Here is a 71,402-nt window from a genome sequence, read left to right on the forward strand (position 1 = left end):
CGCTTACACTGTAGAATTCTACCTCAAGAAGCGTTTGCTGTTTGAATAATAGTAGAGAGATGGTACGTTACAGTCCCAGGAGCCACTATGAGAAATGCCATGATAAGAAATTCCTTTTTAAAGTCCAACTCTTAGAAAAATTTTTACTTCCTTTGAGGAAGACAGTATGTGTTTTTGCCTTCGAGGGTTGAGTAACAGCCCTAGCTGGTTTGGCTCAGTGAAGAGGGCGTTGGCCTGTGGACTCAGGGGTCCCGCGTTCAATTCTAGTCAGGGCACATGCCTAGGTTGCGGGCTCGATCCCCAGTGTGGGGCATGCAGGAGGCAGCCAGTAAATGGTTCTCTTTCATCGTTGATGTTTCTATATCTCTCTCTCCCTCTCCCTTCCTCTCTGAAATCAATTAAAAAAAAAATTTTTTTTTTAAAGAGTTGAGTAACAGATCACGTTCCCCCCTTTCACCTAAGCTGCCAGGAAGCCAGGACTCTCATTGACTCACAGAGAGCAGCTGTAATGGTCCGCATATTTGCATTTGTCTTTTCCCTTGGTCTAGGCTCCATACTCTGTATTCACCTTCACTGTGATTAATCTCTGGGAAGATAAAAAGTTTCTTTTAGGGCCCAACCGGCGTAGCTCAGTGGCTGAGCTTCGACCTAGGAACCAGGAGATCCTGGTTCGATTCCTGGTCAGGGCACACGCCTGGGTTGTGGGATTCCTGGTCAGGGCACACGCCTGGGTTGTGGGCTGGACCCCCAGTTGGGGGAGTGGAGGAGGCAGTCGATTAGTGATTCTCTCTCATCATGGATGTTTCTTTCTCTTCTTCTCCCTTCTCTGAAATCGATTTTTAAAAAATTTATATTTTAAAAGGTTTTATTTATTTTTTTTATTTAGGAAAGAGCAGGTCCAATGGAGGCTGGAGAGGCAAAAGCACAGCCTAATGGTGTCACAGGGACAACCTGGAGAGGACCTGCTGCCACAGCCCCTGCGCAGGGCCTAGGCCCCTGTGGTGCAGGCCTGGGCGGAGCTTCCTCTGACAAGAGCAGTCAGCGCACAGCCCCTCCGGGCCAGGGGAGCGGGAGTGTGGGGGGCGGATGCGGTGCCTGGCCTGCAGGCACTGGAGGAGAGTGCCCTCCCCCCCCCCCCCCCACTCCAACTTTGAGGAATTCCTCCAACCTGGGGAAAGGTTCAGGTGTCAGACAAGGCCCGCCCCCAATGTTTATTCCTTTATTTTTATCTGAGTACTTTTTATTTTTCTATTTAAAAAATAAATAAATAAAAGGGAGAGGGATAGAGAGTTAGAAACATTGATGAGAGAGAGACATGGATCAGCTGCCTCGACCGGAATCAAACCTGGGACCCTTCAGTCCGCAGACCAACGCTCTATCCACCGAGCCAAACCGGGTTTGGCATATCTGAGTACTTTTTAGGTAGAGATTCCTCAGAGTCTTTTGTGCAGTGAAGCGGGCGATAGATAAACATGTACAACAGCTCTGAATGGCTCCAGCCCACAAGGTGAAAAAACAAAACAAAACAAAACACCTTTCATTTCCTTATTTTTTCTAAATAAAAATCTGCTCGGGGCTCTGCTCTCTACACGCGTTGGAAGTGAGCTCCTGCGGCTCCCTCCTCAGCCTTTGGACCATAGCTTGTCAGGAGATGGGAGGGGGCAGGACTCATTCTCTGGGGAGCGCGCCCCCTGGTTGCCATGGAGATGCCCAGGGGCCAGGGCCCATCCACCCTGCCAGGAGCATCTCTTCTGGCAGCACCCACTCCCCCTGGGCCAACATCTTGCGCTGCATTTGCTCCCGGGCCACCCTGAGGAGCGGGCGGACGCAGTCTCCCTACCTTGGATGGGGAGACTCACCTCCTCCGGGAGGGAGGAGGTCGGGCTGTGCAGTGGGTTGTGCAGGGCGCAGACCCTGGAGGCGGAGCGCAGCGGGGCACCTGCTGGCGGGTTCAACCCTCTTACATCCAACGGAGGGACACGCACACAGCCTCCAAAACCCCTTCGGCTGCGGCTCAGCTGGGATGTGGGGGAGGCGCAGAGTGGGGGGCCCTGGGGCACCGCCCTCCCCAGCGGGCGGAGGACAGGGACCCTCTGCATTTTTTAACACAAAAGGAGGCCGGTTTGAGCAGACTCCTCGCAGCCTGGAAGTCCCCGGGGTGACTTGGGTCCGCGAGGCTGGGTTTCCAGTGTTGGACCTGCCCCACCCCAGGAAAAAGCAGGTCCATCAGGGCGCGTGGACACCGGCCCTCTCCTGGTGGCATTGATTAGAGGGGCTCACGATGCCGCCTGGACACCAGGGGGCGCCCTCAGCCCGGTTTCTGGATTCCTGCCGCTGCTCCCACCAACAAGAGCCTGACAGGTGGGACACGGAGAGGTAAAACCCAGCGTGTTAGAGCCAGGAAAACGGGGCACACCCTCCTTGCTTTCTTATTGCCCGATTGATTTCACGGTGAGTTGAGTATGAATAAGTCTGTTTTTTTTATTTTTTAAATATATTTTATTGATTTTTTTACAGAGAGGAAGAGAGAGGGATGGAGAGTTAGAAACATCGATGAGAGAGAAACATCGATCAGCTGCCTCCTACACACCTCCTACTGGGGATGTGCCCGCAACAAGGTACATGCCCTTGACCGGAATCGAACCTGGGACCCTTCAGTCCACAGGCCGATGCTCTATCCACTGAGCCAAACCGGTTTGGGCTGAATAAGTCTGTTTTAAACGGTTCCCAAGGAATAGCGGTTCCAGGCGCAGCGATAGTGATTCTAGGGAGGGAGAAGCACAGACCCCTCCTTGTGTGGGAGAAGGAGGAGGAGGAGGTCCCTTACAGCATTTCAGCGAGCAGCCGCTCCGGGCTCTGCCACTGCACCCACCTCCACACCCAGAGGCAGGTCCTCTCCCTTGCTCTGCGGACCCACCATTCCCACCAGCCCCCCTCACCCCCCGCCCCCAGTCGTGTTTCCAAAGCTCCCTTTGCAAGCAGCCCACCCTAGAGACAACAGTAGATTACTAGTAGGTTCAAGTGGTAGGGTTTTGTTTGTTTAAAAAGAAAAAATATAAGATTCCGTTCATCTGTGCTTCGTTGAGGCTCGATAGGGAAGGAACATTTAAAAATGTGCTTCAGTCCCAAGTGCTAGCTAGCTAGAGGAGGGACGTAGAAAAAGGGATGGCATGAGGTAGAGAAGAAGAAGAAGAAGGAAAGGCAGGAAGAAAGAAAGAGGGGGGGGGGAATGGAAAGAGAGGATAACAGACCAGGAGTGTGGACAAGGAGATCCAAAAACCCAACTGAGCCGGGACCGGTTTGGCTCAATGGATAGAGCATCGGCTTGGGGACTGAGGGGTCCTGGGTTCGATTCCAGTCAAGGGCATGTGCCTTGGTTGAGGGTATGTCCCCAGTGGGGGATGTGCAGGAGGCAGCTGATCGATGACTCTCTCTCATCGATGTTTCTAACTCTCTATCTCTCTCCCTTCCTCTCTGTACAAAATCAATAAAATATATTTAAAAAAACAAAAACAAAAAACTGAAACCACTTAGGCCCCCGGGGCAGGGATGACCCATCTGGAGAGGCTGTGGTCCCAACGTGTCAGGGAATCAGGGAAGTGGAAATAACAGAAGAAAACTGGAAAGATCTTATCTCAGGGGGAAAAAATGAGAAGGGGAATTGAGGACCACTCACACGGTCTAGTTTGAGGGGGGAGAGGTAGGGAGGGGGCGAGTTGCTTTTTAATCCCAAATGGGCCAACATGAATTTCCCACTTGACATCTGTGTAGATCAGTATACGTTTACCCTCAGTCATTACTCTTATTAGCAGAGTCTGTGTGAAGAGGTTAAAAAGCCAACGTTTCCTGGAACAATATCTAGCTCATAATAGACACTCAATAAATGTTTGTTGAATTAAAAAAAAAAAAAAAAAGAAAAAGAAAAGACAACGTTTTCAACAAAGCTGTCCAGAAAGCTCTGTCTGTAAGCTCATTCATTGACAAACGGGCATTTCTTAAATTGTTCTGTGAAACCGTGGCACATTTCATTGTGATCAAATACGCACCACGTAACGCTGGCCCTGATATGTGCATGGGCAGTGGCGTTAGGTGCCTTCACATTGCCGTGCAACCATCACCACCGAGCCCCAGAGCCTTTTCAGCGTCCCGAACTGAGACTTTGTGTCCATTGAACACTCCCGCCTCATTCCCTCCTCCCTAAGGCATCTGGCAGCCACTACTCCGCTTTCTGTCTCTACTTTGCTTTTGAGACTAATTCATTCTAACAGTAACCGGGGGATTTCATAATCTTAGCATCTGAGAAGCAAAGTCCTGGATGGAAGGCATTGTGAGGGAAAGTAGGGCTTACACTGACTTTCAAGCTCTTTTTTAAAAATAATTTTAAAAAAATATTTTTATTGACTTTTTACAGAGAGGAAGGGAGAGGAATAGAGAGTGAGAAACACTGATGAGAGAGAAACATCGATCAGCTGCCTCCTGCACACCTCCCACTGGGGATGTGCCCGCAACCAAGGTACCGTACATGCCCTTGACCGGAATCGAACCTGGGACTTTTCAGTCTGCAGGCTCTATACACTGAGCCAAACCGATTTCGGCGACTTTCAGACTGTTAAATCCCATACTTACCAATTTCTGTTAAATCCCATACTTACCAATTTCAAAATGAAATTTCAACCATTTCTCAGATTGAAAGTGTTCATTAAATTCATTCTAAGTGAATAAACAATAAATAATTTATCTTTATTTTTAGTGATTCCTAGGGACAAGCACAGGAAAGTCTTAATTTTTAATTACATGAAATAAAACAGTTACCGTACTCATTTCTACTAGAACATATTGTAGCTAGTCAGTGTAGTCTCAAGCCTTAAATATTACGATAAAGTATATGAAATCATTTCTGAAATGATTGAGAAAGCGCTCACCAGTAGTTTGTTGTTCTTTGTAATTTCTTTTACAAGAAAACCTGGCAGATTAGCAAACAGACAAGAGAACAATAAACAACAGATACTGCAATCGCTCAGCTAATACTATTTGGAGTTCCCGAAGCAAAAATAGATTATGACATATCGATAATAAATGTGATCTGCTCTGTCCATGTAAATAAGCCCTAAATTCCAGAGCCTCTGTTTTCCCAGAGCCCTCATAAGCACACTTTTAACCGAGATCTCATGCAAAGTAGCCATATGCTCATAATTATCCAAATCTTGTAGATCCCCTGTGTGAAATTTCACATCTTTATTGCTTCTATTTTAATGTTTACAAAGTTGGGAGTAATTTTAGAAACCAAATGTGATCCTCAACAGGAAAGACAGCTTCCTATGTGATTGTTGTAATTTTCTACGCGAGATTTGGCACGGATCAAGTAAGTCATCCTTAGAACTTAATCATCTTCGCTCGCCGAAACACCCTATATGCTCATTTGCGAAGGCACTTTGTCTGCTCAGTTTAAGTATCCCAAGACCCATTAGCAAGCTGCAATGTGTTTTTAATCTAGAATGTTTGGACAAGCATAAAACATGTCGAGTCATTACAGGAGAAAAGTGTGGCCACAAATTCACAGTGAAATACAGTGAAAGCTCACTGTGACAAACAAATGTAGCCTTCTGAAGTTACTTAACAAAAAGAAATTCCTAGGAGGGTATGAAAGTGTGCCCAAATGAGTGTTTAAAATGTAATTCTGGGGCAGAAGTGTAAAATTAACAGAGAATGGTCTGATATTTTAAAAATCCAAATGGTTGAGTCACCAATGATAATAATTTTTTTAAATATATATTTTTTTATTTTATTTTATTTTTTTTACAGAGAGAAAGGGAGAGAAATAGAGTTAGAAACATCCATCAGCTGCCTCCTGCACACCTCTCACCAGAACGTGCCCACAACCAAGTGTACATGCCCTTGACTGGAATTGAACCTGGGACCTTTCAGTCTGCAGGCCGACACTCTATCCACCGAGCCAAACCAGTTAGGGCACCAAAGATAATCATTATGCTTACTAATATAATAAGGATTTGCATATGGTGTTGTATATACCCTGCATAAAACATCTAGAGGGACGTATGTTCGCCTCCATCTGAGCTGACCAGCCTAAAGTTAGAAGATCCTGAGTTTGTATCGCCAGCGTGTGACAGAGCTGGATCTGAACCTTCAGCTCCAAGGCCCTCTCTTTGTTTATCTGGAGTTTGTAAGAAGGTACCAACAGTCGGGTTCATTCTGATGCAGTTTTTCCCTCCCTTGCAGGTTCTAAGCAGGCCTGGCCCTACGGATTGTGAGAGATCTGACCAGATTTCGCAGCATTTGGCCTGGCACGATGGCAAGCAATTAAATACCCCTGGTTTGCATGGGGAATGAAAATTATTTGCTGGTTAGGAACGAGAATCATTAATTTGGCGATAAAGTTGCATCCTATGCATTTCTTGTAGAGCTTTCTCTTTAAAAAAAAAAATCAAAGCATTTCTTGAATAATTTGCCAGGTCACTCACCCCTATTTCACGGTGTGGAACAATGGTTCAAAACCTCAGCGTGCATCTGAGCCCCGCACCTTCCCAGCTAGTTAAAGGGTGGATAACGGGGCCCCGCCCCAGGTCTTGGGTGTGGCCTAAGAATTTGCATTTTGGACACATTTCCAGGTGATGTTGATGCTGCTGGTCTGGGGGCCACCCTTTGAGAATCACTGGTGATGGCAAACTACAACATGGTTTAGTTGACTGCTAATGTGCCCCCATGTAACCAAACAAAGGAGAGCAGGGATTGGATGGAATTGATCCCGCCCCCCCCCCCCCTTCCCGGGTCTTCCTGCTTCTTTCAATAAACACAACTGGACCTAATCACCTTCCCACCTCAGTGCTCTCATGCTGGTGCAGACATGGGACTGCCCGAATCTCCAGTCACACCAGGTCCAGCTGATGGAGCGGGGAAGCTGAGGCCCAGAGAGGTTATGTCATTGGGCACAGCTCTCCGTTCCATTTCACCGAATCTGTCTGTGACCCTTTCTGTGAAGAAGAGCAGTGCCCAAGCCAACTAAGGCAACGGGAAGGTCAGCCTCAATGTAAGCTGGGGAAAGCGAGAGAAATCCCATGTTCACATGGTTTGGGTTCTCACTGGTAATCCCAGGAGCCTCCACAGGGGGGCAGGGTATACCAGACTGCACAATTTTCCCCGTTTCCTTCTAATTTTTTTGGTGGGGAAAAATCTAACCACGAAAAAGAATGCCTCAGTTAAGCTGCTAAAGCTGCCTCTCACTTCAACTTGAGAACCTCCCGCCTTTTTTTTTTTTTTTTTTTTTTTCCATGTTCTTCGTGGATAAATGTGCTGAAGAAATTATGGGAGAACCTTAGGGCCGAAAACTTCAATTCTCTAGCATTATTTCAAATTCTCCAAATGTGAGATCTCAAGGCAGACTCTGACTTGCAGTGTGCTCTTTGTATCTTTATTTTTACAACATACACGCACACACACACACACACACACACCCCAGGCCTTGACATGGCCTGTTAACATTCCTATTTGAAAGGGAAGAAGAGAAAAGCTTTCTACATTACTGTGGATCATTGTCACTGTTTGAAAATGAATTTTTTTTTTTTTTTTAATAGAGAAGAGTTGGGTTAGGAGTTAGAAAGACGTGTCTCCTCGTTCTGCTAGATTTCTGGCAGCTTGTGACCTTGAGCCCTTCCACTGAGCTTGCCTGGTCCTCTCTCTGCTCACCTGTGAAACCAGTGCCTCAGCCCTTCCAGCAAAGGGCAGCCAGCACGTCCCTGCACGGACCAGGGGCTGGTGGCAATGAGGGAGGGGAACCCTGAAGCCTGTGTGGTCACTGTCCTGGCGTCATTGACTCTCAGACAGAACCCCATCGAGTGCGCGGAGGGACCCTCAGCCAGAGCCAATAGGCTCATCCCTTTGTTTCCTGTTTACCGATAACTTGAAACAGATAACAGTTGCTGTGGGCAAAATGGAAAGGGAATACAGAAACCCACAGTGGCCGGCAGGAAGCGTTTTATTGGACGGAGAGACTGAAACCATGAATCATCGTTAACCAGACTCCGGACCGATAGAAATTAAAATGCTGATAATACAAACCACAGGTATTCGCTGCCCCGGAGGAAGAGGTGGAAGGAGAGCACAGAAAAAGGCCTGTGTGGGATGACACTCAGGCAGATGGACAGAGGGAGCCGAGCCTCAGAGCAGACCCAACAACACGCAGGAATCACCCCGGGGCTGCCAGGCAGGGAGAAGGGAGAGGCTGTGCTGGCAAGTGAGAAGTGAGGGGTGTGAGTGTGTGGGTTTGCAGAGGTGACATTGAGTCGGCCATGTCAGGGTGGCAAACGCCTTCAGGGAGCTGCAGGGGGCACAGACGAGAGACATGGAAAGAAGTGGACTTTGTTGTGGGATCAAAAAGAATCAGAGAAGCCATTTTTCCCCCCCATCCAGTTCCATTTCCTTTTAGGCTGTTAATTTAGTAAATAAACTGCTTTCAAGCACAAGGATCGGAAGGGAGAAAAGGCCACGATAGAGCACCAGGGGGACTCAAGTCTCAGAAGTTAAATCTCATGAAACCAAGACCAGGGTCTGGCGAGAAGGGGCATCCACAGGGATCCAGGGGAGAGCACAGGCCCAGGGGCTCAGGGCCAGGACCCTGGGGCTGCGTGACCTGGGCCTCAGTTTCTCCATGTATAAGATGGAGATAATGTGTACTTACCTCAGAAAGTCGTTTTTAAGATTAAATGAGCTCCGACCAGTTGGCTCAGTGGCTAGAGTAGGGGTGTCGAACTCAATCAGAGAAGGGGCCAAAATCTAAAATCCAGCCTAAATCGCGGGCCGAATGGTTTACTGAACAGTCATAAACTGACAATGTCATAAACTGACAGTGGAGTGCAGTGATGACAGCGCGGTGCGGGCCACATTGCAAGGCCTGATGGGCTGGATTTGGCCCGCGGGACTTGTGTTTGACACATGTGGGCTAGAGCATTGGCCTGCGGACTGAAAGGTCCCAGGTTTGATTCCGGTCAAAGGCATGTACCTTGGTTGTGGGCACATGGCCAGGAGGGGGTGTGCAGGAGGCGGCTGGCCAATGTTTCTCTCTCATTGATGTTTCTAACTCTCTATCTCTCTCCCTTCCTCTCTGTAAAAAACCAATAAAATATTTCTTAAAAAGATTAAATGAAATGCTATATGTACAGGGCTTAGGATCCGCACCATTCACAAGTTCTCTTTCCGCCCATTCCCTGGGGGAGGCCAGGGCTGGGGTGGCGGCATGCACAGCCCAGACCTGAAGGGATTGAGGCATGAAGGGCCCAGGGAAGCAGAACTCCACCCCCAAGCCCCTCAGCTAAGCGGTTCCTGTAGGGACCGGAAAAGAAACAAAATAGCAAAGGAGAGAACAGGGGGGAATGGGAGAGGAAGTGGGAACACACCACACACAGTCAGGTGGGAAGAAACTGTCTGAGATCACATAAAACCATAAAGGAAGGGAAAGGGCAAGAATGAGAGCAAGGCAGTGGGAGGGCGATGGATTCTTCTCTCCGGGAATGGGAAGGACTCGGGGTTTGGGGCCTGCGCCCTGGGTTCTGTCCTTGGCTAAGTGTCCCTGGCAAAGTCACTTAACCTCTCTTAGGATCGTTTTTTTAAAAAAAGCCTGTGACAGTGAACATAGTAAGGCCAACCGCAGGGAGCTGTTGGGACATGAAGGGAGAGCATGTTGGGGTTGGGGCCTGAGCACCCAAATCATAATAAGGGAACCGCCATCCTCAGGGGTCTGGGCCCCCACCTCCCACCCCCCACCCGCTGGCTGTGGGAGAGAAACAGTCAGAGACAGGCCGGCTGGGAGAGCAGCGGAGCAGTGGGCGGGAAGGCAGGCCCGGAGAATCTGGGGACAGATAAAGGAAACTCGTGATGGGGCGAGGCTGGGCTGAAGAGAAACAGATTGGGGAAGAGCTGCGAAGGGAGGGTCCGCAGACAGGGAGGGAGGTGGAGGCCGGCTGGGCAGGCGGGAGAGGGTGGGAAGGCTGAGAGCGATGGGAGGGCAGAGGGAGAAGGGAAGCAGGCTGGGGAGAGAGAGAGAGAGAGGGCTTGGAATGCAGAAAGCACTCGGGGAAGGAGGAAGTACTGGAGGCCGAGGGAGAGGACAGAGGCCGGGGGACATGGGGATGGACAGATCGCCAGGGGGAAGAGGACCGGGGTGGGGGGTGGGGGCAGACGGAGAAAGGAAGCGGGTCAGCCCGCGTCCATCCCAGGAGGAGGCTGAGGACTTCCCCAGGAGGGGCTGCGGCCCGGAGGAGAGCCCAGGAGCTCTCAGCATCCATCCGGGCTCTAACGGGTGACCTTTGCCTGACCTTGCGGGTCGGAAACAGACGCCCTGACTCTCAGGAGAGCTGCACCAAGCCGAGAGAACGGGGCTGGCTGCTCAGGGCCCGGCCCTGTGCCTGGCGCTCGGCGAGGCTCCTCTGGCCCGGGGCCGGGCCCTAAGGGGAGCGCACCGCCCGCCTGGCAAAGGCTCCCCGAAAAGTGGAGGCGGATGGCAGGGACCGGCCTTAGGACAGTGTTAGGGGGACCCCGGCCCTGCGGAGGCCCCTGGATTCCTGGCCGCCTTCCCTCTGCCCAGCCCGGCGCCCCCGACCCGCTGTGCGCGCTCCGGCCCGGCAACCCCGAGCGCGTCCCGCGGGGGCGCTGCGCCTCCCTCCGCACCGCGCACGGCGGACCCTCTCCCCCACACCTCCGGCCGCACCACCGGCCTCTCCGCCCGCCCTCCGCCCCCCTTCCCTCCCTCCGCGCCCTTCCCTCCCCTCCCCCCCAGCCTAGGGGCGGGAGGGGGCGTGGCAGGCCCGGGGTTTGTGTGGCTGCGACCCGGCTCCCCGCACTCGGAGTCCGTCCGCCCCGGGAGCCGGCCCGGCCGCTGTCCAGCCATCCGTGCGCCCCGCGCCCCGCGCCCCGCCGCCGCCCGGGAAGCCGCCGCCCCGCGCTCGCTCGCTCGCTCGCCATGGACACTCCGCGGGTCCTGCTGTCGGCCGTGTTCCTCATCGGCTTCCTGTGGGATCTGCCCGGTTTCCAGCAGGCGTCCATCTCCTCCGCCTCGTCCTCCGCCGACCTGGGCTCCGCCAGGGGGATGCGGAGCCGCAGGGAAGGGAAGCTGCCCCGGCCGCCGCGGGAGCCGGAGGAGCCGGAGCCGCAGCCGCAGCCGCGGGCGCAGGAGCCGCCGGCCGCCGGCCCGCGCGTGGTGCCGCACGAGTACATGCTGTCCCTCTACCGGACCTACTCCGTCGCCGAGAAGCTGGGCATCAACGCCAGCTTCTTCCAGTCCTCCAAGTCGGCCAACACCATCACCAGCTTCGTGGACCGGGGGCTCGGTGAGTGGCGTGGAGGGCGCCCGGCCTCTCTCTCTCTCCCCCCGGGGCGCACGGCCCCGGCGGCTCCCTCCCCGCTCCGGACGCCGCTCCTGTCTCCTGTGTTTTCTCCCAAGTCCGAGTCCCTTTCCCGATGCATTCCTGACAGTCCGCCGCCCCCCTGCCTCCCCCTGCCTCCCCCTGCCTCCTGCCTCCGGGCTTGTGGAGGGCGGCGAGGTGCCGCCGCTCCGGGGGCCGCGGGGGGCGCGGGCCGGGGCCGGAGCGGACAGGGGTTGCGGCGGGCACTGAAATCGGGAGTCGAGCCGCGGGGTCGCGGGTTTCGGGGGACGAGGCGCCGTCCAAGCCCTGAGCTGCGGCGGGGACCGCGGGCCCCGGGGCCGGAGGGAGCGGAGGACGCCGGAGTCCCCGTCCGCTCCGGGAGAGCCGCCGGGGGCCGCGGGCGGAGGAGCGGGCCGGCGGCCGCGTCTGGCAGGGACCCCCTTCCCCTCGCTCCTCTCCCCGCGGCTGCGGGGGTTCTGGGCTCGCCAGCAGGGCCGGAGTCTGTGCCTTCGGGTTTGGTTTTGTTGCGTCCGCGGGGCGCTTTCCCGCCGCTCCGAGTCCCTTCTGCCGAGGCAGCGATGGGCAGGGGAGCCCGGGCAGGGGCAGGGGCAGGGGCAGGGGCAGGGGATCCCGGGCAGGGGTAGGAGCAGGGGCAAAGGGGGCCGGGCAGGGGCAGGGGAGCCCGGGCAGGGGCAGGAGCAGGGGAGCCCGGGCAGGGGCAGGGGCAGGGGCAAGGCTGCTCGGTTTGGGGGTCGTTGGTACAGAACTTCACCCACATGGGTGGCTGGGGTGCTCACCCCCTTCCTCGGCCAGCCCGCGCGCCCCTGTCGCGGGTGCCGGTGCCGGACTGCAGCGCAGCGCGGGGATGCCTTCGAGAGAACCCCGGGCTCCCCCTGGTCCCAGGACCCGGAGAGGGACCGACAGGCGCCAGAACTGAGCTCCTGATGAGGAGAGAGCATAACGCAGAGGGAGACTGGAGAGGAAGGGAGGAGAGGAGAGGAAAGGAAGGGGAACAGGGAGGAAGGGGAGGGGGAGAAGAAGGAGATGAAGGAGATGCAGGCTGTTATCTGCTCCGTTATCCTGCCCAGATGTAGCTCCGCGCAGGGACGCTTCCCGGCTCCCACGGCTGGGGTGCAAGTGGGGTACCCGGGGACCTGGAAGCCGGGATCGGGCGGAGAGGGCTGCCGGGGGGTACCCGCGTGTCCTCGGGGCTTTTTCAGCGCCGGCTGACAGCCAACGGCCCTGGGCTTCCCGGGCTCCGGCCTCAGACCCCTCGCCGGCCGCCGAGTTCCTTTGGGGCCGGGGTGCAATCGGGGCGAGAGTGGCCGCTGCAGCCGGGCCGGAGGCCAGCGCGGCTCGGGGGCCGCTGGGGGTGCGGCTTCCTATGGCGATCGGAGCTGCACAGGCTCATGGGCACGCGCCCCTGGCTTCTTCCCCGGGCACCGGGCCGCCAGCCCACGGCCCCTCCGCTCCCACCTCTGCTCCCGGCTTCTGGCTCCCTCCCTCCCCCTCCCTCCCGATCTCTGGCTGAACCCCCGCCTTCCTTGCCGCCCTAGTGGAAGGAGCGACTGGGGCGCTGGGAGAGCAGCGCCCCGGAGGCCTCTCCAGGGGAGGAAATCCGGAGGCCCCGGCGGCGGGCGGGCGGGCATCTTTTCTCCCCCCGACTGGAGGCTTCGAGCATCGCCGCCCTCCCCCAGGCGGGTGAGTGTGGCGGGTGACCCAGGGACTCGGCAGGGGGGTCGGAGGTGTCTCTAGGGGCTCTGGGTCCGGGTCAGACGCGGGCTTACCCCACAGCCCCTCCCGGGACCCAGCGCTGGGAGCCGCTTCGCCCGGAGCTGGGGGAGCGCCCGGCCGCGCGCCCAGGCCGGGGCTGGGGAGGGGGCGCCCCGTCTCCCGGCCACGGTCTCCGGGCCACGGTCTCCGCGCCACGGTCTCCGGGCCACGGTCTCCCGGCCACGGCTCCGGGCCAGCTGGGATGCGGACGTCCGGCTCCAGCTCGGGGATGCCCCGGCGGGAGGAGGCGCGGCTGAGACGCCTGGCCCGCAGTCCCCGGTGCGCGGTCCTCTCCACGCCCCCGGGTCCCGGGGCCACGAGGGAAGGCGGGCAGTGGACCGGGGAGGCTCCGGGGCTGGTCGCTCGCCGCGTGGGGGGCCAAGGCGCGCTCGGAGCCGCGGGCTGGAGGGGGCGCTGGGAGGAGGAGGAGGGGCGCTCGGAGGAGGGAGGGGCGCTGGGAGGAGGGGGCGCTGGGAGGAGGGAGCACCAGAGGAGGGGGCACCGGAGGAGGGGCGCTCGGAGGAGGAGGGGCGCGCCGCGGGCCGCGGCCCCCGCCAGATACAGGACAAGCCTCCCTTTCCCTCTGGCTGATCCTGATGTGATGTGTCACCGGCGGTGACCTCGGGCTGGACCTCGCGGGGCTTGCCTAGCACCGGGCCCCTGATGGGAGCGCTTCAGCCAGCGATCTAATTGAGGGCTCATGTCACAACCCATCAGGCGGGGGCTAGTCTGCGCTGATGGAGGGGGCCGCCAGCCGCGCACCCCGGCCCCGGCCCGGACTTCCGCCGCCCCACGTGGGGACTCCCCGCCGCGCCGACCCCCCCCCCGCACCCCCGCCCCCACCCCGGGGACCGCGGGGGGCCGGGAGGGGGGAAGCTCAGCGGCCGCGCGGACCTGTCGCCGGGCCTCGAGAACGTTTGAATCGCCCTGGGCTGGGGCGGGCCGGGCCCAGAGGAGCTGGGGTCGCTGGGGCGGGGAGGAGAGGAGAGGGGGGCAAAGCGAATGGCAGGAATCCCGGAGGCCGCGCGCCAGGCCAGCCGGCTTACTCACGTCCAGGCAGGATTGGCAAAAAAGCTTCCCTCCCACCCCAAGCTTTGGAGTAAGAGCGGAGGAGCAGGGGTAAGCCCCTTCCAGGGTGAACGGAGAGGAGAGGGTTTAGGTCTATCCAGACAACAAGGCTTGTTCTACCTCCCCCATGCCGCCCTTCTTCCCCCCCTCAAACCCCCCCCCAGAAAAAATTAATAGTCCTCCCTCCTTTCGATTTGCTATGCAAACATCTAGGGGTAATAATAGCAACCAGGATGCGCTGAGCATGTGCTGTGTACCAGGGATTGGGCTCAGCCCCGTTACACGAGTTATTTTATTCGATTCTAACAACCATCTCCAGGAGCGGGGCACAATCACAGGTGAATAAGGAGGACGGAGAGAGGGGGGAAACTCATCTCTGGCTCCAGACCCTTCTGCTTGCCCCTCGGGCACTGTCGGGGAGAGGAAGGAGGGTTCGGAGCCATTGTGGGGGCAGCACGACAATGGACAAATTTCCCTCCGGGTCTCTGAAGACCCTGGCCGGACTCCGAGTGGAACCTGGAATTGAAGGGTCTGCTTCGTTTCCTCTTTATATCTGTATACCTTATGCAGGCATAGACGACTCCTGTGGGATCCCTGATGTTTTAAAATGCCTCCACACTGTCCCTTTGAATTATTTCGAATCTATAAAGCTGTTAACGTGTATGCCTGTGGTGTGTGGGTACAATCATAGGATCAGCATGGACCAGGCTGGAGAGAGAGGGACATGACAGTGAGTACAAGGTATAACTAACTTAGGAAAAGCCAGGACCCGGAACTCGGGGGCCTGGGGAAGTCGGACAACGAGAACTTCTATGGATTCAACGGGACTTGAGAGACCGAGGGGAGGGAGGGAGAGAAACAAAACCGGACTTTCCGTTTGTTTATGTCGCAAGACCGCCACAAGGTTCCAACAAGGGGGGTCAAAAACACTTCCCCAGGATGAGGACGCCAACAGGAGGCTAAGACGATTGCTGAGACTTAGATTCCCAGGTGCTGTAGAAGGAAGGATACTCTTTGGGAGCGCTTCTTGGTGGTTGTCACAATAGTGCGCTCAGAAAGGAGGCAGGAGGGAACAGATAAAAACAAAACAAAAACCAAAGCAAAAACGAGATCGGAACGTCCTTGGAGAACTGGACACCCTGGACGTGAATCTTCGGAGAGTTGGAAGCTGGTGGTTTGCCGGCTGCTGGGTGGACCTTCCGGGCGGTGGTTGCCTGGGGGCAGGGCCGGACCTGCCGGGTGGCGGGGCCTTGGGGAGGGCGTTCTCAGCGCCGCTGCTGTGTGTGTGTGTGTGTGTGTGTGTGTGTGTGTATGTGTGTGTGTGTGTCTGTGTGTCTGTGTGTGAGCGTGTTCGTGCAAAACCGCGAATGGCCGGCGAGTGTCCGGGCGGACCTGGGCCGCGGAGCGCTTTTGTGATCCGCGCGGCAGGCAGCGCCGCGGCCCGGACCCTGTTGTCGTTGGCAAACGGAAAATGAAATATAAGCGGGGAAGCATTTTAATGGGGACGGAGGGAATTCACAACTGTTAATTATTTGGTGACCTTGTATTCGATTTGTTTGAGCCCCTTATAAAAACACTAATGCAGACCAGACGGGCCGAGCGAGGAAGCCGGCAGAAGGTTCCAATCTGGGCTTGATTCCCCCGGAAAGAGGGAACAGCTTTGGGAGAGGGTTGCTCAGCGTCCCGGTGTGTGTGTATGCGTGTCTATGTCTCGGACCTTCCTCCAGCCAGGGGGCCTGGAGAGTCCTGGGGAAGATCCGGGAGTCGGGAAGGAAATCTTTAACCACAAGTGTGTTCTGGACTCCTGGCTGGCAGGATGAAACCACTAAGGCCACCACCGAACCCTTAGCCACTGGCTTGTGGTTGAACATCCGTTACTGTCAGGCGCATCCCTAGGGCCTCAGAGACCCTGGCCAGGCCCTCCTCAGCCAGGAGGCAGGGGCACCCAGGAGGCAGGGGCACCCAGGAGCCAGGGGCACCCAGAGGCTCTGCAGCCGGAAGGCGGGTGGGCCGGGCGTTTTGGGGCGTTTCCTGCACAGGAGAGGCTCCTCTGGGGACCAGGAGCGCTCCCTGGACTCGTGTCCTTTCTGCACATTTAAAAACAACATGACCTCAGCCACAGCCCAGCACAGGCCTGTGAATCCCTTTCCTAGAAAACCCCACGGAGGAAGGAACGCTGCTCTAGGCCCCCCCACTGGACAGGCGAGGCTGCGGGCGGTCAGGACCCGGGGGACCTGGGGTATTGCATGGACAGAGCCCTAGCGCACCCCGTTTTTTCTCCAGCTGGAGTTCTCGGTTCCGGTGGTGGCTCGCCTCTGGGGAAGTCTGGCTGGAGCGGCGGGGGTGGGGGTGGGGTGGGGGCGGGGGAGGAGAGGGAAAGGGACCGGACGGACAGACAGAGGAGGAAAAGGGGGTTCAGGTAGAAACAGGGCAGCATGAGTCCTGCTTCCCCCCAGGACTGCCGCGGGCATCCGACCCAGAGCCAGTGAGCAGTGACCTGGGCTCTGAGGAGAAGGAAGGGCATTCGTTCGATGACCCTTCAAGTGTCCAGGAACCCGACACTCCGTGGACCCGCAGGGGGGCTCGGAGCCGCGGGCCGCGGGGTGTGGGGAGCGTGGGGAGCGGGGAGGCGGGTCCGCCTGGCCATTCCGTTAGAGTCCCGGCTGTTTCCGTGGTGAGCGCCCTGCTGGTTAAATGGGATCTCCCGTTTACAGGAGCGAAATGGGTCCTCCCGGGCCTAATGGGCTCCGGGCTGCTGTGCTCCCCCCCCCCCCCCCCCCCCGCCCAGACAGTCCATTAGCGGCGCTGGGGGCCGGGCGGGTGCGCTGGGGGGAGGGGTGCGGGCGCCGGGAGGGGGCGCGGCGGGGCGGGGGCGGGGGGGGGCTGAGCCGCAGGAGGGGCCGGCCCCTGGGGGCGGGGCGCGGTTTGGGGGGCAGGACAGGGGGGTGGGGAGATGGGGGGGGCGGTCCTCTGGCCCCCGCTGGCTGGGTTTACTTCAGGAGCCCGGCAGAAAGCAAGCGGGGACAGGGGCAGCGCAGCGTGCTGGCTCTGGGGGTCCCGGGGGGCGGTGATGGTTTACAGGGTTTGCGCCCCCCTTTCCTAAATCACGGGGGAACCAGAGCGCGTCGGCACTGCCCGCTTTGCAAATCTGGCTTCAAAGCAAGTTGGCAATGGCCAGTCCCCTCCCCCCAATTTCCCAGTCCACTGCCACTTTCATACCCCATGGGGTCCACTCGGCACCCAGAAGGATGCTAGTTCTGGCCCAGAGCTGCCACCACGCATCTCATTTTGCTGCCACGTGATCTAGGGAGCCCCCCCCCCCCCCACACACACACACGTGGAGCGGAGCTGGACAGGGCTGCGCCCGCCCCCCTCCCCCGGGGAGAACCCGTGGGAGGTGTCCCCCTAGAGAACCCCTGGGCGCTGGGGGGGGGGGACCCTTGGGCGCTGGGGGGCCAGCGTCTTACACCAACAGCCAACGTGAGCCCCTCGCCCCGCCTGCAGCCTCTGAACTGGCGGGAGAGGGGAGACCACGCGCCCTCTCCTTCTGCCTTTGACCTTGAAGCTCGCCAGTGAAGAGGCCCAAACGCGGTCCTGCCCGAGCCTTGGTTAGACTCCAGGGGCGACTCTCTGCTCCTGAGTTCTTGCCTTTGACCCCCATCACACCCGCCTCCCCCTTTCCTGGCCCGTGGGGCTCTCCTGGGCTCCGGGGAGGCCCCGTTAGTTGGTGGAGTGTGGAGGGGGCCCCTGGCAAACCTACCCGGTCCTGGCGACCTCCGGGGGACACGGGGCGCAGGGTGGAGGGGCGCGGGAAGTGGAAAGTGTGGGGACCACACCAGCCTCCCGTCCGGCCTCTTCTAAAGTGACTTCACGTTAAGATCTGAGCTGCCACAGTGGGTGGGTGGGTGGGGCTGTAGGGTGGGACCTCAGTGGAAAGGGGCGCCTGTGACAGGTCCTGGATCTCAGGGTTCTGGGCTCGGCTCCTGGGCCCCTCTCAGAGAGGGTTTGCACCAAGCGTGTGGACAGGGCTTTCTGAAGGAACCCTTGTCATCCTAGCGGCCAAAGAAGCCGCCTGAGGTGCGTGTGGACTCCTGCTGGGCGTGCCTGTGCCCATGCTGGGGGAGAGGGCTGGCTCGTGGCTCCCTAAGACTCTGCCCCCCTCAGCCTGCAGAGTTATGCTGTCCTCCGGTGGAAGTGGGGTTCCCCTCTCCTCCCGCTCCCAAGCTCACTGGCTGGGACCGCTCACCTTGCTAACACAGGTTTCTCCGCTGGACCCAGACCCGCTTCATCCTGGGGGGTCTGCAAGGCCCAGGCCCCTCCTGGAAGGGGGCGGGGGTGGGGTGTGCGGAGGGAGGGTGGTGTGCGGAGGGAGGGAGACTCTGTGGAGGACTCCTCTTGGGCTCTGAAAGGAGGAAGCAGCTGAGAAGTGCAGGGCAATCTATTGGGGAAAGACTGGGGAGCTGAGAGACCCAGGGAGGAGCTGGCTGAGGAGTGTGTGTAGCTAGGAGGCACCCACCCTTTTAGACCAACCAACTGGACCTTTGGGGGTGACTCCCAGGCTGGCCTGGAGGTGCTGCCATCCAAGGGGTCATTCATTGCCATGACCCCCACCTGCCCTCCAGCAGGTGCCTGGCTTTCGATGAGTGAAGAAGAGGGAACATTGCCTCCAGCCCCACCCAGACTGGTTACAGGGACAGACCACAGCTCACAAAAGGGCACGAAAAGGGGGAGGGAGTAGGAGGGGGGTCAAGGAGACTAACCCCCAGGGGGGGGTCTCTTGGGCCCGCCAGGCTCAGCCAGGACGCCCAAAGGGGTCCTGGGCACGCACCTGCCCTGCCCACAGAGGAGGGCACCTGTCAGCGGGTCCCTGTCCCTGCTGAGGTCCAGGCTGGAGGTCATGTGTTCACCTGGCACTGTGGGTGGGGTCCCCGCGGTGGACGTATCATGGAGGGGCGGGGAGGGCTGAAAAGGATCCAGGTGATGGGGTGAGGCCTTGCCCTTCTCTGGAACTTAGGTGAGCTGGAAATGGAAGCTTCTGCTTCTCTCTTCATCCCTCTCATCAGCCCCTTTCTTCCTGGAATCCTGGAAATCCCCTGGCCAGGTGCACGCGTCTTCTCCTTGGATGCAGGGAGCTGTAGTCTTGTGGGCTGCATTCATTGGGAGCTCCGTGTGTGTGTGTGTGTGTGTGTGTGTGTGTGTGTGTGTGATGCACTGCCCTAGGAGCTTTGGCTCTAACCTTGGCAATGACTCTGAAGAGTAGGGGGCATTTTCCCATTTTACAGTTAAAAACATGTGAGACTGGGAGAGCTTATGTGGCTCACCCAAGGTCACCCAGCCAGGAACTCCTAGACTCTAGGTTCCTGTGCTCCTTCCCCTGTGGTTAGAAGCAGCTACTATTTGCATATGCCATCGGATAGCTTTCCTACCCCCTTCTCTCATTTCCCAGCCATTCCTTAGTGACTGTGAGCTCACATTATCATCCTCATTTTGTAGGTGAGATAATTAAGTTTCCTTGTAAATTCCCTGTCTGAAGTCCGGATGGTCCGTGTCCCTTCAGCTCTGCTGATCAGAAAGTGAGTGACCTGTGGAGACCACGGATTGGCAGCAAGAAAGAGCTGGAACCTTCCTGGGTGTTCTACCAGGCGCAGAGATCAAGGCTGGGATGTCCAGGGCGGAGGCACAGATCCTGGAGCCAGGCTTCTCGCTATCTCGAACAAGTTCCTGTCAAGCTCTGTTTTAGTTTTCCGAACCATACGACGGGGCATCACGGTGATATATATATTTTTTTCCATAGGCGGTTCTGAGGCTTCAATGAGCCTGTAAGTTAAGAATTTAGATTGTGCCCAGGACACAGTAAATGCCACAGGAGCGGTTGCTGTTATGAGGATTATGCTGGGCGGTCAATCATAATTGGGGGCCGCCCATGGAGGCTGAGCCTCTGTGCTTAGCAAGCTCAGAGGCCCTGCTCAGGACGAGAGTCCAGAGGAGGGGGGTTGTTGGGACACCCAGAGAGGCCTCTTGGATACGGGACTTGATGGGAGAGCAGGCTTGTGGAAGGCAGAGGGCTGGAGGTCCATTTTGTTCTCGCTCAGTACACCTGATTCCATTTCCAGTGTGTGAACTGTGGCGTCTCAGGGCAGTGCTACACCGGAGGGACAGACGGAAGGAAGAAGTGACTTCAAACCGAGCCATGAATTCCCTGGTTTTTCTTTTTGTTTTTTTGTGGTGTTTTTTTTTTAAGTCCTGGGAACTCCAGCCCCCTAGTGTTGTTGACATTGATGAAGGATGGAACACATCTCCTCCCTCCCTATCCGAACCTGGGAGAGGCCTGGCTGGGGCTGAAGGTGGGGGTGGGACTAAGACCTTCAGATCCTGTCCCTCACTGGGTGCCGGGAGTGGACAAGTGAGGACCCGTCCGTCCTAGAGCCCCGTTCCCCCATTCATACCGGAGTCTCCCTGTGGGGGGGACTTTGGACTCTGAAGGGGAGGGAACTCCAGGGACAGAGGCCATCAAAGCCCTGAGCGCGTGCCTGGCACAAAGGCCCCTACTTCATTGCTGCCCTCGGGCTCAGAGTGGGGGGGAAACGGGGGAGGGGCTTCGCTTCAAAGGCTTCTGGAGTTTCCTGAAGATGGTGATTATCTGCCCCCTCCTACCGCTTCACCGAGGGGAGCTGGGGTGGGAGAGCGGGGTCGGTGCTTTGGGAGGGCGTGGGGCGGGCGGGATGGCTGGAGGAGGCGGGTGGGGGCAGACCGGTCTAGGTCACTGAGAGCCAGGAGCGCAGGAGCTCCGGGGAAGCACAGAGTCTGCGCCAGAAGGGCCCTGGGTTTCCGGGAGACGGAGCTGCCAGCGCACCCGGAGGCTAGTGAGCGACAGAAAATCCAACTAGACTCTTACTCGGGAGCTCAAGCTTTTCTCAGAGAAAGTTCAGTGGGCCCTCTCTGCCTGAGCCCACACGAAGTGGCAGATGTCAGAAACCCTCCCGGGTGGTCCAGGCAGCCTCCAGCAGCAGGAGGGCCCAGGTGAGCGGAGCTTCGGCTTATCCCTGGGCCCCTAGGCCGCCCTCCAGCGCTCAGGTTCCAGGGGGTCTGGTTTGGGCGCTCAGGGCATCCTTTTCTCTCTCCTCTTTCTTTGCTTCTCTTCTTTCCTTCAGCCCCACACCGCGACCCTGTGCTGATGCCTTCCGCTTTCTCAGCCAGTGTCCGCATCTGAAAGGGGAGTGATAGTTCCTGCCTTGCAAGTGACAGCTCTTTGCTTCCAGTGTAGGTACAATATTTGCTTTCCTTTTTTAATTTTCTATCAGTTCCACACCGGATGTGCGTGGCTTGAGGTGTCTTGTGCCTTTTACCAACTTGCTCCCAACTCAAAAAAAGGCTGACCTCTTCAGGAAGGATTTTCTTCAAATACGCAGGTGGTTTGCTCCTTCCCCTTCTCTCCTCTGCCCTTCCCTCCCTTCCCCCGCTTTCCCCTCTCCTTCCTTCTTCTCTACGACCCACCAGGGAAAGTTGATAAGCCCAAATCCAGCGATTGTAGCTAAAAAGGTCTACTTGTCTAATACTCAACAACAACGCCGAGTTGACTGGGGTCTGAGCCAAGCCATAACAGAGCAGGTGGATGCAGATGAAAAGCAAAAAAACACAAACAAGAGAATTCCATGACGTGTTCCTGATCCATTTTATTTGAAGGCCTGAAGCAAGCGGGTCACTTCCAGGCTGCAAGGAAGTGTCACCCACAGATGGTGACATGAAAAGCGCAACGTTTCTCAATGCCAAGGGCCAGGGGGAGAGGGTCCTTGGATAACACCAGCCCTGACTTATACCGAACCTCGTGGGGAAGGAGGCTTTGCGAGAAGGAGTGTGAAGGGCCAGCTTCCCACCCTCCGGTGGCCACGGCAGCAGAGCCAGGCCTTGCAATGCCCGGTCAGTAGGCAAAGTGTCCGCAGGGTCACGGCGGACAGCGGACAGGCGGACAGGCGTGTGTGCCCTCTCCAGGTCAGATGCCTCCTCTGGGCTATGTCTGGGATGCTCGGGTCAGAGCAGGTCCAGACAGGCAGGCGGGAATGCGGTCTGCAGGGGAGCTGCCCAGAGCAGCCACCTCCTTGGACCCTCTGTCTTAGGGCTTAGAGCTTCTGGAGACGCAGTGGGACAATGGGTGTGGGTGAAAGAGTAAAAAAGCTTGAGGGTGACTGGGGCAGGGGGAGGGGGGCACGGGAAGGGGGTAGGGCGAGAAGCTGACTCGGTTCTGGAGTAAGTACTGCCTTTAATCCTGCTCTGGGCCTGGGCGTTAGAGGGCCCTGATTTGTCCATTTCCAGGGGCGCCCTCCCCAAAGGGGGGGAATCTGAAGAGCCGAAGAACGCACTCCTCTGGATTAGTTGTTCTTCACGTGGTTTCCCCAACCCCCAGAATGGCATCCTCTGAAATGCAGATCCTGGGCCTGCCACAAAGCTCTTGGGCTCAAGAGAATGTACATTTAAAAAAAATAAATTTTATTGATTTTTCTATAGAGAGGAAGGGAGAGGGATAGAGAGAAACATCAAGGAGAGAGAAACATGGATCAGCTGCCTCCCTGCGTACCTCCTACCGGGGATGTGCCTGCAACCAAGGTACATGCCCTTCACCGAAATCGAACCTGGGACCCTTGAGTCTGCAGGCCGATGCTCTATCCACCGAGCCAAACCAGGTAGGGTGAGAATGTGCATTTTTAGCAACTTCTTGTGGGATACATTTAGCAGATGGAAGGTTCCCAGCAGATTTAGTGTTTGTTTGTTTATTTATATACATTTTAAATCTATAAATTTAGTGGTTGGAGAGCTACTACTCTGTAGGGATGTAAAGCCATGGAGTTCTTGCCCAAATAGCGTGAGTTCATCTCCCGGGCCTGCAGGGCCTCCCTATCAGACCTGTCTTTGTGAGAGTGTGTCACAGCTCCAAAGTGTGCACCTGTAGCCTGGGAGCTTGGCCCTGCGGGTGAGGGTGTCCACACCAGGCAGGTGAAGTCCCTCACGCCATGGGATGGAGCCGGTGTGGGAGGAGAAGGAGCGGGGCACAGGCTGAAGCCTTGATCCGCACTCTCTCCCGCGCCCCGGGAAGAGTGAGTGCCTGTGCCCGTGGTTGCAGCATCTCTCTCTGTAGTTACTTTCTCCTGTTCTGACCACTTCCGAGGACCAGAGAAAGGCAGGCTGGCCCTTGACTAGTCTACCCTTAAAAAAAAAAAAAAAAAAAAAAAAAAAAGCAAACCAAAGCAGGCTGATCTCTCCATATTGCACTCGAGAGAAACAAATCATCCTTTATATCCACCGAATGTCCTCCAGTCATTGACACACTCTCCCTGCAAATACAGTTTGAATTATATCACGTCCCTGATACCCTGGCAGGTACTGGTTGTTTTTGGGATCCTTGTACCTGGGCTGGAATGGGAAGGCAGTGGGGCAATGAGGCTCAGGGGCTAAATCAAGCATGTCAAACTCAAAGGCTCACAATAGCCAAATAAATGAGGCATGTGCCCCCCACACACACACACACCCCACCCCCAGCCTCGAGTTTGACACGTTTGGGCTAAATGTTTCCACCTTGGGATTGGATAGACCTAGGGCTGGATTCCAACCTCACCATTGACTACTAGTTGTCAGACTTTGGCAATGAACTACATGTCTCCAAGCCTTGAGTTTCCCGTCCTGTAGAACAGGAGCTGTTCTGTGCTTGTGGATAGAGTAAGGATGAAAAAAGATGTCAGCCGGCCCTCAGGACATGTAGCTGGCGCAGGAAGTGTCTTGGGTTTGTCCCTCTCTCACCACACCCTTGGGGACGTGGGTTTCTTTAAAGGAACAGAAGAAAGTGTGCTGAATCCCCACCGGTTCTCATGTGACCCTGGTCGTTTGGAAGGTCTCGGCTTCTATAAATCAGCTGCCTCCGGGAGCGTTTCCCTTTTCACCTCTCTCACCCTTCCCGCGCTCCCTCAGGTCCGGACTTGTGTATGAGAGGGAGGCCGCCAGCCCTCCGGCCAGCCCAGCCCGCAGTGAGGACTGGGTGTGGCCGGGGCTCCAGACCCGCTGCCCTGGGGCTCCATCTGGACTGGCAGCGAGGGCCCAACCGGGGACCCAGGGACACGTTTACTATGGAGATTGACCCCCGTTTTACTGGCTTCTGGGGAGCGCCGGGGGCTTTGGGGATTTTTGTATTTGCTGGGCTGTAAATGTTTTATGAGAAGGCAGCCCAGAACAATCTGGTTAGCTTTCTGCCTTGCACGTCGAAGTGGGGTTGGCTTTATAGACAAATGTGTCAAGAAGAAGAAGGAGAAGGAGAAGGAGGAGAAGGAGAAGGAGAAGGAGAAGGAGAAGGAGAAGGAGAAGAAGAAGAGGAGGAGGAGGAGGAGGAGGAGGAAGAAAAAGAAGAAGGAGAAGGAGGAGGAGAAGGAGAAGGAGAAGGAGAAGGAGAAGGAGAAGGAGGAGAAGGAGAAGAAGGAGAAGAAGAGGAGGAGGAGGAGGAGGAGGAGGAGGAGGAGAAGGAGGAAGAAAAAGAAGAAGAAGAAGGAGAAGAAGAGGAAGAAGTAGTAGTAGTCCGGTTTTGTCTTCATCCCAAAGAATTCACTTTGGAATTTAAAAGCCTGTTACCCCCTCCCGGACCCCTCCCCCCCCCATTTCACATGCGCTAAGTTTTTATTTCTCACATGTAACTGAAAGATTGATCTTCAGGGTTATTTGAAAAGCAAGAAGAGTTTAGGTTGTATGGGTGGAGGAGGGGAGAAGGTCCGTGTGTGTGTGTGTGTGTGTGTGTGTGTGTGTGTGTGTGGTGTTCTCCTCTCAGAAGCGTCTATTTCTCATTAGGATCTTCTGAATGGATAGATGCCTGGTGCTTGCGTTTCTTCATTTCCTACCCTCCTTCTACACTCTCAAATGAAAAACGACTTCAGAAAACCTCATTGGTCTTTTGCTTTTTTTTTTTTTTAATGGTGAATTTAAGAGAGAAAGAAAGAAACCACTTAACTCTTTATTCTGTGCGCTTTGCATTGGATCCAAGGCTTCAACAAAACTGCCTGATGGGCAACAACTTCCCCCATCCCCAACCCCAGGCCACAGGAGGTCTAAGCTAAGACTGCACCTTTAAATAATACTGGAGCTTTAAAAAAGCTAACGCCACCACCACCACCAACAAAAACCCCCCAACAAGACCCCAACACCCAGGCCCAGTCCTCAGATACTGATTCCGCTGTCTGGAGCAACAAGCCCAGGCAGCTGGTCACTTAGGTTCTAGAAAGCCTAGATGATCCTAACGGGGCTGCCAGAGGGAGAATGGCTATTCTAGAAGTTTCTCCCTCCTCGACCTGCACGCACAGGAGGCCAGGCGGGGCTCTGAGTGCTGCAAATGAGCCAGACGGAACTGGGCAGGGTCCCAGCTCCCAAGGCTGGGCTGGAGGAAGGGGGAGGCGGGCGCGGGGCTGGGGCAAACAGACCGCTGAGGAGAACTATTCACCAGGCCATCGGAGATAGCACTGAGTGTGGGGAAGATAAAGGTGCTTTCGATCCAGCTGGTCCCGGAGGGCCTCTCGGAGGAGGTGACGATTTAAACTGAGACATGAAGGATGATGACCCAGAGCCTGCGGAGAGGAGATATGAGGGGAGGGGGAGGAAAGAGTGCGGCCCAGGTTCGCCACCACAAAGGGCGCATCCGTGGCTGCTAACCAGCTCCTGGGGTGGGGGTGGGTGGGGAAGAGGATGGGAAGGGGGGGAACAATAGGAGAGGCCGAGGTCGCTCTCCAGCAGCCACCGACTTCCTCCCGGGGTGCCTGGGAGGAGGGGGCCGGCCCCAGCCCGGGTGGTCAGGCCCGCGGCTGGCCTCCGGGCCTCCCGGACCCCGCTCCCCGCCCTTCCCTTTTCTTCCCTCCCCTCCAGCCCGGGGGGCCGATCTCCCCCTTAAGTGAAACTGACGGTAATTATTATTATTTTTTTTTATCTCGCAGACGATCTCCCGCACGCCGCCGCCCTCCGGAGACAGAGGTATCTGTTTGATGTGTCCACGCTGTCGGACCGAGAGGAGCTGGTGGGCGCGGAGCTGCGGCTGTTCCGCCAGGCGCCGCCCCCGGAGCCCCGGGCCGCCGCGCCCGCCGCGGGGCCGCTGCGCCTGCAGCTGTCCGCCTGCCGCGCGCCCCGGCCGCTGGCCGCGCGCTCCCTGGCCCCGCGGGCGCGGCCCGGCTGGGAGGTCTTCGACGTGTGGCCGGGCCTGCGCCTGCAGCCGCGGGAGCCGCTGTGCCTGGAGCTGCGGGCCGCGTGGGCCGGGGACGAGGAGGAGGCCGCCGGGGACGAGGACGAGGCCGCCGGGGACGCCGAGGCCGCCGGGCACCGGGCCCGGGAGGAGCAGGAGGCGCGCGCGCCGGGGCCCCAGCGGCCGCCGCCCCCGGACCTGCGGAGCCTGGGCTTCGGCCGGCGGCGGCGGCCCCCGCAGGAGCGCGCCCTGCTCGTCGTGTTCACCCGGTCGCAGCGCAAGAACCTGTTCGCCGAGATGCGCGAGCAGCTGGACTCGGCCGAGCAGGCGGCGGGCCCGGGCGCGGGGTCGTGGCCGCCGCCGCCGCTGCCGTCGGGCGCCCCGGACGCCGCCGCCGCCGCCGCGGGGCCCTGGCTGCTGCCCTCTAGCGGCCGGAGGCGGCGGCGCACGGCCTTCGCCAGCCGCCACGGCAAGCGGCACGGCGGCGGCGGCGGCGGCGGCGGCAAGAAGTCGAGGCTGCGCTGCAGCAAGAAGCCGCTGCACGTGAACTTCAAGGAGCTGGGCTGGGACGACTGGATCATCGCCCCGCTCGAGTACGAGGCCTACCACTGCGAGGGCGTGTGCGACTTCCCGCTGCGCTCGCACCTCGAGCCCACCAACCACGCCATCATCCAGACGCTGATGAACTCCATGGACCCCGGCGCCACGCCGCCCAGCTGCTGCGTGCCCACCAAGCTGACCCCCATCAGCATCCTGTACATCGACGCGGGCAACAACGTCGTCTACAAGCAGTACGAAGACATGGTGGTGGAGTCGTGCGGCTGCAGGTAGCGGACGGCCCGGTCCTGCCGCCGCCGTGACCGTGGCCCGTGACCGTGACCGCAGGGGAGGCCTGACCTGCAGCGTCAGGAGAGGGGCTGGCCTTGGAGGCGCAGGGGTGCGGGGAAGGGAGCGAGCAGCCTGGACGTGCAGCGTGCTGTGCCCCGATGGGGGGAGAGAGGAGGGATGCCCAGCCTTCCCAGAACCTTTCTCCCCTGCCAGCCCGGAGGGAGAGACGGATGTTCCCACACACACACCCCACCCCACCCCACCCCCGCCTGCCTGGCCGCCCTGGGAAGAACAAGCCGAGGAGGAGGAGATGGATGTCTGCTGTAGCGTGTTGTGTTTCTGTGATCCTGGCTTTGGAGTTCCGTGTGTTTGTGTGTGTGTGTGTGTGTGTGTGTGTGTGTGTGTGTCTCACAGGTTTGGGGAGGAGATGGGGCGAGGGGAGACACGTGGCTGTTTCTCAGCTGCTTCGTGGATTGGAGAGAGACAGAGAGAGAGAGAGAGAGAGAGAGAGAGAGAGAGAGAGAGAGAGAGAGGAAATAATTGAAGAAGAGAAGCAGAGTGGGAGGGAGAGTCACCGCCTCTGCGACCACATCTTGGCGTGAGGGGGTTCTTCCCGGTGAAGAAGGTGTGTGTCTTCCTGCCAGGGCCCGGCCCACGCCCTGTGACCTTGGTCCCAAGCAGAACGTGTGAGAACAGAGGAACTGGCGCCAGGCATAGGGAAGCCAAGGAAGGCCTTGGAGGAGCGAGCGCTGAGAGAGGGAGGGGGCCCAGGCGGGCCTGTGTCACTGGTGCTCCCCGTTCTGTCCTCCCCCAGCGCGGGGAGCTGGCAACCTGCACCGAGGCCAGCGGCTCAGGCCAGGCCAGCGGCTCAGGCCAGGCTGCCTTCACAGTGGCCCTTTCTGGTGGGGAAGGGGAGCTGGTATGGATGGAATGACAGGAATGAGTCCGAGTGGAGGCCCCTGAGGACGGTGAGAAACCACAAGGCCTGCCTGCAATGCCTGACCTCAGGTGCAGGAGCCCCGGCTGGAGGGAACCTCGGAGAAGCCCCTCCTGGTGTCAGTTTCTCACTGATTTCTTTGAATGGAATTTGCCAGAATTCAGACATCTGCTTTTAAGGGGATGGCAATTTCCCCAGTTAAACAAACAAACAAACGAAAAAAAATGGGTAAGGGTGGGGAACTATTGATATATAGCCACGGTAAGAGGTGCAGAGGGAAAAGGACCCCAGAAATAGGAGGGCGAGGTGGTGGGTCCCAGAGGCGGATGGGGAGAAGGGGCAGGCCGGGAGCAGAGAAGAGAAGGATGAAAAGTGATGTGAGTCCCCATCTCCGAGTTTCTTTAAAAAAAATCTGTGTTTCTTCCTCTCTGCCTGTGACATTCCTGAAAGATTACCAGCCAGCAATAGCCCAGGGCTCCCCTCAAAAGAATTGTTTCAGATTGTAATTACCAGTTAGGCAATGTTTTTAAAGCTTTGTAATGAGAAACTGTGAAAAGAGCAAAGTGTTACATGGAGCTTGGGGTGGGTGAGGGGAGACCTGGCCGTGAGGAAGGAGGCAGGGGTGGAATTCTCTTCAGGAAGGAAAAGCCCGGGAGAGCACAGAGCAGCCGAAATGCCTGCTCCCAGAGGGCCAGAAACCGAATTTTTCCCCCAGTCTGCGCCAGTGTTATTGTCAAACACCGCCCATGAGTAGGCCCTCTGAAAAGTCTGCTTCCTCCTCGTTTTTTTGCCCGTGAAACCAAACGTGTTGTTTTTCCAAAGTGGTTTTGCTCTCTCTGGATCTAAACCTGTTGCCTGTTTTGTTCCTAGAACTACATGTCAAAGAAAGGGTGAGAATGATAGTAAATGCTAATATAAAATGCTGATTAAAAAAAAAAAGAAGAAAAAAAAAAGACTTGGCCAGGAGAAATAATTTAAAATGCACATTTGCTTCGGATGCACTGTTGATCTGTTAAAGACTGTATATATTTGTTTATTTAAGGTGACTGGAAATGCAAAGAGGAAATGGACAGCATGCGATTCATCTTAATGTACAAAAACGTTATATGCACTCAAATGTTATAATGTCTAATATTTTTAAAGTTTATATTCGAGTTGTACAAAGTTAAACATTAATCAGATATTTCATTCTTTCTTAATGTTATCGTTTTCTTAAATATTATTACAAAAAATTTTTAAGTCTGTCTAATGGAGAGTTTTTGTTTTTGTTTTTTGGTTTTTTTTTTTTTAACTGTCTACCTCACTATAATACAAGTATTTACAACACTAAAGTTACCAGAGGTCAATTTAATATTCAAAAGATTTTTTTTTTTTTACAGTTTTCTTTTCCTGGGTGATACTCCATCTAATTCTGTATTATTAAACTCATTTTCCCCTTTAAAAACTCAGCCTGGTTTATATGGATCTACTTAGAAAAATTACTTGGTTAAGGAATTGTTGTCGGCGGTATTTTGTTCCAGTAGGAGACTGAATGCCTGCGAAGACACTGGTTCCTTTAAGAGCCATCATTGAGGGCATGGCACTTTTTCTTCACAACTCTTCCATAACTCTCTTTTCACGAAATTTTCATCCACCCAACCCCTCTCAGCTCTTAGAACGGTGTTTATGGGCCTTTGCCCCATTTCGGCATCTCAAGAGCCCACATAGGAATTGGAGTATTTCTTGGTGTCTTTAATGTTGCAAAAAGAAAGCTGTAAAATTACCCAGGGCCAACTAAGATGTCGGTAATTACTGTTTACATGGATGGCCTATGGGAAGCCCAAGATATGGAATGTTTTTCTGTTTGTTCACTGGCCGGGAGCAGAGAAGAGAAGGATGAATCCATGTAAAGCAGGGAATCCATGTGCGACTGTAATCCCTCCGGAGTGCTCACTGCATGATGGAAATACTGTTGCCCATGCATGTTCTCATTTAAACCCCCCAGAAACCCAGTGAGGCAGGCATTCTGATAATTCCCGCTTTACAGATGAGAACTAGGTGCAGGGTTTAATGAACAGGTCGTGGTCATCCAGCCAGGAAGTAGTAGTTAAGATTTAAACCTAGTTCTTTCACACCCTAGAGCCCAAGGAGTTAACCTCTAAATAATTTTGCCCACAGACCATCTATCTGCTCTGTCATGGGTCCTAAATGCCAGTGTGAGAAATTTGCAATTAGCGATGATGATTGGGAGCAGCCAGCTGGTGGAGGAGAAGCTGCCACAGGGGCCTCCAGCATTGTCTGTGGTTTTGGAATATATGCGTTGTGGCTGCTGGGATAGTTGGGTGTGGATTGCAAAACTCAGTGAGTTCTCTGCTTCAGGCTTGCCTTGAGAAGCCTATAGTTTAGTTGATGAGTTCCTGCGGATTCTCTAGAGCACATGTGTCAAACACAAGGCCCGCGGGCCAAATCCAGCCCGCCAGGCCTTGCAATGTGGCCCGCACTGCGCTGTCATCACTGCACTCTGCTGTCAGTTTATGACATTGTCAGTTTATGACTGTTCAGTAAACCATTCGGCCCGCAATTTAGGCTGGATTTTAGATTTTGGCCCCTTCTCTGATTGAGTTCGACACCCCTACTCTAGAGGTTTCTGAAACTGCCTTGGGTGTGGGTTTTGTGTTTTGATAATCAGAATAATGGTCAATTTACAAAGAGGTCATATTTCAATAGTTGTAAGTGGGCTGTTTATAGCTGAGAAACATTTTTCTATGGAAACAATGCTCATTTGAATTTACAGGTAAAAGCTTTTTTTTTTTTTTTTTTTTTTTTTTTTAAATCCAATTGGAACTTTTTTCCCCCTTCCAAATCTTAAAAACAAAGCAATTTTGACTTCTGGATTTGGGAAACAGATAATCACTGGGAAAACGAAAAAAGAGGTCTTTCTTTTTCCTGAGTGGAGGAATTCTTTGCATGTTTGCACCACTATTTCTGTACCACTCACCTGATCCCCCCCACCCTCCCAAATGCCGGGGAGGCAGAGGGGCCCTCAGAGGCCTCTGGGCTCCACAGGCGCTGGTGGTGCTGGAGGCTGAGCCTTTCCCAGAGACACTGGCCCAGCCCAGCCCGGGGCCGCCCTGCGGAGGGAGCCAGGTGCCCCCTCTTCCTGATGAGCTGCCCTCCTGCCCCGGAAGTGGTTCTGCCGGAAGTCCCGGAGCTGAGGGCCTGCGGGGAGGCCCAGGGCCTGCAGCTCCCCAAGGCCTGGTCAGGCTGCTCCCCCAGGCCCGGGCTCCATGGCCTGAGGGCCCCTCCCCTGGGAGGCCTGGCCCGTCCTGGGAGAGGACACCTGAGTCCTCAGAGCCGCACGTCGTGGGGGAGATGAGGCCCCGAGAGAGGTGGGTGCGGGCGCCTCCCCCTCGGGGGTCCCTCTGGTGGACGGGGAGCTCCTGGGGGTTCGGCAATGAGGGTGAAGGGGAACCCGGTGTGCGGGCCGGGCCGCAGGGGGAGGAGAAGGGGGAGATGTTGGAGACCAGGAGGGGTGGAGGCTGGAGGCAGGGGGTCCCTGGGCTGTGCCCCCAAACCCTGTGGAAGCAGGAGGCAGAGCCGGGCCGCTGAGGGCACTGCCTGGGTTATATTTTTATGGTGTTGATACAGATGCATTTTCGTAAAGATTTACACACACACACACACACACATACACACAAAAACAACCATTAATTTTTCAGAATACTTTGCCTCTTGATTTTTAAATTCCATTTTGCTTCTTTATGTGCCATTTATGCTACAGCCTCACGGGGGGTTGCGGGGTGGGGGGGGGGGAGAGAACAACAGAAATGATTTCTCTTTCCTTTGGGGCTTTTCATTCGCGTGAAATGTTTTTACCGAATCCATAAATTGCTACCAGTGAGGTTTCCTTAAAGGAGCTGTAGTATTCAGAAAACTTTCTGAAATTTTGGGCAAAGCACTGGCCATTCAGGAAGAGGGAACACACAGCTGGAACGGCTACTTGGCAGGCGGAGCAGGAGGTTTTGCATGACGGTGTCACTGCCAGCAATAAGGAGAGGACAGCACGCTGGTTGACTTGTTGCCATAGGCCAGGAGTAATGCTAACTAACGTCTTCCCACGCATCCTGCCCCTCCCCAATTGCCATGAAGAGATTTATAGACAAGAAAACCCCCAATGTCCAGCTCAGAAAACCGAGGCTCCGAGAGGGCAAATGAAATGCCGGTGGATAGGCCAAGCTGGTACCTACACACGCCAGTCTGATCGCCAAGCCCACCGTGGTTGAACCACAGTGTCATATTGTCCCATAAGCATCCCGAGAGAGTCTGCTCCGTCTCATGACCTGAGTCAGAGCCTTGGTTTGCTGGTAGAAGGAAAAAAAAAAAATGCTTGAACTCTAACTGGGCTCCTCTTAGTATCTGTTTCGACAGCCGAAATGAATTGTTCATTTCGGAGCACTTTTTGGCGTGTTTCTAAGGACTTGGCAGGGCTTCCGGGTGTGGAGCTGACAGGGAGCGGGTGGGCTGGACCAGGACCTGGTGCTGCGGGCCTGCAGGCTGCGGGGAAGAGCTGTTCTCCCCCTCTGCAGTGGCTGAGGGACGCTGGGCACTCTGATCCCCATGAGCCAGAAAGCCTTGCGCAGCTGACGAAACCAAATGTGACAACTGAGCCCTGCCTATCTCACATCTTTGTGTATGTGTGTGTGTGTGTTTTAAATTTTTTTTGATTATGATATCACATAATTGTCCTCATCCCCCCCATTCCCATCCCAAATCCCTCCGCACATATGCCCCCACCCCCCTGTTGTCCATGGCTACTGGCTAGGCCCATATGCATGCACACAAGTGCTTTGGTTGATTTCTTCCCCTTACCCCCACCTCTTTGTGTGTCTTGCTCAAGTCAGATGAAGCGTCTTTCTGAGAGAAAGGGAGAGAGAGAGAAGGAGATTCTCTTTGAGAGAGAATCATTGATGGGCTGCCTCCTGCACACCCCACAGTGGGGAATTGAACCTGTAACCCAGGCAGGGAGTAGAATCGTGACCTCCTGGTTCCTAGGTCAATGCTCAACCACTGAGCCATGCTGGCTAGGAACTCTCCTTCTCACACCCCACCTCGGAGCGCTCAAAGGGAGGGGAGAGGTGGCCTTCCCCTGTGCTGTCCCTCAGCCTTGACCAGAAGAGGGAGCAGCCTCCTGGGAAGGGGAGAAGCGGACAGGCACACATTTCCCCAAAATGCTCAGACTCTTAGGGCCAAACTAAAAACATTTGTGAAATGGAAGAAGGCCACTGAGAACAGAAGATTATCAGTATTTCCTGGTGACTCTGAGCACCTAGGTACAATCTTGGGCAACTTTATTTTGAAACGTACAGAAGCTGCCCCCAAGTGTGCATTAATTACTCGAGACATCCCTCAACATCCTTGATATTGTTATTGTCCAGATATACACGTGCGAGTGTTTGAATCATGCAGAAGGCATGCATCCTCTCTGTGAGGTACTTCTAGTCAGTGGTCGGCAAACTGCAGCTCACGAGCCACAAGTGGTTCTTTGGCCCCTTGAATGTGGCTCTTCCACAAAATACCATGGCCTGGGCGAGTCTATTTTGAAGAAGTGGCGTTAGAATAAGTTTAAGTTTAAAAAATGTGGCTTTCAAAAGGAATTGCAGTCGTTGTCCTGTTGACATGTGGCTCTGTGGACGAATGAGTTTGCCGTCCACAGTCCTAGGTTAAAATGGGAAAGCGGAGATGCGGATAAACACCATCATCTCCACACCTCCCCCTCTCCGTTTCTCTGCGCCTCTTTCTGGTAAATAATGCCGAATGCAAATACATGGGGGAGTTAATGTTTGGCTTTGGATGGGAGTGTTTTCTTCCCCGATTCCTCACAATCACGGCAGGGTTCCTGGTGCTGGTGAGCTTCAGGTTGGTTTTAATTATGAGGAGAAAAGTAAAATGGAACAATGCAGGGGATGGGATTCCTAGAGGTGAGGACTGGATGGAAGAAAAGACAGGAAAAAAGAAAAAGGAACAAATGTCTCCAGCATCTGCTTGATGGAACGAAGACCGTGGGTCAGCCAGACATGTAGCAAAGTGCAGGAGGAAGAGGACTGTGACATAGATGCTGGAAGCAGTGGGGAATCACTAAAAGTATTGACGCTGGAGTGGAGGGTAAGGAGTTGATGGGGGAAGCCTCAGATCCTGGTGGAGGCATTTAAAGTGGTGGGTGGATCCTGGTGGGAAATATCCAAGTTCTTGGGCTCTGGTTAGATAGGCCAGATGTACTGATCGGCTGAGAAAGGTCCCTCGGTACTCCTGCTGCTCACTGAAACTATTAATAGCTGCCTTGTTCACCGTCCAAGAATCTGGTTTGGTTGGCAAATGACATAGTCACCTTCACCTTAGTTTATACATGGAGCGGGAGAGAGAGGTTTTAGAGAGATTGTAGTCAAACAAACTAGCAAAAAATTAGGATAATTGAAAAAGTGACCTAACTGGTGATCTTTTTGCCACAAGGAGACCACACGTGAATGATGCATTGCTCCACGCGCTGGCAAGATCCCTAAGGAAAACAGAGAGTTATTAAGTAAAAATGTTGATAAGCAACGCACACTTGTTAGATGGACGGCATTTTGCACAGGCGGAGGCAGCAGAACCAGACGTGAGGACGCTGGGAGATGAAGGGCTGAGAGCGAGCCGTTGGAAGCACGAAAAAGATTGTCTAGGAAAAAGCGTGGCGGGGTCTGTGGATTCTTGTTGTGGGTCAGGTAAAGGGGACGCAAGAGCAACGATGTGGGCTGTGGTTTTGGAAATGGAGGAAATGTGAAGATGATGAAGCATTGGGAACAGAGGGGTGGCAAAGACCTCACTTCCTGTGTGTGCCCGGCCCTGTGTGAGGCATCAGGGACAGACACAGGGCAACTCTCAGGGTTCGTGCCTGGGTACTTTCAGACGATCACACACCAACAGTGATAAGTCAGGGTGATACGTCTCAGAGGAGCGCAGTCAGGAGAGGGCTCTACAGCGAGTGTCCAAGAGTTGGAGATGGTAGATGGGGATCTTGAAGAAAGACAGGAGCTCTTCCCTGCAGATGTAGCGAACGGGAGGGTGAGAGTGTTCTTCGGGGTGGAAGGGTCAGTGTGGGCACATGCAGGGAGATGCAGCTGCGATGTGGAGTGGCCTAGGACAGTGGTCGGCAAACCGCGGCTCGTGTGGCTCTTTAGTCCCTTGAGTGTGGCTCTTCCACAAAATGCCACGGCCCGGGTGAGTCTATTTTGAAGATGTGGCGTTAGAAGAAGTTTAAAAAATGTGGCTCTCCAAAGAAATTGCAGTCGTTGTACTGTCGACATTTGGCTCTGTTGACCAATGAGTTTGCCGACCACTGGCCTAGGATGGCAGCAGCAGAGGAGGGCAGTCTTGAACTCTAAGGCATATGAATTTTCCCCGTGGTTAACCATGAAATGTTGCTGCAGATGAGGAATGTTTTACAAATCAACTCTGAGCCTTGGATGGAAGGACAGGTTGAAGGGTAAGCTTTGAGAGAATTCCTGATATGGCAGAAGGTAGAGAGAAGAGAGGAAAGAGCTAAGTGACACTTGCAGGGTCTACTTGAAGGGTCTTGAGGGCAATTTGGATGTGGAAGGTGAGGGAGAAAGAGGACAAATATTTTGACTGTGAGGAAATCTTTGGGAGGGTGGTGAAAGGACACAGCCCCAGAAACACAGCTTCAGGGATGCAAGAAATGAGTTTGGTGAAAGAAAGCAGAGACAGGCTTAAGCCTGGAGGGGTTGAGATGGGGTGATAGTGGGATGGGGGGAGGGGACAGAGAACAGGAAGGAGAAGGGCGGAGGCTGGCGTGCTGCCAAGTCTGAATGAAAGTGGTTTTGTCTTCTTGCCTAAGATGGATGGGGAAGCTTGGGTATATTTGGTTTTGATGGGGTTATAGAAACAGAAGGAAAAAGCTGATAAAAAATGAGGGAGATTCTGTGGTCACTAGAGAAAGCAAACAGTTCCAGCAGATGTTATAGTTCTGGTGCTAGGCCTACAACAAGCAGGTAGGCCAGTTCTGGAAGGTTACGGTGGCGAGTTAAAATCCAGGTGAAAATTGCGGGGGAAGGCAGAAAAAGAGACATTGCTTAAGAGTTCGAGAGTACTAGGGACAAAAATGGAACTAATATGTGTTGATGTAGGGACCAAAGTATAAGTAGAGATAAAAAAAGGAAGGAAGGAAGGAAGGAAGGAAGGAAAAAGAAGAGGGAATATGTGGAATCATGTGGGTGCCAATGACCGAAGAAACAAGAAGAAAACTAGAAAGCAAGTTTGGACGCTGGGGAGTGTTTGCTGTTTGTGCCACTTTCTGATGTTAAAATGCCCTGAGCCTGTTCTGGGGGAACCACCCTCAGTCAACATTTAGTTCAAGTGCTTAGCGTTTAGTTGACTGCACTAAATTCCAGCACCGGAATGTGACACTTGGTCTGATATTAACAGTGTGTTTACAGCCTGGGCATAGTGACTGGTCTGTGTGTATGCATACAGCTCCTCAGAGCCAAGGAGGCTCAATCCTGCGATCTAGTGTTGAACTATGGAGGGAGAGGGCCCTTCCTTTGATGCCGAATTTGAACCTAGGAGGATATAGTACACTGGAGCTGCTCCAGACACTTTCCAACCTTGAGGGGAGGGCCTCTCAGAAAATACAGGCAACACATTGGACAATTCACAGATGAAGAGAGAAACTGGGTCCCCATGATATGATCTGAGCCCCAGGCCTGAAGCTGGCTCTAGCCCTGGGATTTCCAGTTACATGAGCAGTAACCAATTATCTTGCACTCAAGCCATTTGGATTGGGTTTTCTTACTTGCCCTAGAAAGGTTACATCTGATAAGAGGATAGGGGGCATGGTAAAGAAAGCACAAGAAGGGAGATTAGTTGAGTGTAGGAAAGGAAGAGAAGGAAACAAGGAGATTCTTGGAGGTTATAAAAATAAGGGTAAAAGGCAAGGATGACCTAACTAGGGCTAGCCAGGCATCTAACATCTGAGGAGCACCATGGGAGTGGAGCATATTTCACTGGCGGACATCAGCTTAGGAATTAAAGTTGCCCTGGGGATTCAATTGTTTTTCTCCTGTGCACAAAGAGAACAACTTGTAGCGATGATAATCACATGCTGGAATACTGATAAAAGCCCATTCATCCATCTATCCATCCATCCATTCATCCATTGGTCCTTCCTTCCTTCCTTCCTTCCTTCCTTCCTTCCTTCCTTCCTTCCTTCCTTCCTTCCTTCCTTCCTTCCTTCCTTCCTTTCATTTGCTTGGTAAAAGTTTATTAGCATCTGCAAAACACTATGTTAAGAATCAGAAGGTGTGCCCTGACTGGTCTGGCTCAGTGGATAGCGCGTCGGCCTGTGGACTGAAGGGTCCCAGATTCGATTCCCATCAAAGGCATGTACCTTGGTTGTGGGCACATCCCCAGTGGGCAGTGTGAAGAAGGCACCTGATCCATATTTCTCTCTCACTAAACGCTAAGCACTTGAACTAAATGTTTCTAACTCTCTGTCCTTCTTCCTTCCTCTCTAAAAATATCAATAAAATATATTTTTAAAAATGTTGAAAAAAAAAATCAGAAGGTGAAAAATCATGGTCTTCTCCACAGACATGCTTTACTGAAACCAGGCAGCGGCAGTTCTATGCTATCAGACTGTGGCTCATCTGCAGCCTGCGGATAAGCCCATGAGCTCGACCTCACAGGGAGCCACAGGGAGGTATCTATGTGGTCAAAATAAGTTAATCAAGTCGTGCCGTTAACAGACGCCTGACACAACTGCTGGTTTAGACATCGGCAATCTAGGTGAGCTTTGCTCTCTCTTGAAGTCTTGGTCCCACACTGGAAAGAGGAACCAGATGAATGTGGCCCTTTCTGCTTTTCTGTTCTGTTTCTCTTAATGCAAACAGACACGCGCTTATTAACTGTGTTAACCTCTGGTTATTGTAGGATGCTGTTCATTTGGGCGGTGAGATGTGGATTCTGAAAGTCCTCGTGACTTTTACAAACTGGTTGCATTAGGAACAGTTCTTTTTGTGCTGCCGTGTATACCTAAGTTCAACGGGCTCCCCCTGTTTGCCTCCAAAGAAGTGTGTCTAAGCAGCTGCAACACACATTTGATGCAACGAAAAGCAATTTTTGTCTTTAAAATAAACACCAACTTTTCTCCTTCTGGAAGCCTGTCCAGATGATCAAAAGCTAGATAAGACCCTGAAACAAATTCCCTTTTACCGATTGCCACGTAAAAAACTCTTTGATTCCCGGTGCACCCTCCCCTTTCATTAATGGAAGCCTGGCTCTTATCTTGATGTATGTGTGGCTGGTGCTTCTTCAGCGCTGACAACAGGAAAAGTGAGCAACAGAGGAGAAAGGAGCCCTGAAAAACAGCTATCCTGGTGCAACTGACATTCCTCCCTCTCTCAAGCCAGACCTACCCCGTGTGACATCTGAGAAATAGAGAGCATGAGCAATATCTGTTAAGTTGACAGTGTACAAAGTCTTTTTTCCCCTTCATTTTAAATGGTCAATGATTATTGAGTCACTGAACTAGGCTTGAACACTCTTCTATGTACATTTACGAGGACAGAGAAGACACTTCTAACAATTAGAAAAATAAAGGAACTAGAGCTGCAACAAGACTTAGACTATCCGAACTCAGATCTAGTGACTGCAGCTCTTGGGACCATGTGCCATTCTTAAAGTGTCTGAGAAGCAGAAAAAAAAAAAAAAAGTATGATTCTCTTGTTCTCCACAAAAGTTGAGGTGAGTAAAAAATAATAAAAAACAATTCTACCACGGAGGGTAGCCTCTTCAACCGTCCAGTGTGCAGTCATGTGAGTGCTAAGTTCTGGCTGGTGTTCAGTGATAAGCACAGCATTGAGCCTACCAGCCTTAGAGTAGAGAAGGGATCTGTAGCCAGACCAGACCTCCAGGTGCTGTAATGCACCGCAGGTAGTAGCTTGTTCCCCATATTATCTTGCATGATTATAAACCAAAGACTATGTTTGCTCAAGTCCTTTTGGCCAGATGGTCAGGCCAGACAGCTTTATCTTTAGTCCATCTGGAGCAGGCAAGGGCCACAGAAAGGAGGAAGAAGAGATGAAAGACTTCATTGTAATCAAGTATCTAAAGTTATCTCGATAATCATTGCAGTTCCATCGGAGCAAGGATGTAGAGCTGTAATAGGCTTCAGGGTTTCCTACTGGCTCCCTGGCTGGGTGGGAGACATGAGGTCTGGTCTGGGCCCTCTTCTCATTAGCAAGATCTGTGACCAGTACCCTGACCATCTCACGGTAAACCTTCAGCATGGTGCTCTTACCCAAAGTCTCGACACCATGGCCAAATACTATCTTCTCTGGCTCCTGGTTGGTGGAGATCATGAATAATGGAGTGCTCTAATCTGCTCCTGAAACTTCAAGCTGATCACTAGGATAGACAGTGACTCAAATGTTACGGACTCTGTGTTTGTGTCCCCCTAAATTTGTATGTTGAAGCTTTCATCCCAATGTGATGGGACTTGGAGATGGGGCCTTTGGGAGGTAACTAGGTCATGAAGGTGGAGTCCTCATATTGAGATTACTGCCCTTATAAGAAAATACACTTTCTTCCTTTCTTCCGCCAACCCCATCCACGTGAGGACACAGCAAGAAGGCATCCATCTGCAAACGAGGATGTGGGTTCTCACCAGGAACTGAATTGGCTGGCACTTTGACCTTGGACCTCTCAGCCTCCAGAGCTGTTAGAAATAATTATTCATTGCCTAAGCCACCTAGTCTATGGTATTTTTGTTTCAGCAGCTTAAAATGATGAAGGCACTGAGCCATCTCATCTTGGTCTGCTTATGTTCATATCCTTGGCCAGTTAAGTACTAACTTTCACAAACCAGGAGTCTGTGTAGTTCCTACTTCTTATCTCACCCTTTTTTCTTTCCCTTTCTTTTCCTTCCTTCCTTCCTTTCTTCTTTCTGTGTGGCCTGGTTTTGCCTCACCCACTAGCATAGGCAACTGGTAGTACTGAGTTCTGACTGAGCCATAGCTCACCCGGCAAACTCTTGATGCCAATGCAAGATGGCAGCATGCAGCATGTGACCCATATAATGCTTCTGGAAACATCAGCACCATTTTCTGAGGGCAGAAGACTCTGAAGGAAGTGGCTATACAGATGCTCAACTGAAGGACAAGAGCAGCCACTACTGCAAAGTAGAGATCCCGACAACAAGATAGCTGTCTACAATATTCTACCACACAAGCTCAAGGTGGTCATTAACAAAATCGCTATCCAAGAGCCCTTCCAAGGACTCCCATAGTCTAAGCAGTTCAGAGCTAAGTCCCATGGGGTGGGGAGCCGTTTTTCTGCTCAGGGCCATTTGGATATTTATAACAAATTCTCGGGCCATACAAAATTATCACCTTAAAGATGGGCTTGCTGTGTTTGGTCAAACATTTGATGAGCTCACCCCTAATGCCTCGGCCATATGATTCTGTGGGCCTTTGATGGCATGCAGGCTGGTGGTTCCCCACCCCTGGGCCTTTCAGTAATGCATTTATATGAAACAACCTATTAAAACCCTCCTCTGCAACAAAGCTTGTGGCAGTCCATTGTTCTCCGTTGGGAAGTATAATTATTGTCTCCTCTCCCCACAACATAGAAACCTAAAAGAGAGAGTAAGGAAGAAGGGAAACCCTAACAACTTGTCTTTGTAATGAAATAATGGAGGTTTCTTGTCTCTAAAGGGGGGCACTGGGGCGGGTGGATCCTGGTGAACTCCAATGAGGAGGTGCACCTGACCAGACAGGACCCGAGCTCATGACAGGACACACTGTGTCGGGCACATCCCTCCTCTCAAACCACACACCCCTGGTCTGCGGATGCCCCTGTGGCGGAAAGTCCGTCTGCAGCATTGGTCAGGCCCAGACCCTCTGAAATACCACGTTGAAAACTTGGCAAAGCCCGACAATGGAAACCAAAAGCGGATTCTAAATTACCATTGTCATTAATCGGGCCTGACATGTAACAACTCCCTCCTAAGTACTGTTCAATCATTGTCCCTTTTCAGGCCTCTCCCCCAGACTCCCACAGGCCTCCTCAGAGCGAAGGGCACCTGAGCTCCTGTGTGGTCCGCAGGAGAACAATGGGGGCAAAGTGATCCCTGACAGAGCGGGCTGGGACCTTCGACATAAAGCAGATATGGGGACACAGCCGGGGCCCTGCAATTTGAGAGAGGGCCATGGGGAGCGGCCCAGAAAGGAAAGTGGGCTGGGAGAGAGGCCAGGCACGGAGGGGCAGGGTGAGGGAGGAGGGCCAGTGATCCCGGGAAGGAAATGGAGCAGGGAGAGCAGGATCTGTGTGCACAGAATCCAACAGTGTCCCTTTCATGGACCCCAAAGGAGGCGACTTTCTCTCCAGGTAGCCTGGGAATCAGCTGTATAGGAGAGAAGGTGTTGTTTTTGTTTTTAAAGCCCTTAATTTAGGAAACCTATTTGTAAACTCTTATTTTCAAGTCAAGCACTATCCTTTTTCGTAAGTATTAGTTATGCTTTGGATTTCATCCACTTATTTTATTTTTTAAAAATATATTTTATTGATTTTTTACAGAGAGGAAGTAAGAGGGATAGAGAGTTAGAAACATCAATGAGAGGGAAACATTAATCAGCTGCCTCCTGCACATCCCCTACTGGTGATGTGCCCGCAACCAAAGTACATGCCCTTGACCGGAATTGAACCTGGGACCCTGCAGTCTGCAGGCCGACGACATTCTATCCACTGAGCCAAACCGGTTAGGATAGATTTCATCCACTTTTGCAATGCATGTGGGTCTCCGGAACTGCCAATAGCCTGGGCCACAACTCTGATCCGTCCACTCACTCATTCATCTATTGGAAAAAATACTTCTTGAGATCCCACTGGATCCCAACTGGGGGTACAGCTGTGATGAAATAGACAGGGCCTTGCCCCAGGGGCGCTTACATGCTAGAGGAGTAGATACCCAACAATACAGTAAGCACAGTAATGACTTCCGTGCATCAAAGAACACAACCAGCAGAATAAAAAAGGCAACCTACGGGGTGGAAGAAAAATTTTAAAAATCATGTATCGGATAAGAGAATAATATCCAGAGTATGTAAAAAACTCCTACCACTCAACAACAACAGAAATCAATCAATCAATCAATCAATCAATCACCAAGTTAAAAAACGGGCAAAGGATTTGAATAGGTATTTCTCCAAAGAAGATATCCATATGACCAAAAACATGAAAATACGTTCATCACTAATCATAGAGAAATGGACATCAAAACCACAGTGAGATACCATCTCACACCCACTCAGATGGCTGCTCTAGCACAATAACGACAACAGAAAATGACACGTGTTGGTGAGGAATTGAAACATTGTTAGTGGGAATATAAGATGGCATAGCCAACATGGAAAAGAGTATGAACGTTTTGCAAAAGAATAAATATAGAATTGCCATATGATTCAGCAATGTCACTTCTAAGTATATCACTACCCCCTTCTCCGGCTCCCCAAATTGAAAGCAGGGTCTCAGAGGATGTTTATACACCCATGATCATAGTAGCACTATTTACAATAGCTCAAAGGTGGGAGCTACCTAAGTGTCCACCAATGAATGAATGGATAAGCAAAATGTGGTCTCCACATGCAACATCATAAATGGGACTCAGTTGGGACTCAGTGGGATCTCAAGAAATATTACTCAGCCTTAAGAAAGGAAAGGAATTCTGACATATGCTACAACATGGGCGAAGCTGGAGGATATTATGCAAAATTACATAAGGAAATCACGGATGGTCAAATATTACAATAATTCCACTCCTATGAAATACCTAGGGTCTGGAGAAGGTCATCTTCAGAGCGAGTGTAGACAGAGAAGGGAGGAGGCCCTAAAACGCACCCAGAACGAGTTAACATTAACAGGTGCGAAGAAAAGAAGAAACCAGAGCAGGAGACTGAGAGTCCCTGCTCAGAACCCACAGTTCTTAAAGCAGATCTTCAAAGCAGAGCACGGGAGTCTGTGTTTGGAGCTTAGAAAGAGATGAGTCCCAGAAGGAAGAAGTGACCTCTTCGCCTCAGAGCTGAAAGCTGAGCACTCCTCATAGAAGCCTATTCGGGAGTCAGAACCAGAACGCCTAACTTTAATCGGGGTGGGACCAAACCTTCAGGAAAGTAGGAAAGTTCTGTCTTTGAAGCTCATTGAGATCAGCATATAATGAGACAGTACATTCCAAGCGCTATGAAACTGACAATACAATAAGCAAAGCCAAAGGAAAGAGAAATTCCCTGTGGATCCTGGTGACTTCTTGGGACTGAGCAGTGAATAAAATAGCAGCACTAGTGCAGTTGTACAGGTGACTTCCACATCTGTTCCTTCAGAGACATTCTCTGCTCAACCCTATTCAACACATCTCCAACTCTTAAAGGAGCAGGCCCATCAGCACACCTGGAGGTGTTTTGGACACTCGTGTTGAAGAAATTCTCAAAGTCCACCAGGTCAAATAAACAGATTATTATTATTATTATTATTATTATTATTATTTTTTGCAATTAGATCTTATCTGTTAGGTGAAGCTTTTGAAGATGTGAATTGTATATTTTGAGACAGCGCAATATGTAACCTAGCAATGCTTAAGAAGATTTTTTTTACATTATTATTTCAAGGGCATTCTTAACATACTCAGTGTTACACCTTGGCCTAATCTATCTTTGAAAAATATTTTTTTTAAATTGATATTGTGAATATCTTTAATAACATCTCAGTTATAGTTCCCCCACAGAATATGTACCTTTGGTGTGCCCACCCCCCAATAGCTATATCTCCCTGCTCATAGTCTCAGACTTTGAAGAAAACTTGGAAGAGAGAAGAAATTAAAAAGCTAAATCTCCCATAAGACCATTCTCCAGAATCAATAGCTACTACTAACATTTGGCATGTTTATGTCTAGTGGATTTTCCCTATGCTTAATAATTTTTTTTCTTTTTAATGATTACACATCTACTCATACAGTCACATGTATCTATAGTTTGCTTCTTACAAAATTGGAATCATTATACTATCATTGTGTAAATATTTGATTTAACAATGTCATGAACATTTTCCAACATCATAAAGCTATTTTTATAAAAGGGTGATTTTTGCTGGATAGAGCGTCGGCCTGTGAACTGAAGGTCCTGGGTTCGATTCCGGTCAAGGGCATGTACCTTGGCTGTGGGCACATCCCTGGTGGGGGATGTGCAGGAGGCAGCTGGTTGATGTTTCTCTCTCATTAATGTTTCTAGCTCTCTATCCCTCTCCCTTCCTCTTTGTAAAAAATCAATAAAATATCTTTTTAAAAAAATAAAAAAGAAAAGGGTCATTTATATGATGATTGTCCTAAACCAACAAAACTTTCAATAATAGCTTTCTGTTGACATGATGAAATGGGGATATACATATACACACAAGCACACCCACCTGGCTCACATACATTCTGGCCCTCAAATATGCGTGATTATTTGCAGTGTAGTTTAGTGGAATGAGCTCTAACATTGAATCTATAATAACAAAAGTGTAATATGCTAATTCGATCAGAGAGCTGGACGCCCTTTTGGGTGAACTTCCAGATGAAGCCAGGGCTGCGAGCACCGAGCCTCTTGCACGAATTTCGTGCATGGGGCCTCTAGTTAGGGAATAAGGGCTTTGTGTTCAGTTCCACTGCTTAGCAGTCATGAGACTCTTGGGCAGGCTAAATGAGTGTTGCCACCTTCAGCTTACCTTTATGGTAGGAGCGTACTGGAAATGTGAATAGAAAATGAATAGGAAAATGTCATGTCTGACATCTTTCACCCATATATTGTATTCTCCACTAAACTTTATATTTAAAGTCACAAACAGACCAATGAATTGGCTGAGACCTGAAGCCCAAAAGCATCATTTCTGGTTTGGCATCTCAGAACTTCCTCCCTACCTAGCAATTGTAACCAAGTGCTTGTGATAGGTAGGGCCACTGTTACAGGATGACCATTAGATTTTATTTTATTTTTTAATTTTTTTATTTTATTTTCATTTTAAAGTAAAGTTTATTCCCCCGTAATGAGTGGGACTCATTACAGAGGTAGAGAAATCAGAATTGAAGGAGTTGGGAGGGGACAGAAGACCCAGCCGGGATCCTCCTTAAATACCAGCCTTGTGTATGTTTTTATTATTTTAGAATTGGACTGGAGCAGAGTATTTTTTTTTTTTTTTTAATCTTAGGTTATCTTCCGCTCAGTGACAAGTTGACTGTCTGTTGGCTTTCTTCAGTTGGTGCTCCCTGCAGGCGACGGCCAATACTCAGTTCTTGGAAGTAATTTTCTCTTCCTCTCACTTTTGTAAGAGGGTGGTCTGTTTAGAAAGCTGTCCCATTAAGTGGAGCAGCTTCTAAATAGGCTGCCTTACACTCAGCAAAGCAATTATGACACAACCAGGCCAGGATTTGCCTGGCCATGAGCGGTGAGGCTGGTTTGTCCCTTACAGCGTGAGGTCTCACCAGACTTGACACAACTTGCAGGCTGCACTTACTCTCCTTGTTCAAAGAGATTCTCTCCTTTAAGGGACTGGCTACTGAAAAATATGCGAGTGACCTGAGGGGAGAGACCCAGGGCTCCATCTTCATTCAGACATCGCTCAGGTTTAACCCATCATGTTTATGGGCAGTATTTTAGCAGTGAGATGTTGGTTTTACTACAGGCCTGTAATTATTAGGATTTATTATTATGCTACCCAGAAAATACTTGACTCGTGTGGATGTTTAACAGCAACGTTTAATTATTATTTAGCAAATACTTTTTTGAACTTATCTAGAAAATGTTATTCTTTTACTTCCCAATTTCTCTACATATGTGTCAAAAAGACTCTCTGGAGCCAATTCCTTCAATACCCTTGAGAAAAATCAACTTAGTGTGCTTCACTTTAGTTTCCTGAATGCAGAAACCAATGTTTGGGCCTGTTTAATTTCCTGAAACATATAGAAAAAAAGGGGCCTTTGAGAAAATTCAGAGGAGGAGTGGGAAGGAGAGAGTGTGATAAGAGCTACTTTGCTCTCTGAGGTATGAGATGTGTCCTCTAAATACATTTCTCTTCTTGGTTGTTGAAACATGTTGGGTCACTGGGGGAATTCTGGTTTCCTTACCTAAGAAGCAGAATTTTGCTGTGGACGTATCCCTGCTCTTGGCATCTCTGTGTATGTGTGCATGCATGTACACACACACACACACACACACACACACTTATATACACAGAAATGCACATGTGCATTCACACGTGCACTTGCACAAGTGTTAAAGGATTTTGAGGAACAGACATGAAAAGACTCTGCAGTGAATAATTAGAATTTCTTAGCATTTGTTGAATGATCTGGGCACAGTTTCTATCATCTCATTTTATAGTCACCAAAAACTCCCCTGAGGTGGTTATTATTGCCCCCTTTTACAAATTGGAAAACTAGGCCCAAAGAGATTGTGTTACTTGTTTGCACTCACCCAGCTATTCTGTGACAGTCAGAATTCAAGCCCAGATTTGAATATCCTGTAACAGAGATTCCAAAATGGTGACGGAGTAAATGGAAGTTACACTGACACTCTCCCGGGACCAAACCTGAAATACAACTAAAATACAGAAGAACCACCCTGAAAAAAAATCAGCTGAGGACTAGCTGGAGAGAACCCAATAACCAAGGATGGAAAATGGAGACTACACAGAGACTGGTAGGAAGGGCAGAGGTGGGAAGGGCTAGACAGCCTCCTACAGACAGCAGCTGAGGTTCCAGAGAGATAACTCAGCTGTGGAGATTCCCCACCAAAACCTCTGGGGTCTTAAAACCCAAGTGGAAGAGCACTGGAACCGAGAAAGTTACCCATATAACACCTGGCTGTGAAAAGTAGATTGCTGGGAATGTAGGCACCCTCTTAAAGGGCCAACACATAACATTTAGTGTGTAGCCACTCACCTTGGGCTCTGGCAGAGGGAGGGCGGAGTGGACTGGAGCTGTGCGAGCAGAAACCAGGACTGGGGCCTCTGGGGTTGGAGGTCAGAGGGCAGCCACCATGGTTTCCTGTGCAGAGTCATTCCCTCCCTCTGCAGAGGAAAATTTCCTCATTCATTTGCTTTCTAAGCAAGAACTGGGTAAGGCAGGGAGTTTCTGGTAACAACGGGCACCCTCCTCTTATTGTCCCCTCTACCAAGGTGCACCAACACCTTCTTGTTCCTCCACAAAGCCTTGTATTGGAGGCTAGTGGTGCTTGTAACTATATCCCCCAAGATGGTCGCACCACCTTGTCTTCCTGATGAGTGTTCGTTTTCCCCCAACAGAATGTCCACTTTGTGAAAGTCTGTCCGTCTTTCATGGCTATATCCCCAGTGTCTAGAACATTGCCTGGCTCGGAGCTGATGCTCAGTGAACAGCCATTGAGTGAATGAACAAATACATCGTATCTACAGAGCTCAGCTGGGGAGGCAAGGGTGTGCAGGTGTGTGATATCCTACTGGTGAGAGGAGAGTAAATTGCTCATTTTTGAAGGTGCATTAACTCTTTCAGGCCTCCGGGGTGTCGTTTAGTTCACTGGAACAGTAATTTACTAAACAGCACCTCAGGGGCCTGAAGAAGGTAATGCACCTCCAGCGTTTCTAATTTACACCAGGGAGCAGTTTATTTACCCAGCAGGGCTTGACCTAATAGGTCTTAACTCCGTTTAAGAGAGTCATAAGGACTTTATCACTTTTCCACCTTTGCATTTCCTACCCTTAACATTTGTCTGTTTGTGGAATACTGCTGCCAGTTGTTGGTGCGTACACACACACACACACACACACACACATCCATATTAATGCCAAGACCTAAGAAGGACATTGCTGCTTTTGGGCACTGGGATAAATCTTCCATGTCTATTTTAGTTTCTATAGTGGAAAAACAAACGAACAAAAAAACCCCCCCAAAAACCCTCGATATTGCAAGCTATTTAAATCATGTTATTTTCGTGGCTTCTTGGTGTATATTAGAAATAATTGCTAAATTAGTTCACGTTTTGTTTTCAAGGCCATCATTAGCTCACCGGATATTAGAGAATGTAAAAAATCCTATGCATGTGCCTTCTCGAGCTTTATCTGTAACACGCGGCCCATTATTTCATTTCTCTCTGTTGTTTCAAAGCTGCCTCCATGCCTAATCTTGAACGCTTTTGTTCTGAGGCTTTCCAGAGTTAGCCTAATCTTTCCTCTTTTACTAATCACTGTCAATTCTGTGCTGTGGTAGCCTGTCAAAAAATTTCTGCTCCCGAGTTTATTTTTTAAAAAGTCATTCTTACCGATAAAAGCTGTAGGGAAAGACCTTTTTAAAAAAAATGTTGTCACACTGATGTTTCAGGACTTGGGAAAATGTTTTTCTTAACTTTGGGGTCCTATCAGGGGTGATTATTACCAGCAACAGGTAGCGGAATTTTTGATAAAACAGGTTGTGGGCAGAGATTTCCCCAAAAGGACAAAAACCCATTAATTAGGAGCTTGCTAACTTAGACGTGATAATGCATCCTGGACTGGGTTTGAAGATGCCGTTGGCAGGGAATAAGAAGTTTGCTAAGCAAATAATAGCAAAGTGCTTTTCAGACATCGGCATAGTGTGGTAAGATCTTGACAGGATCATTTCCTTTATTTGCATCACAAAATTTTCTTTTTGTTGATCATCATTGTAAAAATCTTTTCCTTTTTCCCGTCTTGGATGTTATGGTAATTAAATTCAATTTATGAATATTATAGATTCTGAACAATAGTCATCAATCTGCACAGGCCAATAGATGCTAGTAATTACAATATACATTTATGGAGTTTAAAAATATATTTTCTGATGTAGACTTATGGTTCTTCTAAAAGTGGATTGCAGTGAAAAATTAACAGGATTTAATAAAAATAGAAGTTTTGATTATGGTTCTTTATGTTTATAGAGATTAATTATAAATAGATTATTTATTATAGCAAGCAGTTTATGTATCTGAAATACATAGATTTTGTTGTAAAATTCTATCATTTAGCCTTTTTTTACTAATTGAGATTTAGCTCTGTTAAAGTAGTGTCCTGAATTATTACTGTACTAGAAAAGCATGTGTAGTAAGTAGATTTCAAAAGTGTGCTTTCCTGGGGTATTTAAGAAAAACACATATGCTGAAACCGGTTTGGCTCAGTGGATAGAGCGTTGGCCTGTGGACTGAAAGGTCCCAGGTTCAATTCTGGTCAAGGGCACGTACCTTGGTTGCGGGCACATCCCCAGTGCGGGGTGTGCAAGAGGCAGCTGATCGATGATTCTCTCTCATCGATGTTTCTAACTCTCTATCCCTCTCTCTTTCTCTCTGTAAAAGATGGAAATACAGGTAATACTGGAGAAGGGCTTGGTGAGTGCCGTTGCCACGGCCACCTTTGTTGGTGTCCTCATGCAGAGATTTCGCCACCTCTGTGTTGGGGCAGGTGATAACAATATTTGAAAGATCAGGGTCCAACATGACTCTGGCATTCCAAAGAGCTACCCCATTCAGTCCCCAGGTCCCCTGTGAAGCTTGTGCTTAGCTGTCAGGATGTAGCAGTGGCTGGTGCTGTAACTGACTCGTCATTGACAGACAGCCCTTTCAAGAATGACAGACAGTTTCTTTCAAGAATATAATTCAGGTCTTGCCATTAAAAAACACACCCACTTATTTTGGCTACCTAAGGATGAAAGACATCTAGAGGGCATAGCATTACTTAGCAGATTCGTGTCAGAAGATGGGAAGCATGTGTTAGGAGGTAATTAGCAAACTGGGTCTTCTTTGGTTAAATGTGATCGTTTTAGTCAAAACGATTTGTTTGGTTGAGTGACAGTTGATTTTGAATAACCTCCCGTAGATCTTCTCAACTGATTCTTCAGAACTTTTGAATCCTGGTGAAATCAAATGCCGGTTCAGGCAGAATCAGATTGAAAACTACTCCCTCCCTGTAGTCTGAAAGAACCCTGAGAAGTTCACACAAAAAATCCTAAATATCATGGAATACATACAGTGCTCTCTCTAAGTGTTTCAGGAGTAGTGGGTGGGTGGGGGGTAGGCTTTTTCTGCTTTAATTTATTATCAGATGCTCCATGCTTTTAGGGAATTTGTTATCTGTTTATTGGTAATTGTTCACACGATTTCATGACACCGAAGAAAAATGTAAATACGTGTGAGAAAGCTGTAGTTAGCCTCGAGTAACAAATAGTAATTGCCATTTTAATCTCATATTTCAATTAGCCTTAATCTTTTGTTTGCGTAGCCTTGGAAAGCTATAAAAATCAGTCATTATAGTTTAATTACTAACCATTATCCCGGGTGGCTAACTCCACTTCCTTCTAAACAAGCTCCTTCTTTTATTTTGTTTTGAAACGCCACCCTTGGCATTCCCCAGCCATAGCGTTCCACCGTGTGCCCGTGTGCCGTGGTCTGGGTCGGTGCCACTGCATTGGTGTTCGGTCGGTTCCTCCTGGTACCAGGGCTGCGGCTGCTTTCCCCCACTTCTTTGAACCGGCCTGTTTGCGGTCCCACTTCAGGGTAGAATCACACTTAAGTTTTACATAATGACAGAAGTTGAATGTTTCCTGCTCCAGTGTTTATTTAGTAAAACATTTTACATTCCTGGAGAGATACCAGTCTGTCATTAATGGATTCTTGGCTCGGAGCCAATCGCTAATAGTTTTATTGGTCCTCATAACATAGCTATGTGATTTTTGTAACCACAAGGGGCTCTTTTCTGTCTTTTTCTTTCTTTCTTTCTTTAAAAACACACACACACACACACACACACACACACCTAACAACCCAGAGGTACAACTCATTTAAGAACAGAGCATTTCTCTTGAAATTATTATCTACTCTTCTTCATTCATTATTTTTTGCTCTTAGGAAATTCTCTCCTATCTTGTTGTATTTTAAACAAGGGGTTCGACTCCATCTCTGAGTTCTGTCCCCAGCTCTCTTACTGCCCTAGAGAAGCCAGGCAAAACTCATTTCTCTGCTAGGCAGTATCTATCTGCCTATCTAAATGGGGGAGAAGCAGGAGGGTGTATTTATAGTCCTGGGGCTTGTTAAGCTTTATTTGATTGGGGTAAGCATTGGGGTAAGGGAACTGACATTTGGAAATCTTGGACTCAGGCCCCTCCCCCACCCCCCCAAAAATAGGGAAGAAGATTTTTACAAATGAGCGAAGCATGTGCATTTCATGCCCCCCCCCCCCCCCCCCCCGCCCCCGCCGCCTTAGACACATAGGTGTTCATGGTAAATTCAGTCCTGCCATTTTGGTCATTTTGATCCTCGCCTCACCTTAGGCTACGCTGTGGTGTCCTCATAACTTCCATGCCATCTACTCTCTCGGTGAGGTTTCCTTTGATATCTCCTCCCTCACGTATCCTAAAATGGAAGTTAAAGTATTTTGTGTCTCCAAATTCTCCCGAGATGCAGACTTCTCTCAAATGAGTCACTTACTATGCAATTCCAAGATCACAAGAGCTTCTTGAAAGAAGTTAGACGTTGGTCATGGTGATAAGTAGGACTTGTTCCGAGGAGGGCAGGTCCTGTGTTTTTTTTTTTTTTTTTTTCCCTTTGTCTTAATATCTGCAAAGCAGCAATAGCCAAACATGGAGGTAATTGGGGGAAACATAAAAAATACAAAACAGGATAATCACTCCCAACACCCAGTCTCCACCCCCATCCCCATCCCATCACAGCGGAGGGGACACATTTTAGATTATTACTCTCAATAGCTTTTCCCCTTTTCCTTTATATGTAGCAGAGTCCACTCTGTACTTTGCAGTCTGACTTTTTAAACTTGCCATATAAGGCCCATTTCTTTCTTTCTCCTCCCTCCCACCCCCTTTCCTCTTTTCCCCCTCCCTCCCTCCCTCCTTTCCTTCCTTCCTTCCTTCCTTCCTTCCTTCCTTCCTTCCTTCCTTCCTTCCTTCCATCCTTCCTTCCTTTTTTAAAAATTCCCATCTGAAGGTATTTTCCCATTGATTTTCTAGAGAGAATAGAAGGGAGGGAGAAAGAAGGCGGGGGCGGGGGCGGGGGAAGAGAAAAAGGAAACATCTATGTGAGAGAGACACAGTGATTGGTTGCCTCCCCCATGCACTCCAAGATCAGGGCTGGGAATCGAATCTGCAACCCAGGTATGTGCCCTTGACCAGGAATAGAACCCTCAACACCTTGGTGCTCAGACTAATACTTTAACCACTGAGCAACACGGGCCAGGTGCTATAATGCCCATCTCCACGTGCCATCTAAACTCTCCATTAACAATTATAAAAGAGGCACAGTATTCCATCACAAGAATGAAACTATAATTTTCTCAACTATCATCCAATGTTGAGCATTTTGTCTCTCTTTCTTTGCAATTGCAAAGAATACTGTAGTGAATATGTTTATATACTTAACTGATTCTTAGGATTCTTGAAGACTTTGACCCAGTTTTAACCCAACCCCTCAGCGCATTAGTTCTATGGGCTCTAATTAGTTCCTGGCAGCTAATTCCAGGGAAGACAATTCACCTGGAATAGGAAATAAGAATGCTCCACCCTAGCTGGTTTGGCTCAGTGGGTAGAGCGTTGGCCTATGGACAAAGGGTCCCAGGTTCGATTCTGGTCAAGGGCACATGCCCAGGTTGCGGGCTCAGTCCCTGGTGGGGGGAGGGGGGGGCGTTAGGAGGCAGCCGATCAATGATTCTCTCTCATCATTGATGTTTCGATCTCTCTCTCCCTCTCCCAACCTCTCTGAAATCAACACAAATATATATATATTTTAAAAAATGCTCTACTTTTGGTGCAAGGGTTTTTGCCTCCAGAAAGAGGTAAGCCTGAGCGTTTGGTAGGAGAGGAGAAGGTCCTCATTAATTCTCAGAGGGAGGTTTACTCTTGTTCAGCTGGAGGAGCTGCGCTATGACATATGTGCAAATGCATGTCGGTGGCATGGCACAGCTGGAGAGGAAAGAGCGCTTTGGTGCCACGGGTCAAGTTTACTTAACACCGAGATGTTTTAACACAGGACCATGCCAGTTCAATTAAATGTCTCGGAGCAACAGTGTGTTTTGCAAGGCCATTTTTTGACAAAACAAAATAAATGTTTTCACTTTTGAAAGCCGTGCCTGGAAATAAATCAGATACTATAGACAACACACCAGCCACAAAATAAAACGGGGAGGAAAACCCAGAGCAAAGTTTCCTCCGAGGACCCTCACCAGCCACCGGCGTTAACCCGTTAGCTGTAATCGCTTACGTTAGGTGTTCCGTGGAATTAGTGTGTTTTGCTGTTATGTTAACAATGATGTATGATTTATGGAACTTAAGTAAACAATAATAACTGAAAATGAAAGTCCTTGTGTTTTTAAAAAAATATATTTTATTGATATTTTACAGAGAGGCAGGGAGAGAGATAGAGAGTTAGAAACAGCGATGAGAGAGAAACATCGATCAGCTGCCTCTTGCACACCCCCCTTGGGGGATGTGCCAGCAACCAAGGTACATGTCCTTGACCTGAATCGAACTTGGGACCATTCAGTCCACAGGCCTACGACTCTATTCACTGAGCCACACCGGTCTCGGCAAGCCTTTGTTGTTGTTTTTTCTTGTGAAAAAGTTGTTAGTATTTTGATTTGCTAGCGGATGCCTTTAGCACGTTTCTGCTGCTGAGTCCAGCCTCACTCCCTTTTCCTGTTGGTCTCGGAGCCAGGTGCATTTGGAGGCTGAATGGAGGAGTAGAGTGAATTCTTGCTCTTGCTATTTCTGATGATTCAATTAAGACGGTCACTTATCAGATTTTAGGGGGAACATGTTCTTCCCTCCGGGTAGCAGAGAGTTCCTTTTGTGTCAGTTCTGTGCAGGCCGCCACACCTATTAGGAATTTTGTTAACCAGCTTGGTTGATGGTTGTTAACCAGAAGGCCAACAAAGGAAGAACGGCTTCTCTCTCGAATTACTTTTGTGTGAGAATCTGGGGTGACCGAATGGATTTCATGCCAGTGAGACGACTCGACGTTCAGGGCCGTCTGTGGGGCGCTCGGAGGTCTTGCTCCGGCTGGAAGAAGAGAGGGTGCTGACTTTGGCTGTGGCTGAGACTTTAGTTTGGCTCCTGCCCAAGAAATAGCTAGCAGAGAGGCACGGTTCCAACATCAGAGGATGCCGTTTGATTTCCCACACTGGGGAAAACTCAGCTCCACCTGAGCAGCTATCTGGAGCAACCTCTGGTCTAACCACATAGAACCTGGGGTCTCTGAAGAGAAGAATCAGCCACATCATCTTCATCTTCCCCTGGCACTGAGTACTGTGTTTTGTGTCTGGTAGTTGGTCATTTGTTGAAGGCGTCATCAAACAAATCAATTAGGATCAGGATGTAGAAGCTGAACTATATTCAATGAGCCAAGTCTAGTGCTGAGTCTTGGAGTCTGTATTTTTGCTCTGTGGTGCATGAGGCCGTAGGACACCGAGACAAAGGAATTGTGAGGGTTCCCTGTGTATTGTGATTCCAGAGAGAATGTGTTGAGGGGACTGAGCGGAAGGTGGCCACCTGGTCTGCACTGAATTCTCACCAAGCAGGGCTGACTATAAACAGGAGTGTTTTAACGTAGCGGGATGATAACATGAGGGATTCCACAAGTGAGCATTGCTCTCTCGAGCTCCCTCTTCTTAAATGGGTTATGAAGTAATGCTCTTGTCTATGCATTTTCCTTTCATTTTGAGCTCCCCATCTCGGCCCGAGCAAGAATTTTGCAAGCTTTGAAATATGTCAACATAAAATAAGCTTTGAGACAGCTTGAAAAATGTAAGATTCATAATGGACTCCACTAAAAATATGGTTTGTTAAAAAAACAAACCAGGCTCGATCTTCCTCACTTGGAAAAACAATCAGATGGAACTTGAGCTATCACCATCCTTTTATAGATTCCTGCCCATGAGAAGCCAGGCATTTCCCAATTAAAGCAGGCATATTTGCGATGTTCCTTTCAACCACTCGCCCAGTGACCTCCGTGACCTCTTCAAGTTCTACTTGACATTCTTCAAGGCTCTTACGGAGGCTACCTATTCCATGAAGCCTTCCAGACTCCTCCCGGCATGACAACCTGTCCACTTGATTTTACTCCCGGCAGTGTACTGCCTCGTATTATTCTTGGATGGATTCATCAGTATTCTCTCTCCTCTTCCTAAAAGACAGAGAGTCCTTGGTGGTAGGAATTAATTCTTTTACTTCACATGTGAGCACAACGAATCTTTATTTCTCATTTATGCAAATGCTGATGCTGCTTGCAGGGGCAGGTTGGGAGGTGCTGAGGATTTAGGCTTCAAGGAGAGAGAGAGAGAGAGCTGAGGTGGCTGCTAGCTCTTAGGTGCCTCAGCCTAGAAGTGACACATTCATTTCAACTGCAAGGCGGCTGGGACCATGTAGCTGTCACATGGGTTCGGGAAGGAAAGAGAACTGTAGATAGAAGAACTTGAGTAGTGTCTACTATATTGCTAAACCGACTCAAACTAATTTCCCTGGCTCTGGTGGTACCCATTTTAATTAAGCCTCCATGGGGGCGGGGGGAGAGAAAGAAATGAAATCATATCATCACCCTCTCTGAATCATCTACTGTATTTCCTATAGCAGTGGTTGATAACTGCAGCTCGCGAGCTGAGGTTTGCCGTTCTGTTGACTAATGAGTTTGCCAACCACTGACCTATAGGATAAAGTCCGAACTCTGCAAAAAGTCTCCGAGGCCCTCCAGAATCTGCCCCCTGCCTCCCAGCCCCTGAGTGACCCTCAATTGATCATAAAAGGCTCTGTTTTGTTTTGTTTTTTTTTTCCGGCCTGGGTGCCTTTCCCATGTGAGTCCTGAGCCTGGAACGTTCTTCTCTACCCATATGGACAATTCCAGCTCAACCTTTCCGTTAGAAGTCTCTTCTCTTGACACATTTAGGGCCGCTTTCTTGGAGCGCCCACGGAACCCTCTATAATGGCTACTGTCTGTCCGCGGGTTTTGCATATATGCATATGAGTTATTTGGCCAATCTCTTCCCATCCACCCTCCCCGCTGTGATTGTCAGGCTGTGGCATGCTTCAGTGTCTCTGGATCTATTTGTTCGTCAGGTTATTTTGTTCATTAGACATTAGTCAGACTCCTATTGTGTCTTTCTTTCCTTTCTCTTCTGTTTTAGTTTTAGATTTTCCAAACTGTAGGAGGAGGCAGAAAGACTGGACTTAGAACTTACCAAGTCTCAGGCAGTGATAATGATGTCAGTGTGCTCCCAGGGGCTAACGTTCTTAAATATGTTGTCATTGCCTTGAATTCAAACTTTTCAGTGCTTTGGAGTCATCTTAGAGGGCGGATAAGCAAAAATCACTCGACAACAGCAGCTTCTCCTTACATTTCAAAACATGAAATTACGTATGAAACAGAAAGTAAAGGAGCTTGCATTTTTTGCCCCTTGCGGTAGGTAACAATATTCAAGTGTCTGTTTGGGGAATACCCCTCCCGCCCTCTGTCCTGCAGTTCTGTCGGGGTCCACCCTCCAAACCAGGAATAGACTGGAGATTCGGGCCGGCCTATCAGGAAGCCAAACGCTCGGAGTCTCTCCGCCATTGGCTCAGGGTGATGGACGGGAGCACCACGTTCCCTGGTCCCTGTGACTGGTGGAGGGATAAGAATAGGTGGCAAGTTCACTTAATCAGAGCAAACTCCAGCCCTTTTGTGTAATAACTTATTTCTGCTGGGATTGCAGAGAGCAGCCTGTCTTCCTGGAGGGTGGGGAGCCCTGGGCAGAGCCTGTCCGGAAACGGAGACACAAAGGAGATGGAGAGAAACACCCTGATAACATGGTCTGGGTCACCTGACTCATCTGGACCTAAAACCAGACCAGACCTGAAATTTGCTAGTTATGCCAGAGAATAAATCCTCACCACCAGGTTTTGTTGTTTTTTTTTTAAAAAAAATCATAACCCAGTTTGAGTTTTTCTTCATAAATCACTGGATGCTTCTGAAACAGTCTGGACTAAAACTACACCCTAAACATTCATTCATTCAACACGTGTTTATTGGTGTGCAAATGGTTAAAGCACAGCAATATGATTAGGACCTAATGGGTGTGTTAATGGGGATATATTTGTAGAAAATCATGATTATGGCCGTAGCCAGTTTGGCTCAGCGGATAGAGCGTCAACCTGTGGTCTGACGGGTCCCAGGTTCGATTCTGGCCAAGGGCACATGCCTGGGTTGTAGGCTCGATCCCCAGTGGCGGATGTGCAGGAGGCAGCCAATCAATTATTCTCTCTCATAATTGATGTTTCTATCTCTCTCTACCTCTTCCTTCCTCTCTGAAATCAATAAAGAAATATATATATATTAAAAAAAGAGAAATCATGATTATGACCTTTATTGTATTTAGTTTGCATTTGTTTGGGTCTTCAAAGCTCCTGTCTGTACAGAAGGCCTCCGATCTGTGTGCCATTTGTGGGTCACAAAGTTTAGGTTGATTACGCAGGTATGCAGGGCTGTTTTAAACACCTGCCCATTGGTGTTTGAAACTTGAGGTCCTGATTCTTAATAGATTCTATCATATGAAAGTTTCACATTATCGTTTGGAGGAAATTCAGATATTTTGAGATGGAGTGATATCCAGAGGTATTCTGGGAATTTTGATTTCTATATCCTGTGCTGGATTGTAAGATATGAGCATGAAACTCTCATCAGGGAGACCTGCCATAGTGCACAAAGTTGGCTCTAACCACTCATTAAAAAAAATAAAAATCAAAAACAATAGGCAGAAAGTCCTGCTCACATGAGCATCATCCCAAGCCCGGGTTCATGGGTGGCTCATCGACTCTGTCCTGCCCTAGAACCCGTCTGCTTTCCAAGGGCTCTCAGCTCGCTGAACTGGAATTGTACTGGGTACCTGTGGCTTAAACCAGATGCCAGAATCTCATCTAAAAATAACACAATTCCTTCTGAAGTGTTTGTTCACTGGCACTCCTTATTATGTTCGATAGGGATTTTTAAAGTTATTTGTTCTCTCCTCTTGTTCCATTTTGCCATGTTTGCTGTTTCATAAAGGGAGGAAACAGGATGGATGGAGAATAAAATACTACACTAAATACATTCGCATTGGTCTACTTGGATGTCCAAAAACAACTTCCGTACCACCTGACCAAAATGCTGCTGCTGTTGTTTTTAACTGGACCACAATATCAGCATCACACCCACCACCATGAACAGTGTCCCTTAAAGATCATGAATCCACAGTTTCTTTTAAATATTTTTTATTTGTCTCTAAATGTCATCTTAAATACTCAGAACTCTAAAAAAATATTCTCAAAATAGACGGACATCAGACTGAAGAGGTATCTGTGGATGGGTGTGGAGGAGAAGATGGGTGGGACAAAGAGAGACTAAAGTCACTGGGTTGTGGCCTAGAGTGGCTGATAACCATTTCTTAAGGCAACAGAGGGAGCTGGTTCCTCTGCCCACATCGAAAGTCCTTGGGTGGGTTGGATTCAGCCTGGCCCCACCCTTGTGCCAGATGCACTTGTTTATTTCCTAGTTTCTCTTAGGAGCCACATGAGAGAGGACACACCCTCTGGGCCCCCTTGGAAGATCCTGTAAAAATGAAGGCACTCCCTTGTAAGTATAATATCCCCGAATGCAACGATATTTGGATAATTATAGTCTCCCAGGAGCGTAATCCTTAAATGGCTGGGATAATTATAGCATCCCAGGCCTGTGGCACTTCTCCTTTAAGAACCTAATCCCATGGGTAGAGAGAAGTGGGGACCCCAGGATGCTTCTGCTGCTGACTCCCCCCCCCCCCCCCCCAGTACACACCCTACTCTTCTAGAAAGCAAGTCCCGTGAGCCTTACAACCAAGACTTTGTTGCTCCTATTAGGATTTAAGAAGGAGCACAGCACAAAGCGTTGCACATGAATGAGTGAAATTACTTCTGACAAATAGAAGGCAAACTGGTGTGTAAATAAATGAGGTGACACCTCTGAGAGTTAGGAGAACCCTGAGGGTTCTTTCTGGCAGTCTTGGGCAAGAAGAGCTCAAGTCAGACTTGACGGGTTTTGGGGTGACTCTTACGTTTACCTTCTCATGTGGTCCGGGATGCTAGCTGCAGAGAGTGTGACATTTCACCCATGGCTGTGTTTGCTCTCTCAAACGGACACACAGATTCAGAGAAAAGCAAATGTAGCCATGGGCTGCTTCAAGGAGCCTCTTGGACAGTTGGAAGCCAGTCCTCACCAGGGGTGTGGTTTGGTGTAGCCCATCGCTCTGACTGGGCAAACCAGCCCACGTGAGTCTTCAAATGATGGGCAGTCAGAGGTGTCCTGCCTGGCCATGGGTGACAGGCTCTCTTTCTCTTTCACACCATTCCTGCATTCCCAGATGCCTCCCCCTTCATAACGTCCATTCTCTACATTTGCTCTCCAATGAGAGTGGCTCTCGGTGTGAGTAAGTCACTGCAGGGACCGCGGATTTTGTTTTATGAAGTAGCCTGTCACCTCCCCAAGGACAGCACCGTGTTTGATAAGAAAGAGGAGGCAGTTACACACTGTCTCCGGGCCGGTCGCCATGGTTTATGGGAACACACTGCACATTCCTTTTACAACCTGCCGCCGCGCGGTTCCCACAATTAGGAGAGGTTGTTATGACTCACTTTGCTCACAGGGCTCTTCCCTTTGGAGGCGTGGCAAGGATCACTCTCTCGTGCGGCTTGCTTCTGTGGGCTCTGGGATGATTTTTATAGATAAGAAACTCTTTTAATGACCTCTACTTCACGAGCTGGTAAAGGAGGGGGATGCATAAATGGATTTCTACGATCCCTTTGGGTTCTACACAATTGGGTTTTTGTATCCACATCCTCTGTAACATTCACTCTTGCATTCAGTTACTACTATTTACTTCATTCCACTTGGTGTACACTGGAAGAAGCTAAGGATGGTTCATGCTCTCTTAGAGCGTATTCTGCACACAGGATACTATTAATGGTACACGTGTCTCCTAAAGCACAGCTCTATATCTGGATTACGTTATTATGGGTTGTTTTACCATCGTTGATAGATTGAACGCCAGCTTTCCTATGCCACAGTATTTTCCCAGTGACTTCTTTTTGCCACCGTGCTGCTAAGATGATTCAGAAAAGTGTGTCGATGAGGCCCTGCCTTTTCGAACTTGTTATATTTTTAGTTATTTTTTTCTTTGAAGACTGTGGGTGTCAAATTAGGTACATCTCCTGGGACACGCCCTATCAGGGTGCCTGCTAAGGTCTCTTTCAGGTTGTACAAAGATGCAGTGATGTAGCAGCAAAAACCAAGACTAGAAGTTCTACCAAGCCCCAGCACAGCCCTCCAGGCAAGCATTTGACAGCAGCGAACACAAAAATGAGGCACGAATAGCATTTCACAATTGTATCTCACAAAATGGCATGTTGACTTGTCAAGCAGACACCAAATCAAGATCTTCCTTAGATTTCTTGCAAACCTGAGGCCAAGTGTATAAAAAAACCCATTCCCAATGTTTCTGTATATAGTAGTCCCCCCTTACCTGCAGGGAATATACTCATGTCCCTTCACGGATGCCTAAAATATGGACAGTACCAAACCTTATAAATACTATATTTTTTTTCCTACACATATATGGTACCTAATATAAAGTTTAATTTATGAATTAGGCACACTAAGAGATTAACAACAATGACTAATATAAAATAAGAGAATTCTAAAAATACACTATAATAAAAGTTTATGTAAATGTGGCCACTCATTTCAGGGATCCCTTGCTGAAGTCTTCTTAGAGCACATGTGTCAAACACAAGGCCCGCGGGCCAAATCCAGCCCGCCAGGCCTTGCAATGTGGCCCGCACCGCGCTGTCATCACTGCACTCCGCTGTCAGTTTATGACATTGTCAGTTTATGACTGTTCAGTAAACCATTCGGCCCGCGATTTAGGCTGGATTTTAGATTTTGGCCCCTTCTCTGATTGAGTTCGACACCCCTATCTTAGAGGCTCTGTGCTTTCAGATAAAACACGTTGCTGTCCATTGGAACACATTTTTTTTTTTTTTTATCTCTCCCACCCACAAGTTTAACACCTTTTTCATCTTAACCAAGTACTTACCATGCTCTATAGCCATAAATTTTGCAGTTTGAGGTGCGACACAAAATTAGCATTATTTTTTTCTTCTTCACAATTCTTTGGATAGGAGATCGGTTCTTATGGTAGATCTTAGCAAACTCAGCATACATTTCCCCCTTTATTAAATCCAGAACGTTCACCTTTTCTCTTAAAGGAAGCATGTTATGGCTTCTCTTTGGGATGTCTGAATTGCCAGCATTACTACTCTTGTGCTTTGGGGTCATTAATAAATAAAATAAGTGTCTCTTGAACTCAAGCACCATGACGCCATGACAGTCGGTCTGATAACCCAGACAGCTACTAAGCGACTTATGGGAAGAGAGTGCGCACAGTGTGGGGACGCCGGACAAAGGGATGATTCATGTCCTGGGCAGGATGAAGCAAGACAGCTTGAGATATCATCATGCTGCTCACAGCAGCTCGCAATTTAAAGCGAACGAACTCTTTATTTCTAGAATTTCCACCTAATATTTTCTGACTGAGTTCGACAGTGGGTACTGAAACCACGATAAGCAAAACTGTGGATAAAGGCAGATTACTGTATGTCTTTTTAGTGTGGTCAGAACATACAATATAAGAACTACTGCTGGAAGCTCATTCCAGCAGAGCTTAAATGCAAGAAGTTCATCAGAAGGTTGGTGGACCTTGAGCCTTCAGTAAGGGCTGGAAAATACATGTTATTAACTATCGGAAATGGTTAAGAGCATTTCCTCAAACCTAAAAAGGATGCATATACAATTGCCGCCAGACAGGTGAGGGCATTCCAATCTACATTTTATTGCCTCCTACTGGCCAAACATCTGAACAGCTATAAGGAATTCCTCCAATCTGACAATTGATTCTGTATACTAAAGCTTGCCTTTGATATGTATATCTACCTTGCTTTAGGACAATTAGTGTTAATAAAAAGCAAGGGGTCCAGAGACAGGAGGACTTGGTTTCTTTAGCTAAGTCTCCTCTGGCTACCCCAAAATGACTTCCAAAATTATGTTTCATCTCTAGACTCTTTAATAACTCACACGCAGCCCTTCTTCAGATTCCTGAACTCTTCTAGATGCTGGACAAGACCCCCAGCAAACTACCTTCATGACAAATTTGTAAGGGCACCATACAGTGCTGCTAACTACAAGCATAGTGCTGTACAGTGAAGCTTCAGAACAGACTCATCTTGCATACGGTAAGTGAAACTTTATACCTGCAACTCACCATTTTCCTTGTCCCCTAGGCCTTGGCAACTCCACTCTACTCTCTGCTCTATAAGTTTGACTATTTTAATTTCCTCATAACAGTGCACTCTGCAGTATTTGCCCTGGAACTGCTTATTTTACTTAGCATAATGCCCTCCAGGTTCATTCATGTTGCCTATGACAGAATTTCCTACTTTAAGTCGGATAATATTCTGTCTGTTATATATATATATATATATATATATATATATATATATATATATATATATATATTAGAGGCCTGGTGCACAAAATTCATGCACAGGAAGGGCCCCATAAAGTAGAGGAGTATGTTGAAAGAGTGAAAGTTATACATTATTATATATGCCTCAGTATGAGGGAGAGAATGAGCTTGCAAGCATGCAAATAGAAAGTCACCTAGAAATTAAGTTCATTACTTACTTGTAGACAGGAATATAAAGGAAGTCACTTTAAATGGAGCCCTAACTGCCTCGCAGGTCTTATGACTCAAACCTTTGAGATGTTAAACTGAGAAAAATAACCTTTGGGCTGGGCCTAGGGCAACAAAGAACTGTTGGCAAACATAACAAAAAAGCAGTTACTATGGCTACCTGACTGATGGCTAAAGTGCTGAAAACGAAAAACATTGTTTAGAATTAACGTCACTGTGTTATCTGCACCCATAGACATTCCTCTATTCTATTGATGTAATAGCTCCCCTCTCCTTTCTCATAAATGCCCATTGCCTTTGTCTCCTAACCAGAAGACTATTTGAGCTTGTTTGAAGTTTTGTGTCTTGAATCGCTATTCCTATTGATCTCAAACAAGCACTTACTGTGTCTCACTTTGGAAGGCCTTTTAATTTTTAAGATAACACCTTCTACTGCTTTGGGCAGTTGCTCAACCTCTCTATGTCCACCTCTGACCTTCAGTGTATCCTTACTCATTTTTGCTACACAAACAAAGAAATTCAGTTTCATCTGAATGGTGCTTACCCAAGTGTAGACTCTCAGGGACTGTTCTAGGCATTCAGACTCTTTTTGTTTTAAGTGACAGAAAACCTACCCCAAACTGGCTTAAACAATAAAGGGGTTTTGTTTGTTTGTTTGTTTGGTTGGTTTTAAGATGTCCTAAGTTAAGTCAGGTTTTAAAAGTAGATTAATAATCATGGCCCCAGCCCTGTTTGCGTGATTTTTGCTGTTTCTGGTCCCGATCATTTAGCAGTAAAATTCGCAGGCTGACCTACAGTATCCTCAGGTTAACTCTCATTGGTTCCCAGATGTCACACATGCCACACAACCACCCCTGAGTCAATATGATGGCCAGGGGAATGGAGTACATAGGTTGGTTAAGCCAATCAGAGTTGGAGTTGGTGGAGGGAAGGTCAGCTTCTAGGATAGATATCTGGCTAGGGAGAAGAGGAGATGGTATGAATAAAAATCCCAGTGGGATAAATGAATGAATGGGTGTTGGGTCCACAGATAACAAATACCCACTGTAGTCACAGGGGAAGCTGGTATTTGAAAGGTGTGATTTTCTGTAGGCTGGTTGAATTAGGTTAATTTCGGTCTCTATAACCAGACCTCAAAACCATGGGGAGCATTACAGAAGGGTTCCATAATGCCAGCGTAATTGTGAAATGGTTCATCATGAGCCTCATAAAATGGTGCCATCTAAATAAAAGTTATTATCTCATTCTGTTGAAGGGTTATGTAGGAAAAAATTGGCTTCCCAGAAATATCTTATATTGTAGTTTTAGAAAGAGATTGAGGTCTTTTGCCTCAAATTCCAGCAGAAGGTTAGTGGTTAGTGATCGAGTCATACCATACTCACAAAACCAGGCTGTTCATAGTGTTCACAGATCTCTAAAAACTTTCAGTGCGCGATCCACCCAGCTGCTCCCCAGCCCTTCCTTTCTGTTTTAAAAATAAAGCTACCAGTTTATAAACAACTTTCATACCAAAGGTTTGACCCCCTGGGTGATAAGTGGCAAGAGAAGTGTACTAATGGACATTTTAAGAGTTCCACATCAGCAGCCTTCCCCTGTCTCAAACTGGCTTGGGGGTTATCAGTATAATCTTTTAAAAATTACTTTCTAAACAAACTTAACAACTAAGATGATTGGTATACGGGAAGGAAAGTTAAAGCCAAAAATATTTCAAATGCAGCTCTAAAAAGAATGATGGCACATACATTACTGACCAGCTCCTGGGCTCTGGACATTTTCCTGTTTTCTTTGTAGAACAGGAGAGTTTTTCATCTGCTCTTGTGCCTTTGACCTTTTGCCACACATCACAATCTTAAAAAAAAAAAAAAAAAGAAAGAAAAAAAAAAGAAAAAAAAGAGAGAGAGAGAGAATGTTGTAAACAGTATTCAAGATGACTCCCGCACATGGAACTGTGTCAGGTGTGATGGTAAACAAGATAAACAGATAGAGTCTTTCCCGTGAAGCAGCTTTCATTTTAAATCAGTCTTAGCTAGTCTTTCAGTGAAATTGATGCATTGGCTTTATCTGTTTTCCTCATCTCCCTCTACCTCCAGAGAACCTCAGGCCTTCACCACTCTATTGTCTGTGACCATGGGTTAGGCATATATGCATATAAGTTCTTTGGTTGATCTCTTTCCACTCATCCCTCTTCCTTTCCCCCCATCCCCATGAGGTTCAGCATTCTGTTTCATTTATCTCTGTCTCTGGATCTAGGTTGTCCATCAGTTCATTTTGTTCACTAGATTTCACGTTTGAGTGAGATCATGTGATACTTGTCTTTCTCTGGCTTATTTCGCTTAGCATAGTGCTCTCCGGATCCTTCCATGCTGTCTCAAGGGTAAGAGATCCTTCTTTTTTACTGCTGCATAATAGTCCATGATATAAATGTATCACAGATTTTTTTTATCAACTCATCTACTGATGGGCACTTGGGCTGTTTCCAGATCTTAGCTAATTTAAATAGTGCTGCTATGAATATAGGGGTGCAAATGTTCTTTGGTTAAATCAATTCTTAGAAGATTGAAAACAGAGCAAAGAGTTGTACCTGGAATAGTAGGATAGAAAAGGTTATAAACTAAATTACTATTAGAAGGGATGCTAACGGGTCTATATAAAATTAAAATCTGCACAGCAAGAGAAACCGACAACAAAAAAGGCAGCAAGTTGAATGGGAGATGAACAATAGCTCTGACAAAGATTTAATATCCAAGACATATAAAGAACTCATAAAACTCAACACCAAGCAAACAACCCAATTAAAGAAACAGGCAGAGGACCTGTATAGATACCACTCTGAAGAAGACATATGAATGGCCAACAGATATATGAAAACATGTTCAGCCTCACTAGCAATTAGGGAGATGCAAATCAAAGCTGCAAGGAGATACCGCTTCACACCTGTTAGAATAGCTGTCATCAACAAGACAAGAAATGAGTGTTGGAGAGGTTGTGGAGAAAAGGAACCCTTATTGACTGCTGGCGGGACTGAAGACTGTTGCAGTCAAATATGGAAAACAGTTTGTCATTTCCTTAGAAAATTAGGAATAGAGTTACCTTACCATCCAGCAATCCCTCTCCTGGGTTTGGAAAAACTACCTGAAAAACTAATAAACAGCCCTAACTGGTTTGGCTCAGTGAATAGAGCATCAGCCTGCGGACCGAAGGGTCCCAGGTTCGATTTTGATCAAGGGCATGTATCTTGGTTTCAGGCACATCCCCAGGAGGCAGCTGATCAATGTTTCTCTCTCGTTGATGTTTCTGACTCTAGCCCTCTCCCTTCCTCTCTGTAAAAAATCAATAATATATATTTTTAAAAAGCACACACCCAAAAACAATAAACATATTCACAAAGAAATATGCACCTCTATGTTCATTGCAGTATTATTCACAGTGGCCAAGACATGGAGACAGCCAAAGTGTACTTTGGTAGAGAGGATGTGGTACATACATGCAATGGATTGTTACTCAGCCATAAGAAAAGACGAAATACTACCACTTGCAACAACCTGAATGGACCTGGAGAATATTATGCTGAGTGAAATAAGTCAGCCAGACAGGAAGCTAAGAACCATATGATTTCATATGTGGGATATAAAATTGAAACTTGTGGACACAGACAGCGATGTGGTGGTTTCCAGAGTGAGGGGTTACGGAGCTGCAGATGTAGAAGTCTGAGGATTTGACTTTGGGTGGTGGGCACACAGTGTAATATACTGATCTTGTCTCATAGAAATGTACACTTGAAACCTATATGATCCTGGTAAGCAATGGCACCCCAATACATTTAATAAAAAACAACAACATTTAAGACAAAAAAAAAATATTATTTTGTTTGCAGTGAAGCCAGACAGAAGGATGCAACTAGAAAGGAGAATAGCAATATATTCCAGGGAATATTAGATCAAAATCAAAATCCCTAATATAATTTTCTTATTTTCCCATTTGTTTTACTAAGGTATTATTGATGTACATTATAGTAGTTTCATGTGCACAACGTAATTATTTAATGTTTTTGTATATGTGAAATGATTGCATAGGAAGTCTAATTAATACCAGCCATCATACATTGTTACAGAAATTATTTTCTTGTAATGGGAACTTTTACAATATATCTTTTAGCAAGTTTCAAATATGCAATGCAGTATTATTAACTATAGTCTTTATGCTGTTCGTTACATCCCATGACTTATTTATATTCTAACTGGAAGTTTATCCATTTTTTACTCCTTTCACCCATTTCACCCTACCCCACACCCTGCCCCTAATATGTTTTCATATTAAAAGAAATATTGGTGGGTGCTTTTTTCTAATTTTTAAAAATTTTTTTTAAGAGGGATGCTGGTGAGGAACCAAGAAAGATATTGATGACAGGCAAATCAATTGTCCCCTGTAAACCTCCTCCTATAATACTTAAGAATTTATGGGTGTTTCTTATGGGAAATTTATGGGAAACCAACCCTAAGGACAACCATGAACTGTGGAACTAGAAACAAGAGATGTTGAACTGAAATTCTGTAGACAAAACAATTAAACCCCAAAATCTCCCTGATGTGTTAACAAACTTTATCCCCCCAAAATAACGGTGAAAGTTTATTCTTTGCAATCATTCAGGGATCCCAGATCAGGGAGTGTAGGGAGAGTGCTGAACTGTAGCAGAGGAAGAAGTAAAATTCTCCACAATGAAGAAGATGTTAAGGGTGCTTTCCTCCTTTCCCCTCTGAGAACAGAAAGAGCCTGGGATCTACTCCTCAGACAATCCTGGAGAAGCTGGTCTTTGGAGAAACCAATTGGGAGTTCCTGAACACATAGCTGGCCTGCTGACACACTTCCCAAGAGTGGAGGCTCCCATTTCACAAGTTCTGATTACACACAGAATTTCCAAATAGCATATTTAAACATCTCTTACTATAGAAAGAGATGTTTATATATATTTTAATATGTTTTTGTATACATATTTTTGAATATGTTTTTGTGTATATATATATTTTGTATATATTGTATAAAGAATAATATAATAAACCCTCATACAACCTTTGCTCAGTGTAAACAATGAGCAACTCCTGGCCAGTCTTACCATGTATACCGTTATCTACTTTTACTCCCCTATATTATTCGAAGCACATCTCAGACATTGTATTATTAACTATTTTAGGTTGTATCTCAATTTTTGTAAAGATACTGACTCTTTAAAAAAGTCAGAAAACTATTATCAGAACAGAGATAAATTAACAATAATTCCTTAATACCACCCAACACTTAGTGTTCAAATTTTCAATTGTCTTAATTATCATAATTTTGTATTTGTTTGATACAGGTTAAAATCAGTTTTACTCACTGCAACTAGTTCATATGTCTTTAACTCTCTCTACATTTATAGTGTTCCTCTCTGTCTTTCTCCTTTCATTTGTAATTTATTTGTTGAAGAAACCAGGGTTTCCTTCTTGGACAGTGTCCATACGGTATGATTTAATGGGTGCATCCATGTGGTGTAGTTTGACATGTACCTTTGTTTATTTCCTGTAAATTGAATGTAAAGGTGTGATAACATTTAAGTTGAATGCTCTTAGAAAGAGAAGTTTCCAGGTGGTATTATATTTTTCCATCAAGGCACATGGTATCTGGCCATTTTTCTCCTTTCTGATCTGAGCAGTTGTTTACACTCATCCATTAATTTATTAGGGAGATGAAAGATGGTGAAATTCTAATTCTGTCGTCCTTCTCTCATGAGTTAGAATGCTTTCAGAGGGAGAAACTTCCCCTCACCCGGTATTTAGGAAAGCTATGATAAATGCTTGATTCTCTCCATTTGCAGTTTTCTAAGTAATGAGAGCTTCACTAATATCCTCCAATGATGACCAATTCGGCTTTGTTTTGCTTCACTTTTCTTATGAACTCATGAATTTAAACATATTTAATGTGTTCCAATCTATTGATATTTATTCCCTTGAAGCTTAAATTGTCCCATTTTTTGATCACTGAGTTTGGCTACTTTGGATGTAACATAAGTGATCATCAAGAGAGCTCCTTTGTTATCTGGAGTGACAGAATCCTGGCTCACTTGGACATTTCTTCCTTTAAATCATAGTCATTGGAGAAAAGCATCTAACATGAAAATGAGAAATATTGACAGAGAAACCCAAAAGGAGCAAAAATAAAACAGTAAATCATAGAAACTTTCAAAAATACCCAGTGAGATTGCTAGGATGAGGGATAAAGCAAAGGAAATCTCTCAGGGGAGGGGAAATTAAAACAGAAAACAAATGGAAAAACGATCATACTTAGGTCCAATGATAAGGCTGACAGCAAAGAATAGAGAAAAGTCAAAAGAAGGAAATTACTTAAAAAGAACTCTGCCCCTCCCTGGTCTGAATCTGCCCAAGATTAAAACTATGAGTATTGAGATTGGGAAGTCCCATTGAGAACCAAGTACAATGAATGAAAATAGACCTAAAAATACAATATCATGACATTTCACGAAGTTCCAGAATACCAGAAATAAAGAGAAGATCCCCTAAAACTAGTTACATATAAATAAAGAAAAATGATAAAAGGTTTGGATGGCTCAACATCAAACACTACAAGACAGTATAGGGACTTCTCTCTCTCTCTCTTTTTTTTAATGGAAAAATGTAATTTAATGTGAAAGCAAACAATGAAAATGTCTTTGTTTTTGTGAAATTAGTCAAGCATATTTCCAAAATATATCTCTATGTGCTTTACCTACATCACCCCATGCTCTACATACAATTTTTGTGCTTTATATACACTCTTAAAAGGCCAATGGGGCTTGAGGTGAGCTTTGAGTGATGACAAAGATTTGTGCAGGATAGAAGAGGAAATGGCATTCCAAGTGGAAGGAATAACATGACCAAAGATGAGAAAGAGGGCCATTCTATAATAAGGTCAGCCTGATCCTGAGGAGGGTTTATTCGGAGGATTAAGGAGGGGGAAAAAAACTGGGAGGCAGGAAACATGTTGGTTAAGGGAACCATTTTTTGAGTAAGACGAGTTTGAGTCCTGGGTCTATGTTTAATAACTCTGCAATCTTAGACAACTTTCTTATCTTCCCCAAGTATTAATTTTTCTACCTTTAAAAGTGGGGATAGTAAAAATACGAGATGGTAGAATGTGAGTAAAGGACTTAGAAAAACGCATGCTTTAGAGTAGCATCCAATAGTAATAATAACAGCAATCATCTCGAGTTCTCTCAATAGTCAAATGCTACACACACAACACTTGCACATCTGAGCTAGAGTTATTTGGCAGAGGGATCTCAGATAGGCTGGGGTGAAAGCACCCACCAGAAAGTTACTAGACTCACTCAAACGTGAGGCTCCGTATATTATTCTTTCCTCTCAAGTTCCTGCCATTGAAGGTTTGGAGTGTATTTCTATGTATCAAGTGGTTTTGGATGGTTTATGTTAAATCCTCTGGTTTAATTTATACCCGTACTTCTCGTTTATTCTGGGCATCTCTGCTGATGTGGCCTGCTGTCTTCTCGGGTGGCATTCAGCTTAACCCTCCCATCTTCCAGGTAAAGATCTGTGTAGCAAAGGCAGCTTGTCCTCCCTTTTGCCGAATCTTTTGAGCAGTCCCACCCCCTCTCCTTCCTCCTCTGGCCTCCGTGTTCTTTTAGGTCCGTGGTTGGCAAACTGCAGCTCGCGTGCCACATGCAGCTCTTTGGCCCCTTGAGTGTGGCTCTTTCACAAAATACCACGGCCTGGGCGAGTCTATTTTGAAGAAGTGGCATTAGAAGAAGTTTAAGTTTAAAAAATTGGGCTCTCAAAAGAAATTTCAATCGTCCGAAGTACAAATAATAAGCGTCATAAGTACCAGATGAATAATACTCATATCTGCTTTCATATTTCAAAATTCTGTGTGAAGATTTACTATCATCACAGGGGAGAGCTTTTCGAAAACTTTAACATCCTGTGCAAGTGTGAGCTGCTTCAAATAACCCCCATGGTATTACCTATTAAAGTACGAATTCTGATAAAAAGGTATATGCTTTCTCATACCTTCTAGCAAAGGCACGGATTCTCTGTATTCTTCCATGCCCTTAGCAAAAATGAGTAAGTCTTACGACTATCAATTTCTCTGCAGGCCACTGGTGTTTAATATTATTAACCATCTGTTTACTCCTTACACGGAAGGGCAATTGGTCCAAATTCCACTTCTGTTTTCTGACTGCCCTCACACAACAGGGACTGTCTCCATAGGGTGGGACTAAACACTGGCCGTGATTGGGAATTTGGAAGCCATTGGGTAGTGGGTAGAGGAAGTGGAGTCAGACCTTCGGGGAGGCAGCTTCCTTTAAGAACTGTTTCTCTCAAGGTCCATTTTCCTAATTCTGACTTTGTACAGACTC

General features: G+C 49.0%; 1 protein-coding gene across 1 annotated transcript; it reads left to right on the forward strand.

Annotated features, from left to right (window-relative positions):
- Positions 1 to 10,865: 10,865 nt before the first annotated feature.
- Positions 10,866 to 27,870, forward strand: GDF6 (growth differentiation factor 6). Its single transcript, XM_084864582.1, has 2 exons — positions 10,866 to 11,336; positions 26,168 to 27,870. Exons 1-2 carry the CDS (start codon positions 10,970 to 10,972, stop codon positions 27,238 to 27,240), a joined length of 1,440 nt encoding a protein of 479 aa, XP_084720708.1. The 5' UTR covers positions 10,866 to 10,969; the 3' UTR covers positions 27,241 to 27,870.
- Positions 27,871 to 71,402: the final 43,532 nt, after the last annotated feature.

The sequence above is a fragment of the Pipistrellus hanaki genome (assembly GCF_964339955.1).
Source record: "Pipistrellus hanaki genome assembly, chromosome: 17".
NCBI lineage: Eukaryota > Metazoa > Chordata > Mammalia > Chiroptera > Vespertilionidae > Pipistrellus > Pipistrellus hanaki.

Coding starts and splice junctions, on each gene's coding strand:
- GDF6 (XM_084864582.1), top strand. CDS start 10,970: ATGGACACTCCGCGGGTCCTGCTGTCGGCCGTGTTCCTCATCGGCTTC. Junction 11,337..26,167: donor CTTCGTGGACCGGGGGCTCG/GTGAGTGGCGTG, acceptor TTTATCTCGCAG/ACGATCTCCCGCACGCCGCC.